The sequence below is a fragment of the Salmo trutta genome, chromosome 6 (genome assembly GCF_901001165.1).
Source record: "Salmo trutta chromosome 6, fSalTru1.1, whole genome shotgun sequence".
Lineage (NCBI taxonomy): Eukaryota > Metazoa > Chordata > Actinopteri > Salmoniformes > Salmonidae > Salmo > Salmo trutta.
The window spans coordinates 13159668-13231756 of NC_042962.1; the positions used below are offsets into that span (position 1 = coordinate 13159668).

Genomic DNA, 72089 nt, shown 5'->3' on the forward strand with positions numbered 1-72089 from the left:
GATCACGTCAGTGACTCAACCCACTCAAGTGACTCACCACTCCTAGGCACGGCATGGAAGAGCACCAGTAAGCCAGTGACTCAGCCCCTGTAACAGGGTTAGAGGCAGACAATCCCAGTGGAGAGAGGGGAACCGGCCAGGCAGACAGCAAGGGCGGTTCGTTGCTCCAGTGCCTTTCCGTTCACCTTCACACTCCTGGGCCATACTACACTCAATCATAGGACCTACTGAAGAGATGAGTCTTCAATAAAGCCTTAAAGGTTGAGACCGAGTCTGCGTCTCTCCCATGGGCAGGCAGACCATTCCATATGAATGGAGCTCTATAGGAGAAAGCCCTGCCTCCAGCTGTTTGCTTAGAAATTCTCGGGACAGTTTTGAGGCCTGCGTCTTGTGACCGTAGTGTACATGTAGGTATGTACAGCAGGACCAAATCGGAAAGACAGGTAGGAGCAAGCCCATGTAATGCTTTGTAGGTTAGCAGTAAAACCTTGAAATCAGCCCTTGCCTTAACAGGAAGCCAGTGTAGAGAGGCTAGCACTGGATTAATATGATCAAATTTTCGGGTTCTAGTCAAGATTCTAGCAGCCGTGTTTAGCACTAACTGAAGTTTATTTAGTGCTTTATCCAGGTAGCCGGAAAGTAGAGCATTGCAGTGGTCTAACCTAGAAGTGACAAAAGGATGGATTAATTTTTCATCATAATTTTTTTACAGAAAGTTTTTGATTTTTTGCAATGTTACGTAGATGGAAATATGTTAGTCAAAAGAGAGATCAGGGTCCAGAGTAACACCGAGGTCCTTCACAGTTTTATTTGAGATGACTGTGCAACCATCAAGATTAATTGTCAGATTCAACAGAAGATCTTTGTTTCTTGGGACCTAGAACAAGCATCTCTGTTTTGTCCGAGTTTAAAAGTAGAACATTTGCAGCCATCCACTTCCTTATGTCTGAAACACAGGCTTCCAGCGAGGGCAATTTTGGGGCTTCACCATGTTTCATCGAAATGTACAGCTGTGTGTCATCCGCATAGCAGTGAAAGTTAACATTATGTTTCCGAATGACATCACCAACAGGTTAAATATATAGTGAAAACAATAGTGGTCCTAAAACGGAACCTTGAGGAACACCGAAATGTACAGTTGATTTGTCAGAGGACAAACCATCCACAGAGACAAACTGATATCTTTCCGACAGATAAGATCTAAACCAGGCCAGAACTTGTCCGTGTAGACCAATTTGGGTTTCCAATCTCTCCAAAAGAATGTGGTGATCGATGGTATCAAAAGCAGCACTAAGGTCTAGGAGCACGAGGACATGCAGAGCCTCGGTCTGAAGCGATTAAAATGTCATTTACCACCTTCACAAGTGCAGTCTCAGTGCTATGATGGGATCTAAAACCAGACTGAAGCGTTTCGTATACATTGTCTTCAGTAAGGCAGTGAATTGCTGCGCAACAGCTTTTTAAAAAAATGTTGAGAGGAATGGGAGATTCGATATAGGCCGATTAGGTTTTTTTAAATATTTTCTGGGTCAAGGTTTGGCTTTTTCAAGAGGCTTTATTACTGCCACTTTTAGTGAGTTTGGTACATATCCGGCAGATAGAGCTGTTTATTATGTTCAACATAGGAGGGCCAAGCACAGGCGGTAGGAGGGACAGGCGGCAGGTAAGGGCAATGGCAGACACCTGAACTGCCCTACAAAGGGAAAAAGCGGTCTATGCAAACAGTGAATCAAATTATTCCGGCCCTGGTGGCATAGAGATGGTTGGGAAAATGGTCACAATGGGGGACCAGTGTGTGTGTGTTTCAGGGGAAGGGGGTGTACCTGATCTCCATCAGCTAGGACTTCACATTAGTTAATCAAATTTCCCAATTTTTGCATGCCTTCTCAAACAGCTGCACCTGTATATGCAGTCGCACATCACCTTTTCTTGAGTTGGGCTCGGGGATGGAACAACTGTTGAACATCTGAGCTTGTGGTTGTTTGTGGGGGGAAAGGGGTGTGTGTGTGTGTGTGTGTGTGTGTGTGTCCCATATCTGTTGCTATGGGATTATGATGTTAGGGACAATATAGGATGAATCACAAAGATTTTTGCTTGCCAAAAATGTAAGCTTTAATGGCAATACTGGTTATAAGTAACAGTCCTTCACATGAACTGCCTACATTATTATGCATATTACTCAATTGTGGAAATTAAAACATGCAAGATTTTTAATATATATATGCATGCATACAGTTGAAGTCGGAAGTCTACATACACTTAGGTTGGAGTCATTAAAACTCGTTTTTCAACCACTCCACAAATTTCTTGTTAACAAACTATAGTTTTGGAAAGTTGGTTAGGACATCTACTTTGTGCATGACACAAGTCATTTTTCCAACAAATGTTTACAGACAGATTATTTCACTTATAATTCACTGTATCAATTCAAGTGGGTCAGAAGTTTACATACACTAAGTTGACTGTGCATTTAAACAGCTTGGAAAATTACAGATAATTATGTCATGGCTTCAAAAGCTTCTGATAGGCTAATTGGAGGTGTACCTGTGGATGTATTTCAAGGCCTACCTTCAAACTCGGTGCCTCTTTGCTTGACATCATGGGAAAATCAAAAGAAATCAGCCAAGACCTCAGAAAAACAATTGTAGACCTCCACAAGTCTGGTTCATCCTTGGGAGCAATTTCCAAACGCCTGAAGGTACCACGTTCATCTGTACAAACAATGGTACGCAAGTATAAACACCATGAGACCACGCAGCCGTCATACCGCTCAGGAAGGAGATGCGTTCTGTCTCCTAGAGATTAACATACTTTGGAGCGAAAAGTGCAAATCAATCTCAGAACAACAGAAAAGCACCTTGTGAAGATGCTGGAGGAAACCGGTACAAAAGTATCCATATCCAAAGTAAAACGAGTCCTATATCGACATAACCTGAAAGGCCGCTCAGCAAGAAAGAAGCCACTGCTCCAAATCCGCCATAAAAAAGCCAGACTACGGTTTGCAACTGCAAAAGGGGACAAAGATCATACTTTTTGGATAAATGTCCTCTGGTCTGATGAAACAAAAATAGAACTGTTTGGCCATAATGACCATCGTTATGTTTGGAAGAAAAAGGGGGAGGCTTGCAAGCCACAGAACACCATCCCAACCGTGAAGCACGGGGGTGGGAGCATTATGTTGTGGGGGTGCTTTGCTGCAGGAGGGACTGGTGCACTTCACAAAATAGATGGCATCATGAGGGAGGAAAATTATGTGGATATATTGAAGCAACATCTCAAGACATCAGTCAGGAAGTTAAAGCTTGGTCGCAAATGGCTCTTCCAAATGGACAATGACCCCAAGCATACTTCCAAAGTTGTGGCAAAATGGCTTAAGGACAACAAGGTCAAGGTATTGGAGTGGCCATCACAAAGCCCTGACCTCAATCCCATAGAAAACTTGTGGGCAGAACTGAAAAAGTGTGTGTGAGCAAGGAGGCTTACAAACCTTACTAAGTTACACCAGCTCTGTCAGGAGGAATGGGCCAAAAATTCACCCAACTTATTGTGGGGAGCTTGTTGAAGGCTACCCGAAACGTTTGACCCAAGTTAAACAATTTAAAGGCAATGCTACCAAATACTAATTGAGTGTATGTAAACTTCTGACCCACTGGGAATGTGATGAAAGAAATAAAAGCTGAAATAAATCACTCTACTATTATTCTGACATTTCACATTCTTAAAATAAAGTGCTGATCCTAACTGACCTAAGACAGATACTTTTTACTAGGATCAAATGTCAGGAATTGTGAAACACCTTAGCCAAATACATGTAAACTCAGTTTATGTAAACTTCCGACTTCAACTGTATGTATGTATGTATGTATGTATGTATGTATGTATGTATGTATGTATGTATGTATGTATGTATGCATGTATGTATTTTGATAACTATACAGTGGGGCAAAAAAGTATTTAGTCAGCCACCAATTGTGCAAGTTCTCCCACTTAAAAATATGAGAGAGGCCTGTAATTTTATCATAGGTACACGTCAACTATGAGACAAAATGAGAAAATAAAATCCAGAAAATCACATTGTATGATTTTTAATGAAGTTATTTGCAAATTATGGTGGAAAATAAGTATTTGGTCACCTACAAACAAGCAAGATTTCTGGCTCTCACAGACCTGTAACTTCTTCTTTAAGAGGCTCCTCTGTCCTCCACTCGTTACCTGTATTAATGGCACCTGTTTGAACTTGTTATCAGTATAAAAGACACCTGTCCACAACCTCAAACAGTCACACTCCAAACTCCACTATGGCCAAGACCAAAGAGCTGTCAAAGGACACCAGAAACAAAATTGTAGACCTGCACCAGGCTGGGAAGACTGAATCTGCAATAGGTAAACAGCTTGGTTTGAAGAAATCAACTGTGGGAGCAATTATTAGGAAATGGAAGACATACAAGACCACTGATAATCTCCCTCGATCTGGGGCTCCACGCAAGATCTCACCCCGTGGGGTCAAAATGATCACAAGAACGGTGAGCAAAAATCCCAGAAGCATACGGGGGGACCTAGTGAATGACCTGCAGAGAGCTGGGACCAAAGTAACAAAGCATACCATCAGTAACACACTACGCCGCCAGGGACTCAAATCCTGCAGTGCCAGACGTGTCCCCCTGCTTAAGCCAGTACATGTCCAGGCCCATCTGAAGTTTGCTAGAGAGCATTTGGATGATCCAGAAGAGGATTGGGAGAATGTCATATGGTCAGATGAAACCAAAATAGAACTTTTTGGTAAAAACTCAACTCGTCGTATTTGGAGGATAAAGAAGTTGAGTTGCATCCAAAGAACACCATACCTACTGTGAAGCATGGGGGTGGAAACATCATGCTTTGGGGCTGTTTTTCTGCAAAGGGACCAGGACGACTGATCCGTGTAAAGGAAAGAATGAATGGGGCCATGTATCGTGAGATTTTGAGTGAAAACCTCCTTCCATCAGCAAGGGCATTGAAGATGAAACGTGTCTGGGTCTTTCAGCATGACAATGATCCAAAACACACCACCCGGGCAACGAAGGAGTGGCTTCGTAAGAAGCATTTCAAGGTCCTGGAGTGGCCTAGCCAGTCTCCAGGTCTCAACCCCATAGAAAATCTTTGGAGGGAGTTGAAAGTTCGTGTTGCCCAGCGACAGCCCCAAAACATCACTGCTCTAGAGGAGATCTGCATGGAGGAATGGGCCAAAATACCAGCAACAGTGTGTGAAAACCTTTTGAAGACAACTGTCATTGCCAACAAAGGGTATATAACAAAGTATTGAGATAAACTTTTGTTATTGACCAAATACTTATTTTCCACCATAATTTGCAAATAAATTCATAAAAAATCCTACAATGTGATTTTCTGGATTTTTTTTCTCGTTTTGTCTGTCATAGTTGAAGTGTACCTATGATGAAAATTACAGGCCTCTCATCTTTTTAAGTGGGAGAACTTGCACAATTGGTGGCTGACTAAATACTTTTTTGCCCCACTGTATATAATACAAATCGAGGTGAGGGCGTTGGGAAATGCTTTTGCCGGTTGATCTGCTTCTGTTCTGTGGGTGGCACTGTGTGCTCTTTTCGAATGATGGGTCCTGGTCTCTCAGGGGCCCTGGGACCCGGGGGGACAGGGGTGGTCTGCCGGTCACTGGGATGCCAACCCAACTTGAGATTTGGGGGGGGTTAGCGGGTGGAATAGTGGCAAACAATTGGAGGTTTACTTAGTAGAAATGCAAATATCATGGTACAGCTATATGGACACATTACTATGGCACTTTTTAATGTTATGTTTACAAACATACAGTACCAGATAAAATTTGGACACCTACTCAATTTTTTTTCTTTATTTTTTACTATTTTCTACATTGTAGAATAATAGTGAAGACAAACTATGAAATAACACACATGGAATCGTGTAATAACCAAAAAAGTGTTATACAAATAAAAATATATATATTTGAGGATCTTCAAAGTAGCCACCCTTTGCCTTGATGACAAAGCTGCCTCCACTATTCCAGCACCATTTCAATTTCAACATCATCAAATCACCTCTGCTAAGTGTAATACAGTGACAACTGAAAGATACCAAAAACTATTTAAATCGAAATCAAATGTTATTTGTCACATGCGCCAAATACAACAGGTGTAGACATTAGTGAAATGCTTACTTACAAGCCCTTAAAACCTGTTGAGGCCAGGGGGTAGGATCTTATCCCGGTATTGGGATTCATTGTCATGTGACCATGGCGGGGAATTCAAAACTGCAAGAGTAATCATTTCAAATAATCAAATAATCAACTATTTTCCTCCATTTGAAAGATATATCTCCTAAATCTAACCACGCTGTCCGATTTTCAGAGGCTTTACGGAGAATGCATAAAGTTAGGTTATGTGAGGAGAGTACATTGACAATAGCTGCGTGTAATGTTTAGCCAATTCAAAGAAGGGCATCAACAGACAGAAAACTAGCTAGAATTATGCACTTACCTTTGACAATCTGCATCAGATGACACTCATAGGACATTATGTTAGACAATACATGCATTTTTAGTTCCATCAAGTTCATATTTATATCCAAAAACAGCATTTACAGTCGCGGTGAAATTCAGAATTTTTTTCGGCTCGAATGCTCCCAGTGAATCCAGCATTACAAATCACGGAATTACTATTCGAAAACATTGGTAAATTATAATATTGTCATTCAAAGAATAATATATTATCATCTCGTAATTGCTACCGAATGGCCAGATCTCAAAATAACTTTACTGGGAAATCACATTTTGCTATAAACTGGGTACTATGCTAACAACATAAGCTAAGCTATAAGCTAAGCTAAGCTATACCGTTAGCATTAGCATCATCTAATATCGATAATAACATTCTAAATATCCCCTTACCTTTGATTATCTCCATCAGAAGGCGCTGCCAGCGATCCCAGGTCCAGAACAAATGTGGTTTCTTTTGACAAAGTTCATAATTTATGTCCAAATAGTTAGCGTTCAGTAGGCTCCCACAAAATGAGGTGGGCAGTGTAAAGTCACGCCGAAAAGCTAAAAAAAACCTAGTAAATAATCTATTTATGTTTGTTCAAACATGTCAAACGTTGTTTAGCATTAATCTTTTGGTCCATTTTTAACGTGAAACATCAGTAAACATCAGTAATATTTTCACACAACCTATCAAGTGTCTAGAATAAACGATTATGACAAAGACACTCTTCTCAGATTCATGCGCAGGCGCAAAAAATGAAGTGATGACGTGTCAACTTGTAAGCATTCTAATTCGGTCTGTATTCATGACAGATGCTTCCAACAACTTTCTAAAGATCGTTGACATCTAGTGGAAGCAGTAGGAGTTGCGAACTGAATCCTTTCTCACTGTGGTATCTATAAAACAATGACACTAAATAGTACAGTCACAAAATTCTCTTTTTTTTATCTATTTTTCACAGGTTTTTGCCTGCAATATGAGTTTTGTTATACTTACAGACACCATTCAAACTGTTTTAGAAAATTCAGAGTGTTTTCTATCCAAATCTGGTAATAATATGCATATCCTAGCTTCTGAGTTGGTGTAGGTGGCAGTTAAAAATGGGCACATATTTTTTCCAAAATTCTCAATACTGCCCCCGTAGCCCGTAGAGGTTAACCAACAACGCTTTAAGAAGATAAGAAAATGTTTAAAAGTGTTAAGTAAAAAATAGATAAGTAGAAAATAAAAGTAACAAATAATTAAACATCAGCGGTAAAAGAACAGATTATGTACAAACTAAGTCACAAATAACGAGAAAAAACATACACAATTGGTTACGGGATCGTAAAACGGCATTCTCCATTCAGTCCAGTCAAAGTAAGCTAAATATGATGTGACTGTCCATGGTTCTGCTAGCTAGCCACCGGAGGACAACAACATAACATGATGCAACAACTCTAGTTTTTCAATTATGTGTGCTCTCAATGGGATTTGATAGGCGTGACACCAAAATCCACACTGCCTTCCCTTGACACTTTTCTCTTTTTTTTTTGGTGCGCCAGGACCATTCACAGTTGAGGTCGCTCAGTTTATATTAACACTGATTGGCGTCCAAATGCTCGGTGACTTCCCTAGCCTTCAATGCTACGGGCGGCAACAATGTCATGTTCGTTTGGAACAGACAGCATCAGAAAGATGGGATGGCCTACACATAGAGACAGACAGAGGGGCGCTACACATAGAGACAGACAGAGGGGCGCTACACGTAGAGACAGACAGAGGGGCGCTACACGTAGAGACAGAGGGGCGCTACACGTAGAGACAGAGAGGCGCTACGCGTAGAGACAGAGAGGCGCTACACGTAGAGACAGAGGGGCGCTACACGTAGAGACAGAGAGGCGCTACGCGTAGAGACAGAGGGGCGCTACGCGTAGAGACAGAGGGGCGCTACGCGTAGAGACAGAGAGGCGCTACACGTAGAGACAGAGAGGCGCTACGCGTAGAGACAGAGGGGCGCTACGCGTAGAGACAGAGGGGCGCTACGCGTAGAGACAGAGGGGCGCTACGCGTAGAGACAGAGGGGCGCTACGCGTAGAGACAGAGGGGCGCTACGCGTAGAGACAGAGGGGCGCTACGCGTAGAGACAGAGGGGCGCTTTTTCGCTCGCTCGAATGTGTATCATGTGAGATGCATTCAGCCTCTTGCGAATTTTAGGAAAATTATGAAAAACAATACAAAAAATATAATAATATTGGTCCATTTTTGGGGGGAAGCCTGGCTGCCCTTGGCAACCATAAATACACGCCACTGTGTAATGAAGCATCTGTGATGCATTTATGACAGTAAAACACACGCCTTGTGTAAAAACAACAACCAGCGAGTGGGCTGGCTCACACAACACCGGGATAAAAAGGCGCCTCCAATCTAACCTCTCCACAATGTCCTTCAATATATCTAGCGAACATTTAGCTTAAAGCGACTTGGTTTGAATAGAACCAGCAAGGTAGCTAACGTTAGATAACTAGCTACATTTTTAAGTCGACTGTTCAGCTCTTATTAATATAAAATAAGAAAATGGCCAATTTTAAAATACGGAAAGCTGAATCGAAAGATGTGCCTGACATACTGCGAATGATAAAGGTAAGCCGAAAACTAAAATCACCGCTTGCTTAGCTAGAAAGTCGACTGGTTTCACTCTTCTTCACTCTTCTCCGGCGACAGTATTTCCGTGTGTATCGTTGATTTGCTATCTAAAGATGCTTGAGGAGTTAGCTAGTTAAATACCAAAATACAAATAACTATGAAAAGGATGTAACGAATGAAGCAAATCTTGCCAAGAGAAACGGGACAATTGACAGCACTTAAAATTGTACTTCCTTGGGGACGTTTGACATGCCTGTACGTACCGTAATGTTAATATAAGTGGGTAATTATTTTTGGAATATAACGTATGGAGTAAAAGCGCTCTCAGATTTGTGGTTGTGATGGGGTACCATAGTTGAACTTAAAACTCATGAGGCATTTCTAAGTTATGTTCTTCAAGAATCAGCAGTGGCGACCCGTCATTCAGGGCAGGTGGGGCTGAGCCCCACCTGATTTGAGCCCCACTTCTTGGCCAATTTTTATATATGTATAGGTGCTCATCGGCCATTGGACATAAACATTACACAACAAGTTGGAAATCGCTAATTCAACAATGAGTGGTTTGGAAGGTATCATTGGCTAACTGCAAGCATTGCAAATCAGTCATTAGCCTTCTATTCAGTGGAGTAGCTGTGCGGTCCCAAGTCTAATGGTCTCTTTTCCAAGTTTAAAATGATAAACATTCAACATTGGCCATGCTGTTAATGAAGCATCATTTGTACCGAGTTTAAAACAACTTAACTCGGAACTGCAAAATCTGACTTTAGTGAGTTCAAGACAACTGGGAACTCGGGGAAAAACGAGCTACAACTGGGAAAATAAGTTTTGAACTTTCATCCAACTTAGAATTGTACATCCAGAACTCGGGCGTCTTTCTAGAGCTACGACCTGAAGATCACTGACATCATAATGATTGGACCTTTTTTTCCCCGAGTTCCCAGTTGTCTTGAAAGCACCATAAATCCAGAGAATGACAGACCAGGGAGATATGTATACTGTAGCTAAGAAAGTAATAAAGTGTATGTTGTGTAGTAAGCTGTTAGTAGCCCATGTGCCAGCGATATCAGCTATGTTTTTTTAAAAGGCAGTAAATGAGGCTGAATGAACGGTTTCGATGCCAGACAAGGCTCTCCTGATAGCCAGGTGTATCAGTGGTAAGGTGTTGGGACTGCTGTTGGGACTCTGCTGTTGGGTCAGCTTTATGTAGGCACCGTTTGGCACAGTGATTGTTTAGTGCAATTAATGTATTGTTTAGTGTTGTGTAGTGGCTTTGCTGACATGCATCCCACTTTTTTCTTTTTTGGCCGCACCAAGATTTACTTGCTAAAATCACCACAGAATCAGTAGGGTATTTATTATTAATTTGAAGATGCACTATGCAGAAATCTTTCCATTTCCTGGTTGTTCAAATTCTAATAGTTAAACTAATTTCAGTATATGTGACAAAATAAGCAAGTATACTGTACAGCAGGGGTCGGCAACCTAAGGCACACGTGTGAGGGTATTTGTCTTGGTTCCCTCTACAGCCTGGGCATTGTCAGTATCAGCATGGGCACCAGTCTATCTGGACTGCCTGGAAGAAATGGAAAGTATGTCACATAGTTAGTTAAGCAGTCATTTACACAAATGCACTTTTGCCATACAATCTTAAATGTTACTAAGTGTGTAAACATTTGAATGTTTGAATTAAAAAATCTTCCTCTTCTGCACTTTCTTGAGGTAAAATCATCAATGATGTCATCATAGGACATGTTTCCCCACATCATGATTTATGCTCATGATGGCCAGACCACTCAAATGTTCCTGTGACAGGTAGCTTTTGATGAGCTTTTATTTGAAAAGCTCCTCTCTGCCGATGTTACTGGTAGGGTGACTGCAATTCTTAGGGCTAGGATAGAGTTCCTCCAGGTTTTTCTCACAGAGAAAGGAAAGCAGCTCACAGGCAGTCATCTGATAGCAGATCAGGTAAATTCTGAATCTCGTGTGCCAGATCCATTCCACTGATGTCACAGTCATCTCTGACGGTTAGAGTGTTTTCAACTTCCATGCAGTGAGCCTTTAAAGATTCACTGGACATCAGAGGCAGTGCTGAAGTTCAGCAGCTCTCCATATTTGGTTTTCACCTGGTTGAGTGTTTCAAATCTCTCATCCATGGATGTCACAGCAGAGTCGACCACAATGTTGAAGTAGTTGACTTCAAGGTTTTTCAGTGCATCAATCACTGGTTCATCAGGAGCCTCATAGCTGAAATACCTCTTGCTGTTTCTCAGTCTCTTCTCTTTCAGAAAAGCCTCCACATTAATTTCTTCACAAATGCTTTTGGCTGTTGTCTGGGCCTCAGAGAATCCAGTTTCCCAGTATTGTCACGTCCTGACCAGCAGAGGGAGTAGTTGTTTAGTATTTGGTCAGGATGTGGCAGAAGTTGTGTGTTGTATGTAGTTTCTAGTTGTTCTGTTTCTGTGTTAGTCTGTGTGACTCCCGATCAGGAACAGCTGGATATCGTTGTTCCTGATTGGGAGTCATATATTAGGTGTGTGTTTTTCTCTTGGGGTTGTGGGTTGTTTATTTTGCACTGCTGTAAGTATCTATATAGCCTGTAGAACTGTCGGTTTGGCCGTTGTTATTTTCTTGTTTTTCCGTGTTTTCATTATTTAATAAATTATGATGTTGAGCACGCAATCCGCTGCGCCTTGGTCTTCTCTACAGTACGACAACCGTTACAAGTATGTAGTGCGGGAGGCCTTTGCATTTGAGATTAAATTCACTGCGATATCCAACTGCATTGAGGCGGATTGGAGGAGCTTGTTCACCTTGTTTGTCATTGTCAGTATCTCACACCATACGACACAGCAAATCAAGAAGCGGTAGGACCTAACTTCCTCTGCATGTGCTGTGCCTCCACTTTGGCCACAGGATCGTTGCTCATCTGTCTGTCTTCCAGTAATGCCTCCCGAACCTCAGAAGCCTGATACCTGATTGCATGAACACTTGAGCCTACTCTTCCATCTTGTCACTCCATGACTTCACGGTTATGTTCACGTGTTTCTTCAAAACACTCCATCTTTGTGTGCCAGCTGAAAAGAAGGTGAAGAGCTTTTGCACATACCCCAAAAACCCAACTGCATCTTTTGAAAACTTGGCAGCATCTGCAATGACAAGGTTTAGACATTTACTCCTGGTGACTAATGTCAGGTGTACAGTCCAATATAATGGAGAAGTACTTTGAGTCTCTTACTTGAGTCACTATTGCTTCCAGAATCTTGTCACTCACAATCTGTATCAGCTCATTCTGTGTGCGCTTCCCAAGGTAATGAGCATGTGTCTCTCCATCTTTGATTTGGTTGAGATTTTTCATTACGGTCCAATTTTTGCCAATAATTCAACCTCTTTTTTTTAGGAAGTTTCCATTGTCTGGTTGGAAGTTTGTCTGATGAACCCCTGAATGCTAGGCTTCTTTCAGCCAGAGACTGGGTGATACTTATTAAACATGCAAGGACATCCCGCCATGTCTTTCTTTCAGCCTCCAACATTGTCATTTAGAGTCTGTCCCCAATTTAGGCGCAGATCAAGTTCTCTTCACTTATTCATATTGTCTGTGTTCAGGACTACCCTCATGGTGTTTCAGAATGGTGTTGATGTTTGACCAGTCATTCATGCCTTCCTTTATTATTTTGTAGTCTTTTGTAGAAAAGAGCTTACAGCAAAAACAATACACAGCGTTGTTTTTGATTATGAAAGCCAGCTCCTGGTAATATTTTCCCCATTTGACAGCTGTCTCTGTAGTAAGCCTGAATGGAAACCTGTTCTAGACTTGTCTTTAGGGTAAGAAAAATCCAGTCCTAGTTTGAATGGACCTCTGCGCACTAACTCAGTCCTCATAAAGTCTGTTAAGACTGGGGGGCCAGTCTGCTGGGTCATTTGGTGGAGCAGCAACTGTTCTATTAGGGTCTGAGCTGCTTGTATCTGATGCTGGCTGTACACCTCTGGTTGTGCTAGTACTGGCTGGGGCTGCCTGTACTTCACCTGGAACTGTGTTAGTACTTGCTGAAGACAGCTGTACTGGGTCTGTGTTAGTACTTGCTGAAGACAGCTGTACTGGGGCTGTGTTAGTACTTGTGTAACCGATGTGAAATGGCTAGTTAGTTAGCGGTGGTGAGCGCTAATAGCGTTTCATGGCTGATGATCAAACTTAAGCATAGCACCTGTAAATTATAGATAACAATACTATTACTAATTTTATCAGCTGCATCAGGCCCATTCAAACTGGTTCCCCCAGATTTCCTTTTATACATTTTCAAATATAAAATACTATTTATACTATGGCTTAGCTGAATAGTTGATGGTTATTATTTACTGAGAGATGTGCATCCATATTGTCCAGTATGCCCAACATTTTAATTTAATATATAAATCAATGTCAGTCCATTGCTTTCCATCTTGCATTAGTCCAGAGTTGTAACTAAACCTTGACTGAGATGCTAGATAATCATTGTCTTGTTTTAAAATTATGTGCAGCCTATGAGGAGCTCCATCACGCCCATATATGGTCTGGACTGGTCCCCACAGTGGTTGCTGCTGGAAAGCGTGAATTTCATTTCGTGCACGCGCATATGAACGCACGATGCTGATATCTTTTTCCGAGCTGCAGTTTTTAAACACCGTTGCCCGTTGGCGTTTTATCAAACGTAATAAATAATTGTATTTCACTCTCACTTTTGTCAGGCACAAAGTCACAGAACACAGCCCTGGAAGTGGCTGGCAAGCAAGACACAGACAGACCAAGAGATGCTCTGCCCAACTAGGTTAGCAAGACAGACAGACTAGAGAGAGATGCACTGCAAGCTAGCACATTAACTTAACGTTACTGTTATTTGCTGAGATCAAACTTGGAGAGGAGAACACAAGTTTTCTCATTGTGTTTTTTCCCTCTCTCGTTTCGTTACCAGAAGGATAGTTCCGCTTTATCCTTTCATCGAAGTTGTAAACATTGACACGACGGGGAGGCGGAGCCCATGCGTAATTTGCGGGGCCCTACGAAATGGGACACAAAAATACATGAAAGAAAAGCAATGTATACACTTTATTATTATTATTAAATCATATTTCCAAGTGTTCTAACGCAATGTCCATATATAATCAATCGAGATGTCTGATAGATGCAAGTTAAAACAGCAGAAGACACTTGAAACGAAATATTGATAAAACGCATCAAGTGAATATTGTCCATAAATCAAAACCATAAATAAAAACCAACATTTGGTCAGCTTTACGAAACAAAATATACCTAAAGCCACTACTACAGGCCATCAAGTCACAATAAGGCCGACTTCAAATGCAGACCTCAAAATTAAAATGACCACCGCTTTAAAACTGCTGACCACAACTGCATGTCAGACAAATACACATAATGCAGTGGAATACGAGACATAACATCAAAGGAATTACTTACAATCAAGGACGCTTGCCAAACAATAACGATCTCTAGATGCGTTATAAAAATAGCAAAGACCGCGCCGGATTCAACACCTTGAACAGCGCCTTGGTGCGGCGTCGTTCATCTGATGCTGGTAGGCCTATAGTGGAGCTCCGTGGTGCTAATGCACAGCACCTCTGTTTGTAGCGAGCTATGGAATGCATCCGTTTGTGAGCATTTAGACATTCAGACACAAATTATAATGCAAACATGAAAATCATAACTGGCACGCAGATTGACAAGGACAAACTAGACTGCGCCACTCGGGAGGCTAGAACAAATTCTTATTTTCAAATGACGGCCAACCCCGGCCAAAGCCTCTACTAACCCGATAACGCTGGGTCAATTGTGCGCCGCCCTATGGACTCCTGATAACGGCCGTTTGTGATACAGCCTGGGATGGAACCAGGGTCTGCAGTGATGCCTCTAGCAGTGAGATGCAGTGCCCTCGACCACTGCGCCACTCGGGAGCCTGTATTATAACAGTACTCACACAACTATTTCATGTTTCAAAACAATTTATTTACCCAGATGAAGGGTACTGCTATGGGATCCCCTATGGCTCCTAACTACGCTAATTTGTATGTGGGTTACATAGTAATGCACCTTAAAGTTGGTTGATAGTAAACAGTATATACTTTATGGCAACAGCATAAGGGGTAGGTGTGTGTGTGTGTGTGTGTGTGTGTGTGTGTGTGTGTGTGTAAGAATGTCAGTGTTGGCGTGATAGGCAGATATACAGTGCCTTCAGAAATGAGTCATACCCCTTGACTTATTCCACCCTTTGTTGCGCTACAGCCAGTGGTGTAGTGGTGCCTGGAGAAGTGAGTATAGTCCATTTCTTTCTAAAATGTCCCAACCTCGCCCGCCGGGCTAAGGGAAGGCACCCTGTGTGAAAAATTAGATTAGAAACAGTGACATGTACTCTGAATGACCTAAATTGATGAATCCCATTTTGCGCTTTCACCGTCAGGCTATGGCCAACCTAAGATGGAGTTCATTCGGAAAGTATTCAGACCCCTTGACTTTTTCCACATTGTTACGTTACAGCCTCATTCTAAAATGGATTAAATAAAATAAATCCTCAAATCTTCCCACAATACCCCATAATGATGAATTGAAAGCAGGTTTAGACATTGTTGCACATTTATAAAAATTTAAAAAATACCTTATTTACATAAGTATTCAGACCCTTTGCTATGAGACTCGAAATTGAGCTCAGGTGCATCCTGTTTCCAGTGATCATCCTTGAGATGTTTCTACAACTTGATTGGAGTCCACCTGTGGTAAATTCAATTTATTGGACATGATTTGGAAAGGCACACACCTGTCTATATAAGGTCCCACAGTTGACAGTGCATGTCAGAGCAAAAACCAAACCATGAGGTTGAAGGAATTGTCCATAGAGCTCCGAGACGGGATTGTGTCGAGGCACAGATCTGGGGAAAGATACCTAAATATTTCTGCAGCATTGAAGGTCCCCAAGAACACAGTGGCCTCCATCATTCTTAAATGGAAGAAGTTTGGAACCACCAAGACTCTTCCTAGAGCTGGCCGCCCGGCCAAACTGGGGGAGAAGGGCCTTGGTCACTCTGACAGAGCCCCGGAGTTCCTCTGTGGAGATGGGAGAACCTTCCAGAAGGACAACCATCTCTGCAGCACTCTACCAATCAGGCCTTTATGGTAGAGTGGCCAGATGGAAGCCATTCCTCAGTAAAAGGCACAAGACCACACGCTTGGAGTTTTCCAAAAGGCACCTAAAGGACTCTCAGACCATGAGAAACAAGATTCTCTGGTCCGATGAAACCGAGATTGAACTCCGGCCTGAATGCCAAGCGTCATGTCTGGAGGAAACCTGGCACCATCCCTACGGTGAAGCATGGCAGCATCATGCTGTGGGGATATTTTTCAGGGACTTGGAAGCTAGTCAGGATCGAGGGAAAGATTAACAGATAAAATTAAAGAGCTCTTCTTGATGAAAACCTGCTCCAGAGCACTCAGGACCTCAGACTGGGGCGAAGGTTCACCTTCCAACCAGACAATGACCCTAAGCACATAGCCAAGACATCGCAGGAGTGGCTTTGAGACAAGTCTCTGAATGTCCTTTTTTTGGCCCAGCCAGAGCCCAGACTTGAACCTGATTTGGCATTCTGGAGTGACCTGAAGATAGATGTGCAGCGGCGCTCCCCATCCAACCTGACAGCTCTTGAGAGGATCTACAGAGAAGAATGGGAGAAACTGCCCAAATACAGGTGTGCCAAGCTTGTAGCGTCACACCCAAGGCTGTAATTGCTGCCAAAGGTGCTTCAACAAAGTACTGCGTAAAGGGTCTCAATACTTATGTAAATGTGATATTTAATTTGATATTTTTTATGCATTTGTATAACATTTCTAAAAAACAGTTTTTGCTTTGTCATTATTGGGTATTGTGTGTAGATTGATGGGAAAAAATATTTATTCAATTTTAGAATAAGGCTGTAATGTAACAAAATGTGTCAAAAGTCAAGGGGTCTGAATACTTTCAGAATGAATTATATATGAATTCATTAGGCCCTAATCTATGGATTTTCTTGACTGGGAATACAGATATGCATCTGTCACAGATACCTTAAAAATGTAGGGGTGTGGATCATAAAACCAGTCAATAACTGGTGTGACCACCATTTGTCTCATGTACCGCAACATCATCTTCGCATAGAGTTCATCAGGCTGTTGATTGTGGCCTGTGGAATGTTGTACCACTCCTCTTCAATGGCTGTGTGAAGTGGCTGTATATTGACGGGAACTGGACCACACTGTCGTACACGTTGATCCAGAGCATCCCAAACATGCTCAATAGGTATCTGGTATGCAGGCCATGGAAGAATAGGGACATGTTCAGATTCCAGGAATTTTGTACAGATCCTTGCAACGTTTGATTTCTCCATAAGAATGTCCATTCAGTTCCTGAGGTGAGCCATCCTTACCTTTACTCAATGACAAATCAGACTTACAGATGCTGTCCATGTTCACTTCATGGATCTCTTTTCTTGCCACAGTCATTGAATTTTTTATAAAGGAGTTATTATACGCCCAGTGGATTATGTTTGTGTATGCTTATGTGTACTATTTAGGTTATCATAGCACTTGATAGTGGTATGATACACTTTCAGTGTAGGCCTGTTATGAGAGTTAGTGATAAAGGTCATCAAGCCTACAGTGTATGTTTCCTTCAGTATTATGCCCCATCCATTCCGCTGTCTTGTAGGATCCAATGAGATTCCACCATTCAGTTATGTAGTGATGCACCAGTCATGTGTTACTACTGCCACCTAGTGGTGCTTTAGATTAGGCCCTTTATGTGTAGTAACCTGTTACAGTGATGCCTTTATTGTAAATGGTGTCAAGTAACGTCATTGTATAATTGCTGTATATTTTTCATGGTTATTATTAATGGTAGTCTGAATTCTGCTTCCTCCTATAGGACAACCACACACAATAACTATCCCCTTTCCACATCCACAGTTATGGATCAGTGGTACAAGCAGTAGCCTTTCTAGGGATTAAGCCATAGCCCTGCACATATTGTGGTGTTATTTAGTCTGTTCCTTCAGTAAACTACAAGCCAACCGTTCACTGTGTCTTTCCATCATTGCGTTCTGACTGACGCCCGGATGGGAACACACTCAAACCAGAAACCTAAGAATATTACAGTCCTTTAGCCCTCCGTTACACATGTTCGTAAACTGACCATCATTTCCTTATAACTATAAGGCACAAAATGCTTACAATTTGGAGACTGAAAATGACCTCCCTAAACATTGGTCCTTCTTGACTGTCAGGTACTCATTGCAGCTGGCGATATCACCTAGATATAAAGAAAAGGAAAAGTCAAGAAGGATCGCATAGGACCTAAGGCCAAGAACACAGAATAATGAGACAGATATTTCACCAGATGTATAAATGTGAAGCATCCGTTTCGCGGTTTCCCCTCACTACCAAATATGGTAGTGAGAGGAAGCCCTTTGGACGGGAGTGGGAGAAGATGGATCGAGATGGATTTTGACATTCTGAACATTTTCTCATCAATGAAACATTTGATCTTCCTACAGTTTTCGGTTTCCAAAACTAGAACTGCGTCTGTGAATCAACTTGTTTTCACGATAAGAAACATGTGTCATCAATAAATACCTTGTTTAGTGTAAAATGTTATCTGTGATTTTGTTTAGGGGGAGGAGAAGCAATATATATTAAAAAAAATACAACATTATGTAAGGCTAATTTCGAACTTGATTATTAAATTGTTGAGCTGGAATCTCGTGTTTCTTGTCAAAGATACTGATAACTACTGAATTATTACAAAGATGCAAAGATGAGCCTATGTGTAGCAATCGGCTGCAATACAGTCCAGAGAAAAAGGGAGAAATCCTTTTTCCAGTTTCCAACAGGCTTTGAAAGGTATGTAATGTTTTTATAATTTACATTTTTATTTAACCTTTATTAAAATGGCTAAACCCGGGCGAAGCTGCGCCAATTGTGCGCCGCCCTATAGGACTCCCAATCACGGCCGGATGTGATTCAGCCTGGATTCAAACCAGGGACTGTAGTGTCGCCTCTTGCACTGAGATGCAGTGTCTTAGACTGCAACGCCACTCGGGAAGGTTGTGTGTGTGTGTGTGTGTGTGTGACAAAAGTGAGTACACCCCTCACATTTTTGTAAATATTTGAGTATATCTTTTCATTTGACAACACTGAAGAAATGACACTTTGCTACAATGTAAAGTAGTGAGTATACAGATTGTATAACAGTGTAAATTTGCTTTCCCCTCAAAATAACACAACACACAGCCATTAATGTCTAAACCGCTGGCAACCAAACTGAGTACACCCCTAATTGAAAATGTCCAAATTGGGCCCAATTAGCCATTTTCCCTCCCCAGTGTCATGTGACTCGTTAGTGTTACAAGGGCTCAGGTGTGAATGGGGAGCGGGTGTGTTAAATTTGGTGTCTTCGCTCTCACACTCCCTCATACTGACTGGTCACTGGAAGTTCAACATGGCACCTCATGGCAAAGAACTCTCTGAGGATCTGAAAAAAAGAATTGTTGCTCTACATAAAGATGGCTATAAGAAGATTGCCAAGACCCTGAAACTGAGCTGCAGCACGGTGGCCAAGAACATACAGCGGTTTAACAGGACAGGTTCCACTCAGAACAGGCCTCGCCATGGTCGGCCAAAGAAGTTGAGTGCACGTGCTCAGCGTCATGTCCAGAGGTTGTCTTTGGGAAATAGATGAATGAGTGCTGCCAGCATTGCTGCAGAGGTTGAAGGGGTGGGGGGTCAGCCGGTCAGTGCTCAGACCATACGCCGCACACTGCATCAAATTGGTCTGCATGGCTTTCGTCCCAGAAGGAAGCCTCTTCTAAAGATGATGCACAAGAAAGCCCGCAAACAGTTTGCTGAAGACAAGCAGACTAAGGACATGGATTACTGGAACCATGTCCTGTGGTCTGATGGGACCAAGAAACTTATTTGGTTCAGATGGTGTTAAGCGTGTGTGGCGGCAACCAGGTGAGGAGTACAAAGGCAAGTGTGTCTTGCCTACAGTCAAGCATGGTGGTGGGAGTGTCATGGTCTGGGGCTGCATGAGTGCTGCCGGCACTGGGGAGCTACAGTTCATTGAGGGAACCATGAATGCCAACATGTACTGTGACATACTGAAGCAGAGCATGATCCCCTCCCTTCGGAGACTGGGCCGCAGGGCAGTATTCCAACATGATAACGACCCCAAACGCCTCCAAGACGACCACTGCCTTGCTAAAGAAGCTGAGGGTAAAGGTGATGGACTGGCCAAGCATGTCTCCAGACCTAAACCCTATTGAGCATCTATGGGGCATCCTCAAACGGAAGGTGGAGGAGTGCAAGGTCTCTAACATCCACCAGCTCCGTCATGTCGTCATGGAGGAGTGGAAGAGGACTCCAGTGGCAACCTGTGAAGCTCTGGTGAACTCCATGCCCAAGAGGGTTAAGGCAGTGCTGGAAAATGATGGTGGCCACACAAAATATTGACACTTTGGGCCCAATTTGGATATTTTCACTTAGGGGTGTACTCACTTTTGTTGCCAGCGGTTTAGACATTAATGGCTGTGTGTTGTGTTATTTTGAGGGGACAGCAAATTTACACCGTTATACAAGCTGTATACTCACTACTTTACATTGTAGCAAAGTGTCATTTCTTCAGTGTTATCACATGAAAAGATGTACTCAAATATTTACAAAAATGTGAGGGGTGTACTCACTTTTGTGAGGTATGTATGTATGTAATAAATAATGAGAAAATGCATTTTGACGTAACTATTGCATGGTGAGGCACACATCATTGATTGTGCAATCAGTAGTGTGCTGTATCCATGACTACCCATCGAATCAATCACCAAAGCAATTAAAACATTGTTGCCAAACTGATTTACCTTCAGTTTCACAAGAGTGAAACAGAGAGAAAGATGGACAAAGAGCGTGCATGCAAGAAAGAGGCAGGCAAAGAGAGAGACAAAGCGAGATGGAGAGACAGCCAGAGAGAGACTGAGAACGAAACAGAGACAGAGACAGATCCAGAGAGCCAAAGCAAGAGATTCAGAGAGAGAGACCGAGAGCAAAACAAAAAGAGAGACGGAGCAAGACCAAGATCCAGAGAACCAAAGCGAGAGAGAGTGAGCCAAAGAGTGCGCTTGACACATTGGAAAGAATACAAAAACCGAGTAAACTAGAATGCTATTTGGCCCAAAAGAGAAAGTACACAGTAGCAGAATACCTGACCCAAAATTAAGGAAAGCTTTGACTATGTACAGACTCGGTGAGCATAGCCTTTCTATTGAGAGGCTGCCATAGGTAGACCTGGCTCTCAAGAGAAGACACTGTGCACACTGCCCACAAAATGAGGTGGAAACTGAGCTTTTATTTAACCTTTACTTTAACAGGTAAGTTGACTGAACACATTCTCATTTACAGCAACAACATGGGGAATAGTTACAGGGGAGAGGAGGGGGGATGAATGAGGTAATTGTAAGTTTGGTGATGATTAGGTGACTGTGATGGTATGAGGGACAGCTTGGGAATTTAGCCAGGACACCAGGTTTAACACCTCTACTCTTACGATAAGTGCCCTGGGATCTTTAGTGACCACAGAGAGTCAGGACACCCGTTTAACGTCCCATCTGAAAGACGGCACCCTACACAGGGAAATGTCCCCAATAACTGCCCTGGCAACCAGTGAACCATAATGACATTTGAAATGTATTTTATTCTTTGGAACTTTTGTGAGTGTAATGTTTGCTGTTCATTTTATTTCACTTTTGTTTATCTGTTTCACTTGCTTTGGCAATGTAAACATATGTTTCCCATGCATATAAATCCCTTTGAAATTAATTGAGAGCCAGAGAGGGCAAGCCAGAGAAGGCAAGCCAGAGAAGGCAAGCCAGAGAGGGCAAGCCAGAGAGGGCAAGCCAGAGAGGGCAAGCCAGAGAGGGCAAGCCAGAGAGGGCAAGCCAGAGAGGGCAAGCCAGAGAGGGCAAGCCAGAGAGAGAACTAAAGAGCCAGAGTTCCAGAGAGAGAGACAGCCAGCCAGAGAGAGAAAGAGACAGACCGGCAGGGCCCCACCTGTTTTGAGCCCCACATTTTTAGCCAAAAAATAATAAATAAATAACAGGTCTTGCCTGTTTTGCATGTTATTTTGGCATTAATATGTGTCACATATCAGTTTGCAAACAATGTACAAAAAAAATACAAATATAATTGAGTTAATAAAGCCGCATACAAATATGGTCTTTTTTTTGTTTTCTTGAGTAAGGCAGCTCCAAAATGCCGGCGTTTCAGCCTAGCTCAGTGCTTTCTGTGGTGGTGGGGCAAGCCAGCAGAAAATACAGAGCATTGCGCTGTGATTGGCTCAGTGTTCTGCCACTCATGGGGAAGCTACGTCACCGCAAAGTGTAAGGGGATATACTTCGGAAATTCTAGCCCTTTGGCTGCTGACATGGCGTTACATTAGAAGTGCCCATCCAAGAAGGCTCATGGTCATTGGCCACAGATAAAATGACGTCAAATCATGTTATATATACAGTAGCTTTGATTGGACTGATCATGTCAAAATCATACTTTCAAAATCGTAGCTAGCAGTCATCATCATGAATCAAGTCGACAATCTACTGGCAAATCCTTTTCAATCCTTGTCATATGAAGAGAAATTATAGATAAAACGTATCGGTGCTCATCGGTTTAAGGGTCTGTTTTCATAGTTTAAAATGATAAACATTCAACATTGGCCATGCTGTTAATGAAGCATGATTTGTGCCGTGCTCAAAACAACTTAACTCGGAACTGCAAAATCTGACTTTAGTGAGTTCAAGACAACTGGGAACTCGGAGAAAAACTAGCTACGACTGGGAAAATAAGTTTTTGAACTTTCATCCAACTCAGAATTGTAAATCGGGAACTCGGGCCTTTTTCCTGAAGATCACTGACGTCGTCATGAGACTAGATTCCCCCCCCCCTCCCCCCGAGTTCCCAGTTGTCATGAAAGCGCCATAAATCCAGAGAATGCCAGAATTTGATGATAAAGTTTGATGACAAAAGTTGCCCACGAAGGACCGCCGCGCCACCTTCCTGTTCAAGTGAACACAGCACAACAAGGTGAGTCCAAACATGTCTTGTATGCTGCTGCATAAATTATGTAATATGCCAGGGAGATATTTATACTGTAGCTAAGAAAGTAATACTAAGTGTATGTTGTGTAGTAAGCTGTTAGTAGCCCATGTGCCTCTCCCTAATCATTTGGTCTATTTTCACCTCTTAATTTCACCTACTGTTCTGATTTGGTGCACAAGTAGCCTATAACCTGTTTTTGAAAAATGTAATCATCGAATATTGTAAGCGCTTTCATTGTCTGCTTATATGCCCCCTTTATTTATCCCACGGTTCTGACTTAGTGTACAGGAAGAACACTAAGAACGGTCCATGTTATGAATTCTGTCGCTGTACATTTCAAAAGTGCTGAACAAATAGTTATATTGACTACGTCCATCCTAGCTTGCTCATTGTCTTAATTGAAATTACCTCTTATCCGCTTGTCATCCCCTTATAACATAGTTTGTACATCTCAATTGTCAGTAGAAACCACATTTGTTTAAGCAAGTCAGTCATATCAGCTGTTTTTTTTAAAGCAGTAAATGAGGCTGAACTGTTTCGCTGTTTAGTGTTGTTGTGTATTGGCTTTGCTGGCATGCATCCCACGTTATGTATTTTTTTTGTCCAACCAAGATTTGCATGCTAAAATCACAACTGGTTAAGACTACTGTATCATTGTAGATTTATCTGATGAGCAAGGTGTCTGTGGCTCTAGTTGCAATGAGTCAGATGTCTCCTGTGTGGTTTTGTGTGTCGTACAGGGAGGGAGCAGAGGCATCTTTTGCTGATCAGGAACTGTACAGTAGACCCCCTCTGATTCATGATCCAACAGAAACAGAAAGATAGGAGTCTTAAGAGGAGAGCCAATTCAAGCAGTCATGTATCCAACATCTAAAGTTTAAACAATACCCAGGTGGCTTCCTAAATGGCACCCTGTGGGACCTAGTAAATATAGACCCCACTCTATAGGGTTTATGGTGCCATTTGGGAAGCACTCCCACACTTATGTAAGCGTGTGAACAAATCTGTTTGCCAGAGATGAGGCCAAGCCAGAGGGTAAGGGAGAGGTTTCACCAGGCCAGGCCCCTTCTTGTGGTGGAAATTCTACCTTTAATTAATAATGAGGAGAGGCAAGATCAATAAGGAAGCTGGTCGCACCACACACAAAGTGAATGGGGTGAGAGCCCGCTCACAAAGAGTACGGATGCCTTATATAGGCAAGCTATCTTATGCAAGCATCTGCAAAACACGTGATTTTATGTATGTGTGTGTGGGGGGAGAGACGAAACTGGGTTACGGTGTACAGGCTATATTCTGTCGCAACTGAGCGAGGACAATGGATGCTAAAGTGACAGGAAGTCACTCCAGACATACTTCCTCTAACAGTAGCTCAATGGTTCACCCAAGTTGGGCAAGCAAGCACCTTTGACTGTCGGCCCAGATGATGTATGGTCCACCCCTACACACACGCAAGCATGAACCTTTCACCCAGAAACAGGCTCAGCTTTATCACTGGTGTGCAGGATATAACACTTTGCTCTGTCTCCAGTTAAGCTAAAAGGAACCAGTTCGTTTCTGTCAGGTCTTGGCTGAGCTCCCAGACATCATGGGGTCATACTACCCACACAGAACAGTTAGACCAGGTCTATAGTAATACAAACACACTTTTCTATCATATATGATTTAGTTTCTATAACAATCTCAAGCCCAATGCCTAGGCTTAAAGAAGGATATTTTAGTACACAAGCATTAGTAAGGTTTAATAGAAAATGCCCTCACACTCTGCACCAGCACATCAGCCACGTCTGTGATTTAGTTGTCACATTCATACGTCAGCTTTGTCTCCCGTCGGCGTGGACATTGAGCAAACTCAGCTCGATGTCGGCCCGGCCTTAAGGAAATCACCCACCTTCAGGATACCCCAACAGCAGGCCAGTCAGGGCTGTATCCTGGGCCTCCTCTGTCTGACCATTGATGTTGGCACCTGCAGACAGAGGGAGGAGGATAAGATGCTTCTGCTTGGAACACACTTTAAAGTACCAATCTATTCCCACTGTTGGCTATTTCAATTTGTTTTGGAAAAGCCAAAAAGCCATCAACTCAATAAGTTTGAAACTCGGATAGGAGGGGGCGATTGCCTAGCAGGGGCTATCTAGGATAGGAGTGGGCGAGTGCCTGGCAGGGGGCTACCTAGGATAGGAGTGGGTGAGTTTCTGGCAGCGCCACCATCTCCTCTTGGCCCTCTCATGCAGCCTCCATGAGTAGAGTGTATAACTCATCATTGACCTCCTCCAGGTTGGCGCCCCTCTCGATCAGCAGGGCAGCCAGCTATACGTGTGTGTGTGTATCCCCACACACAGGCCGCCAAAAGATTCAGCAAGCATGTTGACCTGTGCCCCGCTGTCCAACAGCAGCCAGTGTCTGTGTGTACTCAACATACAATCTTCCATGAGTGCTGTGTGCATCTCATCAGCCCCAGCCTCTAACAGGAAACGCCATGTCCAGGTGCCCTGTGTGTCTGGACAAGAGGAACAATGATAAACAATGCTCTGGGTGCTTCTTCCTTACAATTACATTTTATGTTTTAACATTCCATTTTTGTCAACAGAAGTGACAATTCACACCTTTGCTGATGAGGAACTGTACAGAACACAGGTGTCCCCCTCTGGCTGCATTCAGAGGTCTTCTGGTTATAAGACAAACAGGAGTGAGTGAAGTGGACACATGGAAACTCATAAGCAGGAATGTATCCAGAGAGACACGATAGACAGCATGTGCATGACAGAATAGGTTAAAGTGGCAATATGTAACTTATTGGGCGACACAACGAAATTCACATAGAAATGTTAGTTATAGATCTGTCATTCTCATTGAAAGCAAGTCCAAGAAGCAGTAGATCTGTTGTATGCTATTTCTATGCTTCCCGTTTTTGTATATTTTACTTTCGGTTTGTACACCAGATTCAAAAAGCTGAAAATACAATATTTTTGGTTTTGGAAATATATTTCACAGCGGTTTAAACGGTACAATGATTCTCTACACTAGATTATTTTGTCACAAACTGAAATTAGGCAAACTTTTAGAATTTTAGCAACCAGGAAATGGACAAGCAATTTCTGTATAGTGCAACTTAAAGTAACATGGTGATTTATTAAATTATACACTTAGCTAGCTACCTATCATCTAGCTAGCTACAGTTGAAGTTGGAAGTTTACATACAGTTAGGTTGGAGTCAACCTAACAAATTTCTTGTTGACAAACTAGTTTTGGCATGTTGGTTAGGACATCTACTTTGTGCATGACACAAGTCATTTATCCAACAATTGTTTACAGACAGATTATTTCACTTATAATTCACTGTATCACAATTCCAGTGGGTCAGAAGTTTACATGCACTAAGTTGACTGTGCCTTTAAACAGCTTGGAAAATTCCAGAAAATTATGTCATGGCTTTAAAAGCTTCTGATAGGCTAATTGATATCATTTGAGTCAATTGGAGGTGTACCTGTGGATGTATTTCAAGGCCTACCTTCAAACTCAGTGCCTCTTTGCTTAACATCATGGGAAAATCAAAAGAAATCAGCCAAGACCTCAGAAAAACAATTGTAGACCTCCACAAGTCTGGTTCATCCATGGGAGCAATTTCCAAACGCCTGAAGGTACCACGTTCATCTGTACAAACAATAGTACGCAAGTATAAACACCTTGGGACCATGCAGCCGTCATACCGCTCAGGAAGGAGACGCGTTCTGTCTCCTAGAGGTGAATGTACTTTGGTGTGAAAAGTGCAAATCAATCCCAGAACAACAGCAAAGGACCTTGTGAAGATGCTGGAGGAAACGGGTACAAAAGTATCTATATCCACAGTAAAACAAGTCCTATATCGACATAACCTGAAAGGCCGCTCAGCAAGGAAGAAGCCACTGCTCCAAAACCGCCATAAAAATGCAGACTACAGTTTGCAACTGCACATGGGGACAAAGATCGTACTTTTTGGAGAAATGTCCTCTGTTCTGATGAAACAAAAATAGAACTGTTTGGCCGTAATGAGCATCGTTATGTTTGGAGGGAAAAGGTGGCTGGCTTGCAAGCCGAAGAACACCATCCCAACCATGAAGCACGGGGGTGGCAGCATCATGTTGTGGGGGTGCTTTGCTGCAGGAGGGACTGGTGCACTTCACGAAATAGATGGCATCATGAGGGAGGAGAATTATGTGGATATAATGAAGCAACATCTCAAGACATCAGTCAGGAAGTTAAAGCTTGGTTGCAAATGGTTCTTCCAAATGGACAATGACCCCAAGCACACTTCCAAAGTTGTGGCAAAATGGCTTAAGGACAACAAAGTCAAGGTATTGAAGTGGCCATCACAAAGCCCTGACCTCAATCGCATAGAACAATTTTGGGCAGAACTGATAAAGCATGTGCGAGTAAGGAGGCTTACCAACCTGATTCAGTTACACCAGCTCTGTCAGGAGGAATGGGCCACAATTTGACCAACTTATTGTGGGAAGCTTGTAGAAGGCTACCTGAAACGTTTGACCCAAGTTAAACAATTTAAAGGCAATGCTACCAAATACTAATTGAGTGTATGTAAACTTATGACCCAGTGGGAATGTGATGAAATAAATAAAAGCTGAAATAAATAATTCTCTACTATTATTCTGACATTTCACATTCTTAAAATAAAGTGGTGATCCTAACTGACCTAAGACAGGGCATTTTTACTAGGATAACGTCAGCTTTCTTTAGCTTTCTCGTGAAGTCAGACTAGGGCCGCTAACGTTAGCTAGCTAGCTCTGGATGAGGGAAATTGGAGTTATTGTCCACAAAGCACCACTCCAGCTGTCTAGCTCCTGCCTATCCTTTTTTTCGGGTTGGTGGATACATCTCATTATTTTAATACTTTTTTGAATATTCAATGAGGGTTGTTGACGTCAACGGCCTATATTCAGTGGAGGGAGATGCTATGCTACTAGTCTCATGAATATGCATAGCCATCTCGGGACCACTCCGATGTAAAGTGTCCTACTAAAATCAGTACACTCGTAACAACTTAAGCATTACAAAACTTCTATTGGCTCAAATAAACCTAACGTATCAAATGAGCAATTTTCGGGGTGACCAAATTCAACACTCTTAACTCTTCCGCAGTAATCTCGTACACCCAGGTACTTCTCTGCAGCTACCACCTACACTCATTAAAAACCCACTACATAATTCCACTACTTTGACCCTATCTGCACTTGCCCCATGCCAATGGCCTGGGAGGACAGGACACCACACCACCCCTCAAAACACCCTATAACTTCTTTAGTAATATCACATATACCCAAATTCTCTTCAGCTGCCACCACGTCACTAACACCAGGAATTTTTCAACTTCAATTGCGCCACCTCCACACTTAACGCTACCCCAGAAATCCCTCCTTTCAACAGTGCCCTGTTCCTAAGAGGCCAGTTGGAAATACTGCCATATTCTCTAAAACGAAGTTGGTGGTGGCTTATGGTGGACATTCCTACTCTCAGCATGCCGATTGCACACTCCCTCAAAACTTAAGGAATCTGTGGCATTGTGTTGTGTGACAAAAAAATGAACATTTTAGTGGCCTTTTATTGTCCCCAGCACAAAGTGCACCTGTGTAATGATCATGCTGTTTAATCAGCTTCTTGATATGCCACACCTGTCAGGTGGATTGATTATCTTGGCGAAGGAGAAATTATCACTAACAGGGATGTAAACAAGATTTGAGATAAGCTTTTTTCTTTTTTAGATCAGCTTTAATATTGTAGATTGTAGCTTCCATCAATGTAATTGTCTGCATCATTTCCAATCCCAAATATATATATATATATTCCCCTAACCCTACCACCCCTCCCCTAATTGGAGTAAACTAATGGACAACACTTAGGCTTCTACTTCCAGCCTATACATACTATATACATTTTACAATAGTTATCTTTTGTTTGTTTTTAGTCCCATCTTTCAGCTACCCTTAACTCCTATCTATCTCTGAAGACCATCCAGTTTTGATTTCTATTTGCCATATAAACTCAGTAAAAAAAGAAACGTCCCTTTTTCAGGACCCTGTCTTTCAAAGATCATTCGTAAAAATCCAAATACCTTCACAGATCTTCATTGTAAAAGGTTTAAACACTGTTTGACATGCGTTTTTCTGGATTTTTTTGCTGTTATTCTGTCTCTCACTGTTCAAATAAACCTACCATTAAAATTTTAGACTGATCATTTCTTTGTCAGTGGGCAAACGTTCAAAATCAGCAGGGGATCAAATACTTTTTTCCCTCACTGTAATAGCTTACACTGAAAAACTATTTTGAATCAAGTGTCGTTTTATGTATCAGTTCATAAACCATGTGCCATGTAATCAGTATATCAAAAATATCTTACCAACAATTTTGCAATCTATATGTCACAGCTGTCAATTTTTGGGTCCTTTAAATAAAAAGTATACCAGTTTCATTTATCAGAATTTTCTTTAACCAATTTTGGTCTTTTTAATGCAGGGCCAACAGACAAGTTCCTTACTTTCTCCCCCTGCCACTTGCCTCTTCCATTTTTGCGGTAATGCTGAAATTAGTTGGTTGTAATTTTGGGTAGAGCACACGTTTCCGTATATCTTCATTATAAGCTTTTTGTGTGTATGGAACATTTCTGGGATCTTTTATTTCAGCTCATGAATCATGGGACCAACACGTTTTATATTTTTGTTCAGTGTAGTTGAACACCATCATGACACAGCAATTCAAGAAAAAAGAAATGCATATTCCAATTTAAACTGATTGAGACCAAATGATTGGCATGCAGACACAGTTTGAATATTTCACTTAATATTATCATTCACGATTGACAGTGATGATGCCCTGGACTATTTTGAAGTTAGGCTTACCTAACTTAGTGTTTGAAGGTATTAAAATTGAACGTTTTGAGACAAAAGGCAGACGTTGCATTTGGAGGATGAATTTTATGCATATTCTATAATAATATTCAATATGTCGGTACAAACGGAGAAATTGTTTTTTTTTTTTTTTTGCATTGCCCTCCGGGTGGTGGTTACAATGACCAGGGAATGTCCTGAAAATCCAACCTGTTATCCCCCATTTGGGTATTTTAAATGTGCTCATCCTAACTGCATTCAGAGATAAACTCTGCACACTTGTCTGTCTTGAAGGTGACAAAAACACACAACTTCCGCTGGATATCTGTCTGTATCACAGTTAGCTCTGTAATTTTGTACCTTTTTGTGTTTATTATGTTGTCAACGAGCCCGGTTTCCTCCATTTGATTGTGTTTCTAAAGTTAAATACTGTTCTCTTTGTTGACCGTCACTTATCTCAGTGAATGATAAACCTTCCCTATTGACTCGCTGTTCTTGGTTTTGAATCTGAAATATTTATTCTGGCCAGGAACTGGCTAAATATGAAGAAATGGAAGACAAAGTGATACTGACTGAGGAAGGTGAGTCTGAATGAAACTAAAGCATTTCTGTCTCGGTCACCGTGTGATTGACTACAGTGCATAGAGTTTATAAGGCATTTCTAACGTTGTAATAACAGATCTGCTCGAGGACGGATTCGGTGACCACCCATTATACCATTGCGTGGTGGCAGAAGTCCCCAGTGAGCAGCAGAGCAACATCGGTAAGAGATTTTGTATATCGTCTCATCCCGCCTATCCCCTGGAGCACACCTGTACATCTCAGAGGATTGGATGGATGTGTTGAGTGCGACATAGACAAGTATTGTATTATAGCAAACTATATCTGATGGGCTTGACTGAAACGGTGCCTCTCCTATGCATAGAAGAATGTGTCTGCCCCATGGGGATCCCTGGCATGTAGCTACTGACCCTATGCCAAACATAAATCAAACCTGTAATTAGGGCTGTTACGGTGACCGTATTACCGCCACACCTGCAGTCACGAGTCATGATGGCAGTCAAATTCCATGTGATGGTAATTAGGCTTCTCCAAGCTCTGATTCTGCTGATGGTCATCAGTATCCTACCAAACTTGCTAACTGCACTCTATTGTCCCTCTAACCACTCTGACATCAATGCAAATGTTATGGAAAATCTAATCAAACACTTCATGAGAGCTCATGTTGCCCAACATTTCTATAGGCTATGAAATTGAGTGAGAAAACAGAGTGATGGCCTCTACTGAAAAGAGGAAGATCAGCTTTCTATAGGCTAGGCCTACTATATTTATTTCTCAACGTTCCTAATATTAAGCGCATTGCTTCTCTGTACAACAGGAGTATAGCTCACCTGGCTGGCATGAAAATTAACCATGGGAAAAGCGTCCTCCATTCTCTATTTAAGTGCGTAGATGACATGCATTTTCCCCTTATGCCCCTGTTTTGAGACAGCGCTTGAGGAAGAATTTTCACCATAAAAATGCACTTTATAATAAAAGCAATACATGCATAATTGCACTTTTGAGAATTGAATTTTGGAACATTTGCGCTTATAGCCTACTGCCGTCTGCACATTGCTGCCCTTATAATGTAACGAAATAAACTATTAGGCTATCAACATTTTTAAGCTAAACGTTTTGATCTGCTGCGTCAGCCTCATTGCTTAAAGGTTTTTTGATGCTAGTGGTTGTATTAATTCGGGATCTATTGCATCACACAACTATCCCAGGCTATGTTTGGAATATTTACTATGGGGGATAGTAGATTGACATAGGCTTGTGCTTTTGCTGTTTGTTAGGCCTACTCATCTTGCTGGCTGACGAAAAGTAAATGTGGATAGTTCTTCCTATATCTTCAATGTGCGCCTCAGAATTGGATAAGGACGCGCGCAGTTGTGTCCCTGATGTGTCTGTCTTCACTTGTAGCCTGTGAGAAAGACCCGAACACGTGATGGGCCGAGAGAGCCATGTAAGTGAGAGGTGCTTCGGAGCACGCAGCCGGGAGAAGGGAATTATAATTATTATATTCAGCCCAAGGGCACAACGGCCTCTGGCCGCAAAAGGCATGGATGTATTTAGGGGGTATTATGGCCACAGAATGTGGAAGCAGCTGGGAAATTCGAGGAATTATCAAGTGTTTGTCAAATTGTGAATGAGAGGCTGATAATGTGTGCAGCCTGCACAAATAACAAAGCAGAGCTCATGCCTTTTTTAATGGAACTTTTTTCAAATCATCATTAGTCGCATCATGAAGCCTTGGATTATATAAAAAATACAAACGTCGAGATATATGTTTTCATCACAACTAAAATTGAATAAAAAATTATAAATGAAGCATATAGGAATACCTGTTTCTTTGTTAACCGCTCAACACAGAATAGCCGCATGTGCGCACTCCCCCAGAAATCTTTTGGAAAAAACATTCTATTTTATTCAGCTATGTTCAATAGAATTCTTCAAATTATGAAATAAAATAATGCCATGGAATTCTAAGCAAATCTTGTCTGCTAAATGAACTAGTGTAGCCCACAGCCGTATGACATACCCAGGTCAGGGCCCAACATAAGGACAAGGTGTATGCTGTTCTGTTCTTTTGAAATAGACTACATTTTCTTCACATCATGTTTCTTTAGACCAGTCTAAAATACATAATAGATGTATTGTGATGATGTAGGCTATATTACATGGATTTATTAGACTTTTTAAAATGTAGATGTTCTTAAGGTCAGCATCGGTGGCATGTAGGCTATGCATGGAAGCCAGGAGATGCTAAATGCGTTTGTTAATTAACGGTCAATAACCGTGAGACTGGAAGTTATTTGCTTGACAATCACCAGCTGACAAAATTTCATGACAGCCACAGCCCTTACTGTTAGCCCAGTTTGTACTGCCCTTACTCGATACAGAGACACCTTTTTCCATAAAACAGTTAGTGCATTCGTAAAGTATTCAGACTCCTTGACTTTTCCCCACTTATTCTAAAATGGATGAAACAATTTTTTTCCCCCTCACCAATCTACACACGATACCCCATAATGACAAAGTTTCTTGGCAATTTCTCAAATGGAATAGCCTTAATTTCTCAGAACATGAATAGACTGACGAGTTTCAGAAGAAAGTTCTTTGTTTCGGGCCATTTTGAGCCTGTAATCAAACCCACAAATGCTGATGCTCCAGATACTCAACTAGTCTAAAGAAGGCCAGTTTTATTGCTTCTTTAAATCGGCATTACAGTTTTCAGCTGTGCTAACATAATTGCAAAAGGGTTTTCTAATGATCAATTAGCCTTTTAAAATGATAAACTTGGATTAGCTAACACAACGTGCCATTGGAACACAGAGTGATGGTTGCAGATGATGGGCCTCTACGCCTATGTAGATATTCCATTAAAAATCTGCCGTTTCCAGCTACAATAGTCATTTACAACATTACAAATGTCTACACTGTATTTCTGATCAATTTGATGTTATTTTAATGGACAAAAAAATAGCATTTCTTTCAAAAACAAGGACATTTCTAAGTGACCCTAAACTTTTGAACGGTAGTGTGTATATGTATTTATTTATATAAATGTGCAAAGATGTATAACCTGCTTTTGCTTAGTCATTATGTAGTTGTGTGTGTGTGTGTGTGTGTGTGTGTGTGTGTGTGTAGATTGAGGAAATTGTTTTATTTAATCCATTTTAGAATAAGGCTGTAATGTAACAAAAGGTGGAAAAAGGGAAGGGGTCTGAATACATTCCGAATGCACTGTACATTGATGTGATGCACAATGACATGACAGTGGATGTCTGGGAGGAGACAAACATTTCAGCTACACTTTGGCACATTCTCTATGAGAAGTAACTAGGTGTCTTGTTTGAAATGTTGTTGCTGTACACACACACAAACACATGTCTCTCTGATTGAAAGGCTGGTGTGTATAGTGTCTAGGCCTACTTCCTGTTATGATGTGGATGTCACTCCAATGTAGGCCAGAAACACTTGTGCGATACACACCCGCTAACCAACTTCCGTTGGAAGCTTCTCTGAGCTAGAACAGCCTGTCTCCACGCATCAGTTCTCACAACACAACCAACTGACACGTCTCCTCTTTAGTCTCCTGGCAACCAGACTGAGTTAACCGCTGAAAATACAACTTAATCTTAACCATAGATCTATGAGCAGCTCTGCCCCTCCAAGTCCTAACCTCCCTTAACCATTTAGGGAGATGCTAAACGGACCTTAGATTAGTGTCTTGTAACTCTGGTACGAGCTGTTACGTTACATCTGGCTTGTTTTTATGTGTGTGGGTTTACTTCTGTGTCCATGTCCTGTAGTGATTGGGTTTGCCATGTACTACTTCACCTATGACCCCTGGATCGGCAAGTTGCTTTACCTGGAAGACTTCTTTGTCATGGAAGAGTACAGGAGTAAGCAAAATAACTATTTTCCTCTCCTAATCTGTCGCTCTCTTTCCTCTCTGACCTGACCAGTAACCATTATCTCTCCTTCTCTGTCATCCTTCCACCAGAGATTGGCATTGGCTCAGAGATCCTCAAGCTCCTCAGTGACGTGAGTAATTTAGGAGTTATGACCCAGTACAAACATGGTAAAAACTAGATGGTAGCTGTCAGTCAGTTGTTACATGGTTCTGGCCAGAATCTTGTTGTAGGTCAATGCCTCAAACAGAATCCCATATCGAGCCCATTTCAGTGAGTTATGATTTTTTTGTACATACCATTGATTCTGTTCTTCTGTGTGTTTTGTTTGGTTATTGCTGTTGAAATAATCAATGAATGTGCGTTGGGAAAAGAGAAGATGTACACTATATATAAAAAAGTATGTACACCCCTTCAAATTAGTTGATTCGGCAATTTCAGCCACAACTGTTGCTGATAGGTGTTTAAAATCGAGCACACAGCCATGCAATCTCCATAGACAAACATTGGCAGTAGAATGGCCTTACTGAAGAGCTGTGTGACTTTCAATGTGGCACAGTCATAGGATGCCACCTTTCCAACAAGTCAGTTGGTCAAATTTCTACCCTGCTAGAGCTGCCCTGGTCAACTCTAAGTGCTGTTATTGTAATGTGGAAAGGTCTAGGAGCAACAACGGCTCAACTGCGAAGTGGTAGGCCACAAGCTCACAGAACGGGACTGCAGAGTGCTGAAATCGTCTGTCCTTGGTTGCAGCATTCACTACTGAGTTCCAAACTGCTTCTGGAAGCAACATCCGCACAAGATCTGTTCGTCAGGAGCTTCATGAAATAGGTTTCCATGGCCGAGCAGCCGCACACAAGCCTAAGATAACCATGCCAAGCGTCAGCTGGAGTGGTGTAAACCTCGCCGCCATTGGACTCTGGAGCAATGGAAACGTGTTCTCTGGAGTGATGAATCACGCTTCACCATCTACCAGTCCTACGGACAAATTTGGCTTAGACGGATGCCAGGAGAACGCTACCTGCCCCAATGCATAGTGCCAACTGTAAAGTTTGATGGAGGAGGAATAATGGTCTGGGGCTGTTTTTCATGGTTCAGGCCCCTTAGTTCCAGTGAAGGGAAATTAAAACCACAGCATACAATGACATTCTAGACGAGTCTGTGCTTACAACTTTGTGGCAACAGTTTGAGGAAGGCCTTCTCCTGTTTAAGCAAGACAATGCCCCCGTGCACAAAGCGAGATCCATACAGAAATGGTTTGTCAAGATCGGCGTGGAAGAACTTGACTGGCCTGCACAGAGCCCTGACCTCAACCCCATCAAACACTTTTGGGTTGAATTATGTGTGCTAACACCTGCTCTCCCTTCCTCTCTCCCCCTCAGATGGCATTCAAGACTCGCTGCAATAGCATGCACTTCGTCGTCGCCGAGGGCAACAAGGAGTCTATAGAGTTCTACAAGCATCGTGGGGCGGCCGACATCACTCTGGATGAGGGATGGAGACTCTTCAAGATCGGCAAGAGCTCCCTCTTCAAGATGTCCTCCGGCTCCAAAGAGTGAGCTGGCCCCAAGACACATAGAAAGATGGGGACAAGAGTGACAGACTTGGTCAATTTAAATGAACTTAATTATTTGCCTGTCTTTCTCTTCAGCGGTGGGGGGGTGTGACTTCTGACAGTAGATTATTATTATTAAAAGGGGCATTAAACATTACTAATCATGTGTAATCAACGCACCTTAGGATTCCTAGCGTTCCCTGTTTCATTATTGACCAATGTATTTTACTATTCTATGATACAGTGCTTTATTATTTTTCTCTCTGTAGTTTGTGTTTATGTTGGTGGTGATTATGTTCTATGGTGACTGATTTCTGTGCGGCTAGGAGGGAAGTGGGGTGAGTTCATTGCTTTACAATGAAATCCCTGGCCCCCCATTACGGTGGGCTTAGGTCAGGGGTCAGATGTTATGGGTCATGATCGTGTGGAAGGGGAGGGGACGGCTTTACAGAACATGCATCACTCCATATGCCCTCCCTTCATCCTCCGTCTCTCGTGGGAGTCATTTCAGTATGGTGACGTCATCAAGAAACTTAGATACAGCCCTGTCCTCTTTCTCCTCCTCCATCTCTCTTGTCCCCTCTGTTATCTTTGTGGAAGGGGGATGTGTGGTCTGTTGTAACAGTCTATGGAGAGCAGAGGAGAGGAACACTTAGTTACTGCACTGACCTTGGAAAGACGCCAAACTGTCACAGTATCTAATGCTCAGACACACACACATCCTAGTCAGATCTAGCAGAAACCAGGGGTGTAGAAATGCATATCAGTGGGATGTCTGGTGTTCACTGACTGTATTTTGAACATTCACTGCAGCAATGCCTGAACAACACACACAGCCAGAACCCATCACTGTAGTGGCCCTGTAGAGTTTAGAGAATATTACACTGTCTCTTGTCCTCCCCAACCCCTTGCCCAGGCAGAGACAGATCCTCTTTACTGTAACCCTGTCCACAATCTCTAGTAGACACTTGTACTCCACTCTAAACCTTCCTACGAACTCAGAAATATCTCCTGAAAATAACGTTTCTTTGGCATTACTCCATTAAATACAATGAAGGACATCAATCTGGTAGGAAATGGGGCCGGACAGAGTGTGTACGTGACTTAGTTACCGTTGATCCACATACAGCACAGACTATAATACCTCCATCTGAGAGAGGGAGGGAGAGAGTGCGAGGAAGAGCAGAGAGTATAGGGGGGTTGAGAAGAGACCGCATCCTTTATCCTCAGACAGGCCATCATATTTTCATTCTAGACTCCCATGAGCCTCGCTGAACTTCGAAACTGACTTGTTTCTGTCCAGAGCTCTAAACGGTGCCCTGTTACTGATTAACCATTGGCATCTATTTAAAGACACACCAAGGAGATTAAAACACTAACTTTTTTATTTACAGAACCTTGGTTCTTAAACTTTTTCAGGCTGGGACCCAAATGAGAAATTCTGTGTTTTCCATGGAACCCAAGCTTATGAAAACATGCAACCATACGTAAATATTGGTGCATTCAATTGAACGTATGCCTAAAACAAATGCAATATAGACTAAAACAAATAATGAAATACCCGTATAAATACAAATGTATGTTTATTTTTTCCCATTAAAAACACTCTTACATATCTGTCTAGGTTGGAACTGTTAAAATACAATAAAACATTTTCATTCTGAACTGGAATAAACTGATTGATCACATCACACAGATGTATGACAGAACACTCACAGGCTTAGTTTTTGATAGTGCAACTCTAAGTAACAGTACAGATGAAAAATTATCAGGTCTACTGTACATCCTACTGTAGAAAGTATTGTTGTGTGGCTGGTTGAGGTTTTCAACAAGTGTGTCTATTCTGGGCTCAGTTTTTGACAGTGCAACCCTGAGGTCATGCTCAGCAATGAGTCTGTTTCTGTACTTGTTTTTTTAAGTATGCCAGAGTTGAGAACCCTGACTTGCATAGGTATGTGGTGCTAAACTGGATCAGAACATATACTGCTTTCTCAGTCAGGCAGAAGGCCGCTTCCTGAGTGTTTGCCTCAAAAAGCATCTTGCTTCAATCAGCTTATTCCAGAATAAGCTGATTGACTTGTTTTCAACAATAACTTCTACAGTAAGATGTACAGTAGGCCAGATCATTTTTCATCTTCATCTGTACTGTTAGGGTTGCACTAAGTACAGTAGCTAACTTACTTGCTTTGGCTAACGTTAGCTAGCTATTAGCTGCGTACAAGGGGATTGTTTGAAAGATAAATTCACATCTACTTTTATGAGCGATAGTACTCCCTTATTTCTGCTTATCATCACCTGTTAGAAAATTACAACAATGCTAGCTGATATACTTTTCCACTGTCGAAGCACTGTTTCCTGAAGCATTGTGCCCGGACAAAGAAAGTGGAGTGGTATACACCGTCAGCGATTGTAAATGGAGCTTTGTAGTATTCTATACCCTGAAGAAAGGTGAAGTATGAACCCACCCACACCCGTGAACACCCTACTTATAACCTTGAACCTTATCCCCATCATTCTCCTGATCCTTAAATCAGCTCATATGAGGCTGATGTTTCTGTAGATATAGTTTAACTAAAACATTAGATCGTGATTCTAAAGACTCAGGTTAGATTACTCTAACATGGCTGACTACACCGCTCGCGTCGTGTGCGCGAGCGTTGCAAAATAAATTTAGAAATCTATATTATTCAATTATTGCACCCACACTGGTTGCGCGCGCCAACGAGCGTCTATGTTGCCAAGGGCTAAAATAGAAGTCAGTTCTATTTCTGACGCAGATCGCGCTGCAAGTCCTGCCTCTCCCATCTCCTCATTGGTTTATAGAAGCAGGTACCCACGTGCCATCTCCTCATTAGTTATACCCACGTGGGTGACTGAAAGACGAACGAGGTCGGTGGCGGTAATGCACCTAATTTATGAAAGTTGCCAATCGCAATATAAAGTCAAGAGAAGAAAAAGCCTAGGAGGACAGATGACTAGAAACAATTTGGTTGACCGTTTTTGTTTCAATGTGCTTTCTGTTGTAGTCATGACAGACAAAGATATATAGTTAAGTAAACTTTACTAGGCATGTTGTCAACCAGCACATTAATAAAGTAAGTAACAACTGGTTTTTGTTTCCTGTGTAACATCAATATGAGTAACATCATCAATATTGCTACATGTTCTCTTTTTTTTTTTTTTACAACAAAGGCAGACCACCTAACTTTGGTTTATAGTCCATGTCTGCAATAAACTGGAATGTGAACTGAATGTTTGTTTGTCTCTGACTGTCCATTAATTATTATTATTTTCTAGGCTACGGCAGGGTAGCCTAGTGGTTAGAGTGTTGGACTAGTAACCGAAAGGTTGTCAGCTCAGGGATTCGAACTTGCAAGGTACAAATCTGTCGTTCTGCCCCTGAACAAGGCAGTTAACCCACTGTTCCTAGGCCGTCATTGAAAATAAGAATTTGTTCTTAACTGACTTGCCTAGTTAAATAAAGGTAAACTATATATTTTTTTTACCTTCACACAAAGTCTTTCAGGTGTATAGGTCTTCGGATGGCCCTACCAGACCTTGTGTGGGGAGTGTTGATTACATCAGGAGGTGCTTGACCTGAGATGTTTGGATCTTCTTGTTGAGGTGTTCACCTCTAGGTCTTGTTCAGCGTTCACCTCTAGGTTGTGTTCAGCATCCTGCTTGGCGTCAGCTGGTGCTCTGTTTACTGGCGCTGTGCCAGGCTCCTCAACAGTGGGGAAATCCTCCTCTATTTCTCTGCTCTTCCTCGGGTGTCGCCTGTTCCTCCTGAAGACTTGTCCCTGTTCTGTCTTCACCTCGTAGGACCTTTGCTCCACAGGTCTGACTACTGTGGCCCTCTGTCACCACTTTCTGTCCTGTGAGTGGCTGAACTCTCACCCTGTAATCTCGTTGCAGCTCTGTGAGATCCTTAGCAGAGGTGTTGTAGTACTTTGCCTGTTCTGCTGTCTTTCTTTGAACTTCTCCAGCTGACAGTTTGCCATCCCCGATCTCAGAAGATTTTCACTCATTATAAGTAGTGTCTTTGTACATCTTCCCATGAGCACCATTGCAGGGCTGCTGTCTGTTCCTTGTGATGGGGTATTTCTGTGATCCAGCATGGCCAGGTATGGGTCAGCATCTGCTCTCTTTGCTTTTGCCATCAGTCTTTTGGCTGTTTTCACTGCCGATTCCACTTTCCCATACTTTGTGGGTACCCTGGAGACGTTGTTTTGTGTGTAAAGTCCCAAGCCTTGCTGAAACTTCAGAACTCGTCTGAAGACTACTGGGGACCATTGTCTGAGTAAAGGATGTCAGGTATCCCATAGCGTGCAAAGTGTGTCTTCAGTTTTCGAATGACCGTTTTCGACTGTGTGTTCTCCAAATGGTCCACTTCCCAGAAGTTGGAGAGATAATCAACTGTGACCATGTAGTCTCTGTCATTGAAATGGAACAGGTCAGTCCCTATTTTTTCACAGGGACACTTTGGTGCTTCGTGTGGCCTCAACGTTTCTTTCTGCTGCTTCATATCCCATGCAGTGCAGGTACTACATTGTGCCATGTATGTTCTCAGCTGTGCATTCATGCCTGGCCAGTAGACACACTCGCGAGCTCTTCTCAGACAAATTTCTGTTCCAATGTGTGAGGAATGGATGCTCTGCATTATCTCTGACCTGAGGGCAGTAGGCACGACTCGCTCACCTCTGAAGATAACTCCATTTTGCACACTCAGCTCATCTCTGTTGTGAAAATACATGGCTACTTCCAAGGGTACATGTCCTTTCACTTCAGGCCACCTCTACAGGATCACATTTTTCAGGGTCTGGAGCTCCCGGTCCAGTTCAGTGGCTGTCTGGATGTGCTTTAGTCTCTCGCTTGACACAACGAGGTAGTGTATCATATTGATTGATTCCACTTGGACCTCCACAGGGCCTCTTTTGTCTTGTTCTGTGAGGTACGCCCTGCTCAGGGTGTCGGCCACCACCACATGTTTTTCCGGATCGTATCGGAGACTGACCTCGTAGTTTTGGAGTCTCATGAGCATGCGCTGTAGTCTTTTTGGTGCGCTGAGGAGAGGCTTTGTCATGATGCTCTCTAGAGGCTTGTGATCTGAATGCACTTCCACAGTTTGTCCATATGTGAATTGGTGGAACCTCTCCATGCCAAACAGCACTGCAAGCAGCTCCTTCTCTATCTGTGCATACCCTTTTCAGTCTCTGTCAGGGCTCTGCTGGCGTATGCTGTTGGTTGTCCTCCCTGCATCAAGGCTGCTCCTAACCCACTCTCTGAAGCATCACACTGTAGTACAAGCTGCTCTGTTGGGTTGTAGTATTTCAGCACAGGGGTCTGTACAATGGTATCCCTGATTTTATTGAAAGCCTGCTCATGTCTCTCTGACCACTCCCACAGTGAGTCCTTGTGTGTTAGCTGTCGCAGTGGCTCGCAGAGCTCCGTGGCGTGGCTGCAGAACTTGGCTAGGTAGTTTACCATGCCCAGGAAGTGCTGCACCCCCTGCACATCTGTAGGCCTAGGCATCTGTTTGATGATTGTCACTTTTCCTGGGTCCACTTTCAACCCATCTGATGTTAGCAGGTGGCCAATGTAGGGCACTTCCTTCAGCCTGAGCTGCAGCTTTTCCGGATTCAGCTTGACATTGAGCTTCCTGCATCTGTCCAGGAGCATTTTCAGGTTTTTGTCATGGTCCAGAGTCACCGCTTCATCATTGTCTCCTTCTCCCACAATCAGGATGTCATCTGCAATGATTTTGACTCCTGGAAGACATTCCATTGCCTGGTTCAACTTCCTCTGAAAGATCTCTGGGGCTGGACTGATTCCCATTGGCAGGCGCAGCCACCTGTAGCGTCCCATGGGAGTAGAGAACGTGGTGAGATAGTTCCACATGCCAAAATCCATTTTTTACATCACAAACAGAACACGCGTGCTCTGTTCAGATCTGGCAGCATGTCTTCAATAGTGGGAAGTGGGTAATGGCTCTTCTTGAGCGCCTTGAGAGGTTTCGGATCGATACACACTCTTAGTTTTCCAGACGGTTTCTTCACTACAATTAGGCTGCTAATCCAATCTGTGCTTTTTTCAACTGCTTTCATCATCCTTCTTTTCTCTAGACCACTGAGCTCCTCTTTGAGTGGTTTATATAGTGCTACTGGCACTCTTCTCTTTGGCAGCTGGACGGGCTCCACTCGCTCATCCACCTCCAGCTTCAGTTTGCCGGGGTAAGCATTCATCTCCCTGGAATACATCAGAGTACTCCTGTTTAATTTGCTCTTTAGTCCAGGATCCTGTTGTTTTCTCGAAGGCCAGGAAGTTGTGATGCTGCACAGTAATCAACTCCATTGCCTGGATTACCTTACTGCCTAGAATGGGCCTGTGCACATTCTCGTTGACTACGATGAACTCAACTCGGTAGGTTTTCTTATTGCGTGGATTGATCACTTTAAGTGTGCACTTCCCTAGTGGCGTCAGAGTACTCTTGTTATATATCACCAATACCTGACTGCAGGGCTCTAGGTGACTGGCTTTTATGAGGTTTGCAGGGATAACATTACAACTAGCACCACAATCGAGCTGAAATCTGACTGACTTTTTGTTGACCGGCATGGTTGCAAAGAGAGCTGCATTGGGGTCTGTGGTTTTCTCCTGCACCACGTTGATGCTCTCTGACTTTGGCCCTAGTGTGATGCACAGAACATCCTCACCGCTCTCTGAGTCAGCTGACACATTTTCCATTACCAGGACTCTTTCTCTTGTTGGTCCCTGTTTCTCTTGCTGGTCCCTGCACTTTGAAAACCGTAGAGAAGTGATTGTTTTTTCCACAGGATTTACATTTTTGTCCATATGCAGGGCATTTTCCCTTTTTTTCTCTCATGTGTCCGTCCACAGTATCTGCATTGTATAATGCTCTGTCCCCCTGTAGGTTCTCCTCTGTCTCTCTTTCTGTGTTACTGAATGCACTGCTACAGGGCCCTGCACATTTATGACTTTAGCTTTCTGTCTGGACAGTTCTGCAGCTCTTCCAATCTGTATGCATTTCTCTAAACTGAGATCAGTCTCTCTGAGTAAGCGCTCTCTTGAGTGTGGGTCACACGTGCCACACAATCCTGTCCCTGATAAGAGAGTCTGTGATTACTCCAAAGTTGCAGGTGGTCACTAGAGTCCTCAATTCAGTGAGATATTTGTCTAAACTCTCATCTTGGCACTGACTTCGCATGAAAAAAATTATATCTCTCAATTGTTTCATTTTTCTTGGGATCACAAAATGCATTCAGTGCTGCAATTACTTTCTCAACAGCGAGATTGTCTTTTGTACTGCCCACACATAGGGTCTCACAAATCTCTCTGCCTTTTTCCCCAATTAGATAATACAGTAGCTTCACTTTGTAGTCCTCAGGTTTTTCTCTCATTGTAAGAGCCATGTACAAAATGAATTCCTCTTTCCATCTTTTCCAGGTCATTGCTAAATTACAATCATCAAAGTCTATTTTTCCCGGAGGTGTAAGTGCATTTTCCATGGCGATTTATTTGTAGAATGGAATGTTAGCTACTCACGAATCTGCTTGTATCCAATAGCCAGCTAGCTTTTAGCATAGTCACTCACGATAGGCGCGATAACTAGCCTGTAAACGCCTGGGATGTATTCTTCATTTACATCGATGAGATCCAGGTTCTTTTGAGTACCACTGCCACCATGTTTCAATATGCTTTGTGTTGTAGTAACAACAGACAAAGATATATAGTTAAGTAAACTTTACTAGGCATGTTGTCAACCAGCACATGAATAAAGTAAGTAACAACTGGTTTTTGTTTCCTGTGTAACATCAATATGAGTAACATCAATATTGCTACAGTTTTATGTGTGGATTAATTGTCGAAGTAGAGGACCTTGTGCATTTCAGGTAAAATAACTCAATGTTTATATCCCAGGACAAATTAGCTAGCAACAGCAAGCTAGCTAAAGAGGACAAATTAGCTAGCAAGTGCAAGCTATCTAGCTAAATTGCCATAAAGGTTTACTGCTTTTCAACCTGTCCCCAAATTAATGTAATTGGTTCAGAGTTTGTTTTGATATTTTAACCTGTGTGTCGTGATTGCATTTGGTGTGGGGGGACAAAATAAATGTATGCACGATGGCACACGCGCGCAGCCGGTTTGGGTTCTGTTTATCCACCGAGAGAAGTCTGTTCTGTGCAATACTGTTTCCTCAATCGGATCCCTCACCTCCTTACAGGCTGACTACACCGCTCGTGTCGCATGTGCGAGCGTTGCAAAATAAATTTAGAAATCTATATTATTCAATTATTGCACCCACACTGCTTGTACACGCCAACGAGTGTTTGTGTTGCCAAGGGCTAAAATAGAAGTCAGTTCCATTTCTGACACAGATCACGCTGCAAGTCCTGCCTCTCCCATCTCCTCATTGTTTATGTAAGCAGGTACTCAAGTGCCATCTCATCATTGGTTATACCCACGTGGGTGACTGAAAGACAAAATGGGTCGGTGGCAGTAATGCACCTAATTTATGAAAGTTGCCAATCGCAATATAAAGTCAAGAGAAGAAAAAGCCTAGAAGGAGGAGAGATGACTAGAAACGATTCAGTTGACCGTTTTATGTGTGGATTCATTGGTGGAGTAGAGGATCTTGTGCATTTCAGGTAAAATAACAACTCAATGTTTATATCCCAGGACAAATTAGCTATTTATCCTTTGAGAAGCCTTTGCTGCCTGACGGGAGGTCACATTAATTGAACTGACTTCAACAAACATAGAGTGACGGCACAGGTGCCCTCCGATGATCATTTAAGTCAGGATAAACTTGCTAAGGCAGTATATAAAATTTGGGCAATTTATGTTGTTCCTACCCAGTGTGCAGGTGTTCTGAAAGAACTCCCTGGGTTTACCGTAATGCTGTGGAAGTTTGGTCAGGACGTGTCGTTTCAATTTGTTCGTTTTGAGAGACTAATTACTAAGCACTTGCACGCACAAAACACATTGTGGTTGCTCCTCGTTATTTCCCAAAGTTTGTATGAAACCAAGAGAGAGAAACTCATCGCTGTATCCAGGGGCGAAAATCTGATATCAACTTTGGAGGGGACAATTACATGAAATTTTCTCAAGAGCAATTCCTGAGGGGGACACCAAAAGTAGTGCTGTAACACATAGCCTACATTGTAATAGGGTAAATGTATATTGAGGAACCAAAGAAATAAGGTGTTTGCCGTACTCCTAACTACCGGTACCCAAAACTACACAACTAATCACAACAGCAATACCATTGCCTTTAACAAATCTTAGTTCAGTCACCAGTTTAAGTTGAGAGTGGGGGTATCCATGGCATTTTCCAATTATGTTCCTATTTTACAAGCCAAAAACATTGAGAACCTTTCATAATGTTGCCAAACAAAGACTCAACAAACTTACCTGAGACTCCCTGTCTCTGCCAGTCTGTCCCTGCATATCTGTCCCCAACTCTGCTGTCTGTGTGCCATCTGTTGCCTGCTCTGCCTAATGACATCATTGTGAAACATTTCCATTAGAATTTCATTTCTTTCTTATGAACATTTTATCAACTAGTCTTTCAGATATTAGGCTACTAGGGTTCTTACTTTGCGTTTTGGTGTACTGAAAAATACTCTGATGTGCGTCTTTTATTTTTCTGCCATTTTTCTACCTGGCTGGCTGGCTACACACACACACACACAGTGTGTAGGTTATTTACAGTAGGAGATGGGCTTCTATCATCTTATCTTTTATCATTCTATTTGGGCTTCGATCTAAAAGGTAGCTAGCAAATGTAAAACGGATTAAAATGACAAGAGTTGACAGCTGTATGAGTTCACCATTTACACAGCATATGCTGCAACCTTTTGTAATTGTAATAGTTTGTTTCAAATTGGCTGGCTTCCAACAATAGCTGAATTTGCAAAGCTAGCGAGCACCAATTCCGTTTCAGTGGTGTTTGCTATAATCTTTGCTACCCAGGTTAAATAAAGGTGAAATAAAATAAATAAAAGTTCCCTTGCGACAATTTAGCTTTTGCAACGAGACCATTAACCTGTTGGGGATAGGGGGCAGTATTTGCACGGCTGGATAAAAAACGTACCCGATTTAATCTGGTTACTACTCCTGCCCAGAAACTAGAATATGCATATAATTATTAGCTTTGGATAGAAAACACCCTAAAGTTTCTAAAACTGTTTGAATGGTGTCTGTGAGTATAACAGAACTCATATGGCAGGCAAAAACCTGAGAAGATTCCAAACAGGAAGTACCCTCTCTGACCATTCCTTGGGCTTCTTGGCTCTGTTTATTGAACATTTAGGATCTTTGCTGTAACGTGACACTTCCTACGGCTCCCATAGGCTCTCAGAACCCGGGAAAAAGCTGAATGATGTAATTCCAGCTGCTGGCTGAAAAACTTTAGCGCATTTGGATGGTGGTCAATCAGAGGGCCATCAGACTGAGGCTCGTGCACGAGGGGATCCCATGCTTTTATTTTCTCTCTCTTTGTACTAAAAAATGATTTCCCGGTCGGAATATTATCGCTTTTTTACGAGAAAAATGGCATAAAAATTTATTTTAAACAGCGGTTGACATGCTTCGAAGTACGGTAATGGAATATTTAGACATTTTTTGTCCCGAAATGCGTCGTGCTCGTCACCCTTCTTTACCATTCGGATAGTGTCTTGAACGCACGAACAAAACAGAGGATATTTGAAAATAACTATGGATTATTTTGAACCAAACCAACATTTGTAATTGAAGTAGAAGTCCTGGGAGTGCATTCTGACGAAGACAGCAAAGGTAATAACATTTTTCTTATAGTAAATCTGACTTTGGTCGGGGCTAAACTTGGTCGGTGTCTAAATGGCTAGCCCTGTGATGCCGGGCTATCTACTGAGAATATTGCAAAATGTGCTTTCACCGAAAAGCTATTTTTAAAATCGGACATAGCGAGTGCATAGAGGAGTTCTGTATCTATAATTCTTAAAATAATTGTTATGTTTTTTGTGAACGTTTATCGTGAGTAATTTAGTAAATTCACCAGAAGTTTGCGGGGGGTATGCTAGTTCTGAACGTCACATGCTAATGTAAAAGCTGTTTTTTGATATAAATATGAACTTGATTGAACAAAACATGCATGTATTGTATAACATAATGTCCTAGGGTTGTCATCTGATGAAGATCATCAAAGGTTAGTGCTGCATTTAGCTGTCTTCTGGATTAATGTGACATTATATGCTAGCTTGAAAAATGGGTGTCTGATTATTTCTGGCTGGGTACTCTGCTGACATAATCTAATGTTTTGCTTTCGTTGTAAAACCTTTTTGAAATCGGACAGTATGGTTAAATTAACGAGAGTCTTGTCTTTAAAATTGTGTAAAATAGTCATATGTTTGAGAAATTGAAGTAATAGCATTTCTAAGGTATTTGAATAACGCGCCACGGGATTCAACTGGCTGTTGAGTAGGTGGGACGATTAAATATATTTAAGACAATGGTAGAAGAGAGTGTAGTTCTGTTCAGTTTGGACTCCAGTTTATCGCTAACCTTATCACATGGACTTTGAAGCACTAACTTACATCATCTGCATGCTGATCTTGGAATAAATTGACGATAGCAAAGATTCCATCTTTGACGAGGCCACATAAATGGAATAGGTACTAGCTAGCTTAATAGTTAATATTTGCGCGCTAGCTCTGCATATTCAGCTAGTGTGTGTGCGTGATTGACTGGATTAACCTCACGTCAGTTACGTTCATTGAGTGCCTTTCAGACAGTGGATACCACCCCTCTGTTACCTTGCCAACTAAGGAACTGGCAGTGGATCAAACCATTGTGAGGCAAAGGGTGGGGGGGTCGCAATCTTTTGAAACTTTAAAACGCGCTATTAAGTGTCTATAATCAGCACAATTGCTTTCATTGCGTATTATTAATATTATTTCAATTACATAGTTATGTTTCAGTGATATATTGGGGGGGACAAATCATATTTTTCCCAGGATGGGGGGGTCGTGTCCCCCCCGTCCCCCCCGGGATTTCCGCCCCTGGCTGTATCAGAACTTGTGGTTAGCTTGAGTCCTTGTGCTGACAGCGGTGAGTGATGGCGCGTGAGAATGACAAGTCAGTGGCTGACCGCGCATCATCTGCTGCTGAACGACAGCGCTGCAGGGTGTGGGTCGCAGAGTGATCTTCAATAAAACTGCAGAAAAAGAAGCACACGGGCATCTCCCTCCCACTCACGCAGCTACCATATTGAGCACTGACACTGCTATGGGGTGTGATAAGTGCCAGAATTAAGCTTCGTGAAGCTACTAATACCTCTCACCAAATCACCTTGCATCTTCCTAGCGCCATAAAATACCACCATGAATTAACATGGACTGTCAATGGAAACAAGTTTTTTTCTAAGGCGTCAAACTGCCGACGTGTACACGTCATGTACATGTAGTGTTCACATTGTGTAATGTGGCACCGACCACCTCACATGTCAGTTTTCTTGTAAGGTTGTTATAAAAGATCTTACCATGGATGCCTTAAAGGACTACATGTGTTTTGAGTCACGTGCTAGTTTAAGTGTCTGTTTAGTATATTATTAAAGATCTCTCCATGAACACCTTACAAACATCTACATGTACATGATTTTGTCAAAAATGTTTTTCATTGCCAGAGTAATCTAGTCAATTTCATTTGTCGATTTAGCTAAAATAGGCCTATTACCTCAATACAAAAAATATTAGCCTAGTTGATATCGCAGCCAGCCACCTTTACTGTGTAGACATGCCTATTTCTCACATCAATACAGACACAAGGACTTCTTTGTTGGAGGTAGCCATATTCAGAGATAAGAGGTAGACTAGGTCTCTAGGGGCGCAATCAAAACAACTCGGAATTTGGCAATCTCTGACTTCAAGACAATTTGGAACTCAGAACAAAATGAGCTCAGACTGGGATTTTTGTTTTTTGTTTTGAACAGTCATCCAACTTGGAATTCCAATTCAGAAACTCTGGCATCTTTCGCTGACCTGAAAATCACTGATGTCATGATTTGACTTAATTTCCCCCCCCAGAGTTCCCAGTTTATCGGTTTAACAGATATAATCACTGTCACCATGTAATCCTTAGGCTCAACATTTCTGAGATGTCTTATGGTTAAAAGCAGGGCTCGAATCGAGGGGGTATGTGAGGATACTAGCTTAGCCCTTGCTTCTGAGTGGTGCAGCGGTCTAAGGCACTGCATCAGTGAAGAGGCTTCAGTTCCTGGTTCAAATCCAGGCTGTATCACATCTGGCTGTGATTGGGAGTCCCATAGGGCGACGCACAATTGGCCCAGTGTCGTCTGGGGTAGGCTGTCATTGTAACTGACTTGCCTAGTTAAATAAAGATTAAATCACAAAGTTAGCCAATTTCCACTCCATGCAAATGCATTGATTCATACACTGTCTGGATGGAATGTTTCCATTTTAAACAGGCCTTCCCTTATCTACACTGAAATAATATTTTTTTTTAAATCACAGCTCCTTATATTCAACCACAAGGGTGTACTATCTATTGTATGTCCTATGATACAACAATTAATCATGTTGAACTAACAAATACCATCATGGGATACTTAACAATTTGTAATAGTGAACACCTTATAAAACAGCTGTGAAAACAAATCTGGCAATATTGTAGATCTAAATATATAAACATTGATTTTTTTGGTACAGGTGTGTCAATTTATTTTCACCGATTTTCTGTACACTCACATGGCAATCAGACTGAAATACTGAATTCTGGTGTGTGGAATAGAGAGGATGTGGGTGCTGTGTGGATGGGATGTTCTACCTGTCACTTGTTTTCAACAGGCAGTCAGTCTCGGAAGGGGGACTTGAAGAGGGAGACTGCAAAGTCAAGGTGCTGCTGCTCTCTTTGTTCTGAGTGTTTGTAGTGCTAGTGTTTTCAATTAATCTGTACATCTCACATTATGTGCCCAGTATGATAGTTGTCTTGCTCTTTCTTAGCCGGTAATGACAACATGACAATAACAGTAGCTGATGTAATGAAAAGTTGGAGGGTGGTGGGTAATGGAGGACATCAGATGGATCCATGTCTGAGTGTTGGGCAGAACCCCAAGGTCCTGGAGAACAGGAGCAGAGTATAGGGAACAGGGTAGGAGACAGATGTAAACAAGCAAACACACAGGTTACAGGTTTATCAGGTATGCAAAAATACAGTTATTGAATGATTTAATTTAAAATGTTTGATTAGACATGCAATATTGTTAATGGCAGACAGAAAATAAAGGATACCTGTCTGTAATTGTTTTTGTCAGTGGGGTTGATGAGGGAGGTAAGGTACGGTCCCTGGAAAAGATAGATTAGTTGTGAGAAACTCCAGAGTGGTGTCGTGACCACTGGAGTCATACAGCTTAACAGTACCTACCTGGAAGCGGCCGTTACTTAACATGACCAAGTGGTTAGCCTTGAGATTGAATATTTGGAGAAACCCCTGGGCCAGTATTGGTACTGCTGACAGCATGGCGATGCTGCCCACCACAAGGAGGCAAATGCAAATAGTTATGAGATTTTTTATATTCACCTTATTAACGGATGGTGACCCCAGCTAGGAGCAAGGTTTCCCAGGTCTTGCCTTCCTTTCATCCTTCTTCCAAGCCAAGTCATTCGCCCGGATGTTGAAACACTTGGTCCCCTTGATTCTCCTCCGATGGCTCTCCTGTGCTATGTCCATGTTCAGTCTCACCTTGATTGGTAATAGAAATAAATGCAATTTTATTTAATATTATTACAAATACATATCTTATATATCACTTAGAAGGCCAGAAAATAAATTAACAGCGGACAATTTTTACCTGGTCAAAAATCTCCACCTCCTTCTCAGCCCATGCCTGAAGGTGGTCCTCGAGGCCTTCTAATCTGGTTTGACAACTTCCACCACATCAGGTGGAGTTTCAGTGATCTTAAAGTACGTTATACAAAAATAGCAATAGACAAACACTAAGTAAATCACATTTTTTAGACTACAGTATATGCAATAATTGTATATACAATTGCATTGTTTACCTCAGTAAACAGCTGCAGCTCCCGTCCGTGCAGCAGGCGATAGGGTGAGTACTCTGGCCTCCCACCATTCCTGGTACCTGTCAAGAGACTTGCCTATGGCAGCCCTGTTGGTCCGTTTATACAAACCTGGAGTCACCATACATCTACACATTATACACATATATATATATATATATATATATATATATACACACACACACATACATATACATACACATATATATACACACACACACATATATACATATATATACACATACATATACACACACACACACATATATATATATATATATATATATACATACATATATATATAACACACACACACACATAAATACATATATACACACACACATACATATATACACATACATATACACACACACATATATACATATATACATACATACATATATATATATACATATATATATATACACATATATATACATATATATACACACATACACACACATATATACACACACACATACATATACATATATATATACATATATACATATATATACATATATATACACACATACACACACATATATACACACACACATACATATACATACACATATATATATATACACACACACATATACACATACATATATACACACATATATACATATATATATACATCTATATATATACACATAAATATATATATATACACACACATATATACATATATACACACACACATACATACACACATATATATACACATACACACACACATGCATATACACATACACGTATATATATGTACACACACACACATATATATACACACATATATACACACACACATATATATACATATATATACGCATACATACATACATACATACATACATACATACATGCATACATACATACATACATACATACATACATACATACATACATACTCACTGTACTATCAGTGTCAGTTTCGAAAAAAAACTTCAAATTACTGGAGGCCTATGTGAAACAATGCTACAACCCTTACATTACCCACTAACATGTTAAAAACATGTTAAAAATCCCTTCAATTGCCGTCAAACATCAAACTCATGGACTAGGTAATTAACCATGTTACCTCAATATTTTGACTCATATTGCACATTACATACCTGAATTAATAGGGTAAAATGATGAGATGGAGAAACGTTTGTTTTCAGTAGTATTCATTCTCCAAGATTGAAGAAATCTCCAAGGCAGTGTTGCCAACTCCTCAGTAAGGAAAGTAGCTATTGGCTGTCCTAAATGTCGCTCGAAGTCGTTAAATGACATCATCGCCTAATTTGCATAATTGGCCATGTGCATGTAATTGTGATGGACGCTGCAGGAGAGACAAAAAGTGAGTAAAAGACGCCCTAAATATGTTTAGAACTACAAATGAACTTTCTTCTGTCGATTCTTGTATTTTTTTATGTCACAATTCCAACCCTCCTCCTTTATCCGGGCTTGGGACCGGCAGAAGAGACCCAAAAGAGACACTCTGGCGGAGTTACTTCGTTTTTTATTTTTCTTAATTTGGTTTTTAACCTTATGGTCCACTTAGGAGCCTACAACAAGTCACAGTAAAACATGAACATTTTTAACCAAAACATTTTACATTTTTTTGTATACAATCTACATTAACAATCTAAATGGACCAAAAAGAGACCATAGAAAAAACTGTCAATGGCAATGTGAGAAAATTATGGTAACTAGTCTGGCCCTAATTCAGGTAAAAAAATTTTTTTAATGTAAGCCAGGGTGGGATCAGCCAGCAGCAGCTTCCCGTATGCGCGATTCATTTGCAGTCTGGACGCAGAGGAGTGAACATCTCCTGCTCTGAGTGGGCCGCCTGTGAGTGCTTTGGTACGGGGGTGGGGCCTGTGAGTGCTTTGGGACGGGGGTGGGGCCTGAGTGCTTTGGGACGGGGGTGGGGCCTGTGAGTGCTTTGGTATGGGGGTGGGGCCTGTGAGTGCTTTGGGACGGGGGTGGGGCCTGAGTGCTTTGGGACGGGGGTGGGGCCTGAGTGCTTTGGGACGGGGGTGGGGCCTGTGAGTGCTTTGGGACGGGGGTGGGGCCTGTGAGTGCTTTGGGACGGGGGTGGGGCCTGTGAGTGCTTTGGTACGGGGGTGGGGCCTGAGTGCTTTGGGACGGGGGTGGGGCCTGTGAGTGCTTTGGGACGGGGGTGGGGCCTGAGTGCTTTGGGACGGGGGTGGGGCCTGAGTGCTTTGGTACGGGGGTGGGGCCTGTGAGTGCTTTGGGACGGGGGTGGGGCCTGAGTGCTTTGGGACGGGGGTGGGGCCTGAGTTCTTTGGGACGAGGGTGGGGCCTGTGAGTGCTTTAGGACGGGGGTGGGGCCTGAGTGCTTTGGGACGGGGGTGGGGCCTATGAGTGCTTTGGTACGGGGGTGGGGCCTGTGAGTGCTTTGGGACGGGGGTGGGGCCTGTGAGTGCTTTGGGACGGGGGTGGGGCCTGTGAGTGCTTTGGTACGGGGGTGGGGCCTGAGTGCTTTGGGACGGGGGTGGGGCCTGTGAGTGCTTTGGGACGGGGGTGGGGCCTGAGTGCTTTGGGACGGGGGTGGGGCCTGTGAGTGCTTTGGGACAGGGGTGGGGCCTGAGTGCTTTGGGATGGGGGTGGGGCCTGAGTGCTTTGGGACGGGGGTGGGGCCTGTGAGTGCTTTGGGATGGGGGTGGGGCCTGAGTGCTTTGGGACGGGGGTGGGGCCTATGAGTGCTTTGGTACGGGGGTGGGGCCCACGGCAGCACCCGCTGCTTGTTGAGAAGAGTAAGAACGATACGTCAGTAAAGTCTCCAATAACACCAGAAAAAGTCGCTAGATTTGTTGCTAGTCGCTTTTTTGAAAATGTGTCGCTAGAGGGGTCTGAATACTCGCTAAATATAGCGACAAAGTCGCTAAATTGGCAACAGGGCTCCAAGGCCTCACGATCTCACTGAAACACTCCAATGACGTCACAGCTCCCCCTAGCAGCAGTAATTATATACATACATTAAATGTAAATACCTGGAAGGCCTAGAAAATGATAAGAGATGGCTCCATAAAATAAAGTAAAACATTGAAAATATGACCATATCTGTGTGTGTCACATAGACACATGGCATATGCTTGGGTACCACCTTGACATCTCTGATCTGCTTGCCTCAATAAATGAATGCTAGAACACGTTCTTTTGTTTGCACGTGAGCATGTCTTTTATTTGTCGGTCCTGTCAATGTTGAGTGATCACACATGCCTCAGCACACATAGAAGGTTACTTTGCCTGCTTGCAAATGTGCTAAAAGTGGGGATGTTTCATAGTATTTCTGATTATCTTAACTCCCCACCACCAATTACTTTTTTCTTTTTTTAATTTACAGAAAACCACAGAACCACCACTGCAATATAAGCCTATACTCAGATAAAAAGGTGCTATCTACAAACTAAAAGGATTCTTCCGCTGTCCCCATAGGAGAACCTTAACCATTTTTGGTTCCAGGTAGAACCCCTTCTGTGTCTAGGTAGAACCCTTTTGGGCTCCATTCCACAGAGGGTTCTACAAGGAAACAAAAAAACTCCTACCTGGAACTAAAGTGTTCTCCTTTGGTGACAGCGAAAGAACCCTGTTGGAACCCCTTTCTCAAAGAATGTACTCAACAAGTTTAGCCTGTTAAAAGTTTACACCATTTCATTCTGTATTCAAACATCTGCCTGGTATTCAAGATAACACGCAACATAGCACCAGCACCTTTGAAGGTTTTCGTCAACCTCGGCTCAGACTTAAATAGCAGTGTTCCAAGAACCTCCACCAGAGGTGCCTGTAGTATCCTCAAACGGACAAAAATGGGACACAAGAGGGCACCCCACACTCATTTTAGATCCCAAGGGGTCTATTTTAAAACTGTACGCTCTCACTCTCATCTCCCTTGCCATCTTCTCATGTCTTTTCATTTTACATTTACATTTTAGTCATTTAGCAGACGCTCTTATCCAGAGCGACTTACAGTAGTGAATGCATACATTTCATACATTTGTTTTTCCTTCCGTACTGGTCCCCCATGGGAATCGAACCCACAACCCTGGCGTTTCTTGGAACTCCACACACACACACACACACACACACACACACACACACACACACACACACACACACACACACACACACACACACACACACACACACACACACACACACACACACACACACACTACTATAGCATCTTGTTTACATTTCTCACATTTTAGGCATCCAGCTGAGGCCTTGGATGGATCAAGGTGCAATGAGATGGGCACAGGGCTACGTACGTACAGTCCTTTTCAGTGTGGCGGCAAATGAGTTGAACAGGAGAAGAGGATGTGGTTGCTTGTGGAGGGAGAGCAGTGTGGGTGGTGGGTAAATGAGTTTTACAGGAGAAGAGGATGTGGTTGCTTGTGGAGGGAGAGCAGTGTGGGTGGTGGGTAAAACAGCTGATTGGTTTCTCTGGCTCATCACATCTTGACTAAAAGAAAGATAGATTTAGAAATTAGTTTGACCTTGCCATAGTTCAACAGTCGTTAAGCCTTCATTAACATACTCCCAGAGATAGCAAGACATTCAGTATTCACTGAATGGAGTAGCCTACCCATCCCCATTTACAATTTCATTCATCAAATAAATAAATTATACTATAGCACATTCAATGACATTATTGTAGACTATAGGCTACTCTTGTATATACCTTGTGCAATACTGTAATCATTGAATGAAGTAGCCTACCCATCCACATTTCCAATTTCATTTATCAATTAGATAAATAATACAAGTGTAGCGGTATTTATTAGAGAGGGGTAAAGATAAAGATTTTGTTGGGGTGCCAGGCAGGTATTAACCCTGCCGAAAGGAAAAGAGTAGAACAGAGAGTACCACTACCAGACCAACACACATCAGCAGAAGAGAGTGCCTAGAGTGTAGCCTGTTTACCAGATAGCCAGTGGAGAGAAAAGAGAATACACCCCCTATAAAACCCACAGCACAGGGGGAACCCCACCAAGAATACCTCATACAATAATAATGGCAGAGCAATGGAACAACAACTTCATAGAAACAAATTTACAAGAAAGAACCCAGTCATCAACAGAGGATTTGCAATAATCTGTATTATCTTCCAGTGGAGGAGTGCAGAGGGTATGAATGTGGGGGGTGTTCATAGACACAACAAAGGCCTTAAAAATGTCCACAATCTTCTCGGCCACGTCATTAGTACACCCCACCTCAATACAGTTCAAATAACAATACACAACTTGCAAGCAACCTCCCTTTTAACTCAAATGTCCACCCAAATACTTCTGGCAGGGCAATAATAGTCCAGATCTAATGAACATCAATGGGAAGTGCATTTGAAAAACAGAAAGTCTGTTGCAGGGTAAAGCACTGGAACGATAGAGGGAAGTGAAAGAGAACAAGAGAGATCTTAGCTGTGGCCTTCAGGCGTGCCGGTGTATGTCTGACCGTCCGATGGTTTGTTGGTTTGTATGTCAAAGCTTCGCAACAATGTCGCTACTAATCCATGCGACCCATAACCGGTGCGGTCCCAAACGATAACAACCACGACCTAGAGCGGTCACGCCGATGATGGAGTTAAATACTTTATAAACTACACACGCTGAAAATAAACAACACTTCTGCAGCATAGCACACACAATCAAACTGTCGCGCCAACCAGGAGCCTCTCCCAGAGCGCGGAAAGAGCTGTCTTTATTTCCTCCTTCCTTACTGTAAATGAGAATTTACATTTTACATTTTAGTCATTTAGCAGACGCTCTTATCCAGAGCGACTTACAGTAGTGAATGCATACATTTCATACAATTTCATACATATTTTTTTTTTTTCAACTGGCCTCCCTGGTTAAATCAAGGTGAAATAAAATGTATAAAAATAAACATACAGTTACATTAAGGCCTCCTGAGTGGCGCAGCAGTCTAAGGCACTACATTTCAGTGTTAGAAGTGTCACTACAGACCCTGGTTCGATCCCGAGCTGTTTAACAACCGGCCGTGATCAGGAGTCCCATAGGGCACAATTGGCCCAGCGTCATCGGAGTTTGGTGAGGGTTTGGCCGGGGGAGGCCGTCATTGTAAATAAGAATTGGTTCTTAACTGACTTGCCTAGTTAAATAAAACAAATATTGTAGAATAGGTTACTCCTATATCCAAACTATATTAGGACACCGTTATGATTTCATTGGTCTTGTCAGGCATGATTTTAAGGTCTTCGATCGAAGTTGTATGTCGTACCTCGTTCCCTTCTTCAGTGAAAAGTAGCTATGCATCACCCATTCAGATCGAGTGTGAATGTGTAGACCTAGTGACAGTGGAAAGATAAACCAATAGGTCCAGCACACAGTGGCATGTAGGGGTAGTGTATTACAATGTAACATATGTATATATCCTATAGCACCACGTGTGTATATTTTAATTTGTCATTTAATTCATCCATTAAATAAATAATACTAGCACATCAAATTACGTTATTGTACACTAGCCTACTTCCCTATCGACACAGTATGCAAATAATATTGCCTACGTGCTTTCGACAATACGATATCAACTCATTATAAACAAAAATTAATTATTTTCAAATAAACCAAATGTTCCTTTTCAACACAGTTGGCTTAAAAATGTCCTAACAATATCACAACTTAAATATAGCCTACTTACTACTCAATCGGATCAAGGACATTCTGGTAATTATTTTCATCGTCTCTAGGAAACTATCCGGGGCAGATACTCTCGAAAATTGCGTCTGTCGCTTGTACATATATATATATATATATATATTTTAAATGAATGTCTCTCAATGATCGGCTATGAAAAGCCAACTGACATTTACTCTTGAGGTGCTGACCTGTTGCACCCTCGACAACTACTGTGATTATTATTATTTGAACATGCTGGTCATCTATGAACATTTGAACATCTTGGCCATATTCTGTTATAATCTCCACCCGGCACAGCCAGAAGAGGACTGGCCACCCCTCATAGCCTGGTTCCTCTCTAGGTTTCTTCCTAGGTTCTGGCCTTTCTAGGGAGTTTTTCCTAGCCACCGTGCTTCTACACCTGCATTGCTTGCTGTTTGTGGTTTTAGGCTGGGTTTCTGTACAGCACTTTGACATATCAGCTGATGTAAGAAGGGTAATATAAATACATTTGATTTGTGTCCGTCTCTCACTCTATGAACGGTCACTGCTATCCGGATTCATTGGGACGTCCTTACCCTAAACTAACACTAAACTTAACCATTTTACATTTCTACTTGATTGAGGAAGACCCTCACGGAAAGCCTATGAACTCCTCTATTCGACAGAAAGCCATGGACACAACTGTTATTGGTTGTCCGATGTAGGCTACTGGGAACTGGTAACAGCACAGTCCGTGTTTGGCTAACAACATTTAGATCTGTATACAGCGAGATAAGATAACATACCATGCCATGGGGTGTTGAGGGAAAGACGCATTACCTATAGATTGGAGATAATATTTTCTAGGCAATTGGCGATAACAGGAAATACAGAAGCCGTAGGCCATACTATAGCTCAAGGCGGCTACTTCGGAATGTCTGCTTGCATGATAAAAACTGTACATTTCTAACATTTATGGTTGAGATTTAATTAATATATTTAATTAAAACTATGCACCATATGACTTTCATTAACACGTTAGTAAAGCGTTGGTATGACAACATGTTAGTTACACGCAGGCGCAATGCGGAAGTTAGTAAAGCGTTGGTGTTGTCAGTCAGACGTTCAATGGTAGATGACAGTCACACGGTGGTACGGTCCCCTAGGCTTAATTCTGGCTCATATCAATGTTTATAGCATTTTTATTTGCTGTTATTGTATTTCTAAGTAGCAGCCATATAACAAACAGCCAAGGAAACTAATTGTTTTCGCTTTATAACAGAACATTCATATTCTGCCTGACTGTGTCACTCTACCTGATTTGTTAGGATTTTCTTGTGATCCCAATAAAACTACATATTTTACTCAACTAGATTGAAATAAATGGCGTTTGCTTGAAAAGATGGGCCTGACTGACATGACAAATACATTAAGGAGAAAGGATTCACAGACAAAGGCTGATTATCTTTCTTCGCCGTCTTTATTTGTAATGCTGGCTGGCATGGGTAACACAAACGCAGGATATTGAATTGATTCAGAAACGTAACATAACTAGGCCTATGGTATCACAGCAAGGTCAAAGAGCTGTGTGTGTGTTAGTCAGATTATCCAGTGTCCTGTCCACAGCAACACTATTGATTATTCTCAACCCCCAATGCATGTGGTGTACTATGGTTTTAGCCATGCTCAAACTAACCCTAACTTTTCTGTCTCGCCTTTTGAGGGCCTTAGGCTGTAGGACTGCTGACTGAGTGTAACCGATGTGAAATGGCTAGTTAGTTAGCGGTGGTGCGCACTAATAGCGTTTCAATCGGTGACGTCACTCGCTCTGCGACCTTAAATTGTTGTTCCCCTTGCTCTGCAAGGGCCGCGGCTTTTGTGGCGCGATGGGTAACGATGCTTCGTGGGGTGTCAGTTGTGAATGTGTGCAGAGGGTTCAAGCCCAGGTTAGGGCGAGGAGAGGGACGGAAGCTACATGAGGACACCCTGACCTGACACCTGGACATGCCTGGCCCAATCCCACCTAGCTGGCCTCCCTCTACCTACGACCTGCCTGTTTCTGCTGCCCACACACCCAGAAACTTGAATATCATTTCGTCTTTATGAAAAGCATCTATAGAGAAAGTAAAACCAGTGTTTTTTTTTTAACGTTTTTTACTTTCTCTATAGTCATTATGGATATTGTCTGAGCCTGCTGGCCATTAATACTGGTATTGCTCTTTCTTTATTGAAATGGGAATTAAGGATTACTGCTTTCATTTTCAATTAAAGATACAATTAGATTTAATGTATGCTTTTATAGGGTCTGTATTACAACAAGTTAAATACAGATTTGTGCAAACTGGAAGTGAGTTATTCCATACCAAGGCTAGATGGGGCTGAATGGAAACACCACCACACAACTACAATGTAACTAATTCATCTCATTGGAACAGTCCAATGTTCAGTCTGAATTATCCATCAATTAAAATATGGATTTCTTGGCTGAATTAAGATTTAATTAAACCTTCAAAAAGGGACACACACCTACACAATGGAAGTTTATCAAATAAAGTCATTGACAGGAAAAGTAATTTACTGCATCAATTATAGTCACAGCCTCTCCCCTTCATTTGATTAACTAGAGGAACGGGATGGAGATTTGATTTATTAGAATCCCCATTAACCGACAAAAGACTACATACATGTAAAAACATTAGCATGTAGTGTGTGTGCATCTATCAGTTCCACATACATGTCAGTACATGCACACAACAAGTAGGTCACATGGGGGAGAGGCGTTGTGCCGGCAGGGGGTTTTATTTGTTTTTTGAAACCAGCTTTGCTGTTCACTTGCGCTATATAAGATGGAAGGGAGTTCCATGCACTCATGTCTCTGTATAATACTGTACATTTACTTGAATTTGTGCTGGACCTGGGCACTGTGAAGACATCTGGTGTCTGGTGGGGTAAATATGTGTGTAAGTTGACTACGCAAACAATTTGGAATTTCCAACAAATTAATGTTTCTTATAAAAAAACAAATCTTCAACTCTCAGCCAAGAAAGACTGGCATGCATAATATTAATCTTTGCCCTCGGATTACAAAGAAGAGCAAGACGTGCCGCTCTGTCCTGGGCCAGCTGCATCTGAACTAGGTCTTTCTTTGCAGCACTTGATCATATAAATGGACAATAATGACAATAAGATTAAACTAGAGCCTGCAGGACTTGCTTTGTGGATTGCGGTTTCAAAAAAAGCAGATATCTTTATTACGGACAGACCTTTATCTTTACAACCATTGAATATGTATATTTTGACCACGACAGTTTACAATCTATGGTAATAACAAGTAATTTAGTCTCCTCAACTTGTTCAACAGCCACACCATTCATTACCAGATTCAGCTGAGGTCTAGAACTTAGGGAATGATTTGTACCAAATTCAATGCTCTTAGTTTTAGAGCTGTTCAGGGCCAGTTTATTACTGGCCACCCATTCCAAAAACAACATTTGTTGTTGAAGTAGAAGTCCTGGGAGTGCATTCTGATGAAGAACAGCAAAGGTAATGCAATTTTTCTTATAGTAATTCTGAGTTTGGTGAGGGCCAAACTTGGTGGGTGTCAAATTAGCTAGCCGTGATATGTACTCAGAATTTTGCAAAATGTGCTTTTGCCGAAAAGCTATTTTAAAATCTGACACCGCGATTGCATAAAGGAGTTCTGTATCTATAATTCTTAAAATAATTGTTATGTATTTTGTGAACGTTAATCGTGAGTAATTTAGTAAATTCACCGGAAGTTTGCGGTGGGTATGCTAGTTCTGAACATCACATGCTAATGTAAAAAGCTGGTTTTTGATATAAATATGAACTTGATTGAACAAAACATGCATGTATTGTATAACATAATGTCCTAGGAGTGTCATCTGATGAAGATCATCAAAGGTTAGTGCTGCATTTAGCTGTGGTTTTGGTGACATATATGCTTGCTTTGAAAATGGCTGTGTGATTATTTTTGGCAGAGTACTCTCCTGACAATGTAATGTTTTGCTTTCGCTGTAAAGCCTTTTTGAAATCGGACAATGTGGTTAGATTAACGAGAGTCTTGTCTTTAAAATGGTGTAAAATAGTCATATGTTTGAGAAATTGAAGTTATAGCATTTTTTAGGTATTTGTATTTCGCGCCACGCGATTCCACTGGCTGTTGACTAGGTGGGACGCAAACGTCCCACCTTGCCCAGGGAGGATAACTAGGCTACACAGAACCACAGCGGACCCATAGTAAAGTGAGTCTATCATATTCCTTTTTTATAATAACTGTGTCCCTGTGCAACATGCTGAGCTCTGCCCACTGTGGCGTGGCTTAAGGAGCGCTTTTTGAAGTAAGCATTTGTATCGTGTGTGGTTTGCTATATTAAGCAGGCAAAACAGGCATCCGCTACTGTTCGATTGAATGTTAGAATGGGCAAAACGAGTGACCTCAGCAACTTTGAGTGTGGTATAATTGTCAGTGCCAGGCGCTCCGGTTCCAGTATCTCAGAAATGGCCGGCCTCCTGGGCTTTTCATGCACAACAGTGACCAGGGTTTCCTAAGAATGGTGCGACATACAAAAAAACATCCAGTCAGCAGCAGTCCTGTGGGCGAAAACACCTCATTGAGAGGTCAAAGGAGAATGGCAAGAATTGAACAAGCGGTCCACAAACAGGAAAATAACGGCACAGTACAACAGTGGTCTGCAGAACGGCATCTTGGAACGCACAACTTGGAGGTCCTTGTCACAGATGGGCTACTGCAGCAGACGACCACACCGGGTTCCACTCCTATCAGCTAAAAACATGAAGAAGCGGCTCCAGTGGGCACAAGATCACCAACACTGGACAATTGAGGAGTGGAAAAACATTGCCTGGTCCGACGAATCATTCTGATGGCAGAGTCAGAATTTGGCATGAGCAGCATGATTCCATGGCCCCATCCTGCCTGGTGTCAACAGTACAGGCTGGTGGCGAAGTGTGATGGTGTGTGGAATGTTTTCCTGGCACACGTTAGGTCCCTTGATACCAATTGAGCAATATTTCCATGCCCTGAAGAATTCAGGCTGTTCTGGAGGCAAAGAGGGGTCCGACCCGGTACTAGATGGGTGTACGTAATAAACTGTCACTAAGTGTATATAGTACATAGTGAGAAACAAATTAAGACATATTGTTCATGCAAATAGACACACACACATACACAGCATACAGTAAGGATGGCGGTTTGGGTGGCTGGACACTAGGGCTTTGGCAGGCAGTTGTTGTGTTGGGTCAGGGTTCATCTTGTCTCACTGAGACTCCAGGGTCTGGTTAAAGTGTCTCTTCCCATCCAGGTACAACATGGACTCTATAGAGACAGACAGACACACATGAGACCAATGTTAGACTGTGTGGAATCAATAGACGTTAACTTTAATCTCTTTGTGTTGGCACAAACGTTCCAGTAAGAGTACCTCCGTAGCTCTGCGGTACTACGTTAGAGGTCCTACCACCGCAGCTCTGCGGTACTACGTTAGAGGTCCTACCTCCGCAGCTCTGCGGTACTACGTTAGAGGTCTTACCGCCGCAGCTCTGCGGTACTACGTTAGAGGTCCTACCGCCGCAGCTCTGCGGTACTACGTTAGAGGTCCTACCGCCGCAGCTCTGCGGTACTACGTTAGAGGTCCTACCTCCGTAGCTCTGCGGTACTACGTTAGAGGTCCTACCTCCGCAGTACTACGTTAGAGGTCCTACCTCCGCAGTACTACGTTAGAGGTCCTACCTCCGCAGCTCTGCGGTACTACGTTAGAGGTCCTACCTCCGTAGCTCTGCGGTACTACGTTAGAGGTCCTACCTCCGTAGCTCTGCGGTACTACGTTAGAGGTCCTACCTCCGTAGCTCTGCGGTACTACGTTAGAGGTCCTACCTCCGTAGCTCTGCGGTACTACGTTAGAGGTCCTACCTCCGTAGCTCTGCGGTACTACGTTAGAGGTCCTACCTCCGTAGCTCTGCGGTACTATGTTGGGGACGTCTTTGTCTGTGACGAAGGTGAAGTGGAAGACGTTAGTGGTGTTGTGATGCCGGGTCAGGGGGTCAAGGACCTCTGTATGAACTCTGACCTGAATGTAGTTCCCCTCTGTGTAACACACCTGGAGACACAGAGAAGGACGTGTCAGCACTGAAACTGGAGCAGATCAAACGACACACCAACGCATATGCACACACACACCTGTGATGAGAGCAGTAATAGGGAGCCAATTTCTACAGGCTTCTGGAAGAGGATATCGTCCACGGCAATCAGGTTAGGCCGACACCCCCTGGAGGGAGGGAGGGAGGGAGGGCACACACAATGAGGATGCACAGGTGTATGTGGTGCACCGGGACAAATGTATATCTTCTCTAACATAAACACACACAATCTAGCAAATCAAAATTGGTTCTGTGAATGTTCAGGGAATGTTATTGGATACATGTACATTTACATTTTAGCCATTTAGCAGACGCTCTTATCCAGAGTGACTTACAATTGAGTGCATACATTTTCATTTGTACTGTTCCCCAGTGGGAATCGAACTTGGCGTTGCAAGTGCCATACTCTACCATCTGAGCCACCCGGGACCAATTATGTATGTCATAACGTCACACTATAACTTTATGAGTCTTGTGGGAACGCTCCTTGCTTGTTGTTATGGGAGTTTTGAACAACATAACCATCAACATTAATAGGACATTCCTGTAATATTTTCTCACAACCAATTTCATTAAATCCAGACATCATTTCTGAGGTGTGTTTATGGTAAATATTTCATGTCACAACAGCACACTGTAACTGAGAATGTTCTTGGTTTGCTGTGAACAGACTTGCTCACTCACCCGTAGGCGCATGCGTTAGCCCAGCCCAGCTCGTAAGCTTTCCTCATCAGAAACCCTCCAAAGATCCTGTTAAAGATGTTCCTCTCCTGAAAACACACACATCTTAGTCAGCACAAATTACAAAAGTGTCAGGTTGTAAATCTCGCTCCCTCCCTCTCTCTAACCTGTGGATGGCAGATCTCCAGTCCTTTGACTTTGGCGTCCTCCATCCATACGGAGTTAGGAGGCAGAACTCTGCTGCGGAAACTCACTGTCCTACCAGACAACACACACACACACCATCACTCACAAAAAGTTTTTCCTGGATTATATGTGTCATAATTAATTATTTGTCATAATTATGAGGTAATATTCATATTTGGACAGTGAAGCTAAAAAATGCAGAATATTTTAACAACTTATGTTTCAGTGAGGTAGAGTTTGCTCTTGTAGATTGTCCGTCTTCCTTTCCTGTGGCGGACCTCATGAGAGCCAGTTTCATCATAGCGCTTGATGGTTTTTGCGAATGCAGTTGAAGAAACTTTAAAAGTTCTTCAAATTTTCCGGATTGACTGACCTTCATGTCTTAAAGTAATGACTGTCGTTTCTCTTTGCTTTCAAGAACTTTTAAAGTTTCTTCAAGTGCAGTCGCAAAAAACATCCATCGCTATGATGAAACTGGCTCTCATGAGGACCGCCACAGGAAAGGAAGACCCAGAGTTACAGCATAAGATGACCTGGCCTACACAATCACCCGACCTAAACCCAATTGAGATGTTTTGGGATGAGTTGGACCGCAGAGTGAAGGAAAAGCAGCCAACAAGTACACAGCATATGTAAGAACTCCTTCAAGACTGTTGGAAAAGCATTCCAGGTGAAGCTGGTTGAGAAATGCCAAGAGTGTGCAAAGCTGTCAAGGCAAAGGGTGGCTACTTTGAAGAATCTCAAATATATTATTATTTGTTTAACACTTTTTGGTTACTACCTGATTCCATATGTGTTATTTCATAGTTGTGATGTCTTTACTATTATTCTACAATGTAGAAAATAGTAAAAATAAAGAAGAACGCTGGAATGAGTAGGTGTGTCCAAACTTGACTGGTACTGTATATATATACACATACACATATACATATATACACACACACTTCATTTTTTGTGACACTCTTGAAAACGAGATGGTGCATCAAGAGATAAATAATTGTGTTCGTTCAAGGGGTGCACCTCTCTCAAGTGTCTTGTTTCATATCGTCTCAACATTATGAATAGTCCATTAAGATTGACACCTTCAGTGAACTTCTCTCATTTTACAGGGAACATCAATGTGACAACAATTTGATATGACAGGATATGACTTCCAATAAGTGTGTGTGTTTGTCCTAAAAATGTTTGTCCTAAAAATGAGAATTGTGATTTAAAAATACTTTATGGAAGTTAAGTTGCTAATTGTTCACGTCATCATTTTACTGATGCGTGTGTATGTGTATTTGTGTGTCATACTTGGTGTCCAGGGTGTTGAGGAACAGGCTGTGTACGATCTTCCTCTCCTCAGCAGTAGGGGCCACCTTCAGTAGAGACGCTGTACTCAGCTCTATACGACGCATCTTATTGACTGGAGGGACACACACACACAGTAAATAATAGAAACAAACACAACACAAACACATATATATATATAAATAAACTCATGTAGTGTGTCTTACTCTCTCCCTGCTGAAACAGTTCCTCCTCCTCAGGCCCCTCTGGTTTCAGAGGGTTAACAAACGCTGCCCTGAGAGACAAACAGAGAGAGACAGACAGATAGACAGAGACAAACACAGAGAGACAGAGACACAGACAAACACAGAGAGACAGAGACACAGACAAACACAGAGAGACAGAGACACAGACAGAGAGAAACAGACAGAGAGAGACAAACAGAAAGAAACAGACAGAGAGAGAGAGACAGAGTAATAGAGACAGTTAATAATGGATGGATACTATGGATGGATGGCTGGCTGGAGTGACGGATGGATGGTTGGGGTGACGGATGGATGGTTGGGGTGACGGATGGATGGTTGGGGTGACGGATGGATGGTTGGGGTGACGGATGGATGGTTGGGGTGACGGATGGATGGTTGGGGTGACGGATGGATGGTTGGGGTGACGGATGGATGGTTGGGGTGACGGATGGATGGTTGGGGTGTACCTCTTGTTCTCAGGGTCTCTGGCCACCATAACAAATGTAGCATCCAGAACTGGAGTGTAGGCCCCATCATGGTACTATACATACACAGAGACATAACATCACCATTGTGGACATTAGTGTGTGTGTGTGTGTGTGTGTGTGTGTGTGTGTGTGTGTGTGTGTGTGTGTGTGTGTGTGTGTACCTGAGACATGTGCATCTTGGCTTCGATGGAGGTCTTCCCCACCCAGGTCACGTGACCAGTGAACTTGATGTCACAGTCAGGGTGGATGACTTGCTTCCTCATGTCTGTGACATCACATACAGGGAAAATAAGTCATACCTACCAGAATGCAACAGCAACAAACTATTCAATGATACTGGGAAAAGTGTCCCAGGATTAGACTTGAGAAACACTGGTCTACGCAGTACATCCTGGTGTTGTATCAGCACCTTTGGGTGTCATACCTATTTTGTCCACCAGGGCAGTGACGATGGACAGAGGAGATCTCTGAAGCGCCTTGTTATGGGTGTGAGAGTAACAGATCAACACTGAGGAGAGAGAGAAATAACACTATAATAACATGTACCAGTGTGCACTGTGGTTGAAATGATGTCATACCTGCTAGACTGTCCAGATCCTCCAGGATACGGCCAAACCTGGAACAGAGAAACTGGACTGAGAGGGGGGAAAGGGTGTGTGTGTGTGTGAGCATGTGTTTGTGAGCATGTGTTACCTGACACCTTTGTGGTAGTTAAGGTATTTCTCTCTAAGGGTAGGGTCTGTGCCCAGGGGAAGGTGGACCTCTATGTAGCTGTCCTTCATCCTGCGGACAGGAAGCTCATCTTGAGAACCAGCCAGCTGATTGGACAACGACAAACGGTCAGCTAACGCCTGCTGGTGGTCCCTACAGGATGGGAGGAGAGATAGGGAAAGAGAGATTCATCAGGAATGAGCTGTGAGTTTAACAAAGTCATGAACATATCTAACAGTCAACAACACAGGTCTTCCTTGTCGTGGTATCAATATCTCAATACAAAGTAGCTATACTGGTTCTGTTATTGTACCTCCAGTTAGTGGACGCTCCCACAATCTCCCTCAGCCGGTTTCGCACTGAAAAACAATCCACACAGTTGATCAGCTCTCAGTGTTTGTGTGTACTGATACTGAGCTCAGAACAGAACATTCTGGTTAAATGACGAGCACAGGCTTGAATTCTTTTGCAGACAGGGCGTATTTGATGAAAAGGCTTGGTTGAGTGCACTGTGGCTGAAGAGTTTAGAGCAGCGCTACGGTATTTAATATTGCTCAATTTCTTTTTAAAGCCTGGGGGAAAAGGAGAAATGTGTTTATATAATGTGACAAAATGGTAAATTGCGAAATGTAATTTGGTTTTGTGTTTTTTTGCACATATTACTTCAAGAAATAATACTGTCTTAGCCAATGTGGGCTGGGCACCAATAGGTGTATGACACTAAAATAAAATAAATCCTAATCAATCAAAATACAACAGGAAACATATGACCTCAGACAGAATGACAGCAGCAAGCTCCAGAGAGTAGTGAGGTCTGGATGGGATACTCTACATCAGTTCTACTGTTGTTCCAGCTGGCACATGGAACCACAGTGGCTCTGCACTGCAGCCTGAGGGTGTGTGTGCAATGGGGAGAAATCAGTACTGACAAGATAATACAGCGTCATTTGAGATTTGCCCATTAGTTTGTGGCCCACCTGACTTGAGTCGCTGTGTTGTCATAATGTTGAGATGATATGAACCGATATGAAACAAGACACTTGAGAGAGGGAGAGAGGTACAGCCCTATAATCACCAAGACAGAAGCCACCTCAAAACATGGGTCCATGTCTGAGGAGCATACAGTAGTGTAGATACAGTACATAATGCAAGTTTGTATAGAGAACCTTAAAGGTCTGTCTACTAAAATATACTACAGGAGGGTTGCAGCATTTGTAAGAAGAGCTAGCCACTGCCACAAGCCAGGGATGCATTCACAGTTCAGTCTGTAGAAAAAGGATGAGGGTAACAAGTCCGTACAACCAGGCCAGCTCAACACAGACCACAGAAGGCTGCTGGATATCGCAACAGATAGCGACAGGGTGCTGGATATCACAAGAGAGATTGACGGTGTGTGAGAGTTTGTGCGCAAGCGAGTGTGTTTGAGAGACAGTTAGCTAAGCTACATGCAGGCAGATTTATGATGAATTGAAACTGAATTAAGAAAGTGCTTTATACAGTTAGGATTCAGGTTTGTTTACCAACACACCATTTGACACTAGCAAGTGAGTATTCCCTGTGGAGACAAAACAAGTCAGGGGTCAGAAAAGGAGACTGGATGGAGACTCAATGTCTTGCCATCATAACTCACAAGTAGTTCACATTAGATTCATAACACTGAGCGAGTCAGCTAATCAATCAATCAACCAATATATCAAACACATAATCAGTCAGTCAGTAAGGTGGGTATGGCATTACCCTCAGACATGTCCGGGGCCTTCCCCTGCAGAGACACAGGGCCCCGGGAGAACGCCCTCATTGTCAGAGACGCCACCGATCTTAAAAAACAGAACCTGTGGAATGGAATGAACACTGAAATGTCAACACAACAAGCCCACAACATTCTAACTCAGAGTTCCAATTACAACAGCTCTGTCCCGTAAACCCACTAATAGACTGTATGGAAATCCCAGATGTCTGTCAAATCCCTGGCACGTAGCCCACTGATACTGCCTGTTATAGCTGCTCAATTGGATATCTGGTCAGTCAGACAGAGGGTGCATCTCAATACTCTGGGTGTTGCTGTCAACAAACATAATTGTACAGTAACGTTAGGTTACAGTCGTAGCTAGTAACTAGACAGACTTAACAGTCTAAAGTAGCCAAGTGGTTAGAGCGTTAGGCCAGTAACTTAACCGAGCTGACAAAGTAAAAATCTGTCGGTCTGAGCAAGGCAGTTATCCCACTGTTCCCCGGGCGCCGAAGACATGGATGTCAATAAGGCAGCCTCTATGATTCAGAGGAGTTGGGTTAAATGCGGAAGAAACATTTCAGTTGAAAACATTCAGATGGACAATTGACTTGGTATCCCCCTTTCCCTTAATATAGCTAGGTATTTAGCCAGAGAGGGTGGAACGAAGCCTCTAATATATTTATGACAGTAAAACACACGCCTTCTGTTAAACACGTGAGCTGGCACACCCAGAACTAGGATGAAAAAGCGCCTCAGCAATGTATCTAACAATATATTTAGGTTAGGACTTATTTAGGTTAGAACCAACAGGTAGCTAACGTTAGCTACGTAGCCAGGCTAACTAGCTAAATGTTCTGTCAAATCGTCTGTTTGGCTCTTATTAACCTAAAAGAAAATGGCACATTTTTAAATACGGAAAGCAGAACCCAAAGATGTACTTGACATACTGCGACTGATAAAGGAAGGCCGCAAACTAAAATCACTGCTTGCTTAGCTATAAACCAACGTCGGTCAATAGCCTTAGCTAGTTCACGTTACTACACAAAATACCATAGTTAGCTTTTCTGTCAAATCGACTGGTTTAACTCTTCTCCACCCCATACCTCGGCAACATGTCCGTGTGTATCGTTTATTTGCTATTTAAAGACGCTTGAGAAGTTAGCTAGCTAAATACCAAAATACAACTCTGAAAAGAGAGGACAGATGAAGCAAATTTTGAAAAGAGTGACGCAGGGACAAGTGGCAGCACTTAGAAGTGTACTTCCTTGTGGACATTTGGTCTGCCGGTACATACCGTAATGTTATAAATAAGTGCGCAATTATTTGGGGAATATAATGCACGGTTTATAAGCAATCTGAAATTCGTGGATTGTGATGGGGTACCACAGTTGAATTTAAAGCTCATGAGGCATTTCTAGGTTATATAACATTAGATAACATTCGCATATGAGCCATCATTGAGACTCACTTAGATAATTCCTTTCATTATAGAACAGTAGCAATACAAAGATATAACATCTATATTGAATCTTTATTCAACTAGGCAAGTCAGATAAAAACACATTCATATTCATAATGACGCCTACACCGGCCAAACCTGGACGCTGGGCCAATTGACCCCAATCACGGCCCGTTGTGATACAGCCTGGATTCGAACCAGGGTGTCTGTAGTGACGCCTCTAGCACTGAGACCGCTGCTCCACTTGGGAGCCTATAGAAGAGACAGGAATGCTTATGGAGAAAGTGTTGCTATATTTATTCAGAACCATATCCCAGTAATGCTTAGAGATCTCATGTCAAGTGTTATTGAAGTACGGTGGCTGAAGGTTCACCTGCCTCATCTAAAGCCTATAATTTTGGGGCATTGCTATAGGCTAGCAGTCAGTATCTACAGTACCAGTCAAAAGCTTTGACACACCTACTCATTCAAGGGTTTTTATTTATTTTTACTATTTTCTACATTGTAGAATAATAGTGGAGACATCAAAGAAACAAAGAGATCTTCTGTTGAATCTGACAATTAATCTGGATGGTTGTACAGTCGTCTCAAATAAAACTGTGAAGGACCTCGGCGTTACTCTGGACCCTGATCTCTCTTTTGAAGAACATATCAAGACTGCTTCAAGGACAGCTTTTTTCCATCTACGTAACATTGCAAAAATCAGAAACTTTCTGTCCAAAAATGACGCAGAAAAATTAATCCATGCTTTTGTTACTTCTAGGCTCGACTACTGCAATGCTCTACTTTCCGGCTACCCGGATAAAGCACTAAACAAACTTCAGTTAGTGCTAAATACGGCTGCTAGAATCCTGACTAGAACCAAAAAATTTGATCATATTACTCCAGTGCTAGCTTCCCTACACTGGCTTCCTGTTAAGGCAAGGGCTGATTTCAAGGTTTTACTGCTAACCTACAAAGCATTACATGGGCTTGCTCCTACCTATCTTTCCGATTTGGTCCTGCCGTACATACCTACACGTACGCTACGGTCACAAGACGCAGGCCTCCTAATTGTCCCTAGAATTTCTAAGCAAACGGCTGGAGGTAGGGCTTTCTCCTATAGAGCTCCATTTTTATGGAATGGTCTGCCTACCCATGTGAGAGACGCAGACTCAGTCTCAACCTTTAAGTCTTTACTGAAGACTTATCTCTTCAGTAGGTCCTATGATTAAGTGTAGTCTGGCCCAGGA

General features: G+C 42.4%; 2 protein-coding genes and 1 long non-coding RNA gene across 5 annotated transcripts; 1 reads left to right on the forward strand and 2 right to left on the reverse strand.

Annotated features, from left to right (window-relative positions):
- Positions 1–8891: 8891 nt before the first annotated feature.
- Positions 8892–36439, forward strand: LOC115195448 (diamine acetyltransferase 1-like). 2 transcript variants are annotated; one of them, XM_029755292.1, is made up of 6 exons: positions 8892–9134; positions 30694–30745; positions 30844–30927; positions 34523–34615; positions 34717–34757; positions 36007–36439. In XM_029755292.1, the coding sequence occupies exons 1-6, from the start codon at positions 9069–9071 to the stop codon at positions 36181–36183; spliced, it is 513 nt and encodes a 170-aa protein (XP_029611152.1). In that variant the 5' UTR covers positions 8892–9068; the 3' UTR covers positions 36184–36439. The 2 variants fall into 2 exon arrangements, with proteins under 2 accessions (XP_029611152.1, XP_029611153.1); XM_029755293.1 differs by lacking the exon at positions 34523–34615.
- Positions 36440–49889: 13450 nt separating this feature from the next.
- LOC115195194 (uncharacterized) lies at positions 49890–51348 on the reverse strand. The gene is made up of 4 exons (XR_003878609.1): positions 51046–51348; positions 50775–50936; positions 50486–50539; positions 49890–50313 (listed from the first exon to the last, which is right to left on the reverse strand). It is a non-coding gene; the product is annotated as an uncharacterized LOC115195194 (long non-coding RNA).
- Positions 51349–62189: 10841 nt separating this feature from the next.
- On the reverse strand, positions 62190–70650 carry LOC115195450 (acyl-coenzyme A thioesterase 9, mitochondrial). Of its 2 annotated transcripts, XM_029755294.1 has the most exons (16): positions 70502–70650; positions 69404–69498; positions 69195–69221; positions 67980–68025; positions 67649–67819; positions 67534–67571; positions 67380–67463; positions 67117–67220; positions 66935–67008; positions 66450–66517; positions 66247–66358; positions 64932–65022; positions 64768–64853; positions 64124–64211; positions 63893–64043; positions 62190–63262 (listed from the first exon to the last, which is right to left on the reverse strand). In XM_029755294.1, exons 1-16 carry the CDS (start codon positions 70510–70512, stop codon positions 63204–63206), a joined length of 1305 nt encoding a protein of 434 aa, XP_029611154.1. In that variant the 5' UTR covers positions 70513–70650; the 3' UTR covers positions 62190–63203. The 2 variants fall into 2 exon arrangements, with proteins under 2 accessions (XP_029611154.1, XP_029611155.1); XM_029755295.1 differs by lacking the exon at positions 69195–69221.
- Between the last annotated feature and the right edge of the window lie 1439 nt (positions 70651–72089).

Excerpts from the sequence above, each read along its gene's own strand:
- LOC115195450 (XM_029755294.1), bottom strand. Across the intron at positions 67,572-67,648 it reads AACTACCACAAAGGTGTCAG|GTTTGGCCGTATCCTGGAGG; the intron begins GTAACACATGCT and ends TCTCTGTTCCAG. Across the intron at positions 67,221-67,379 it reads TGCCCTGGTGGACAAAATAG|ACATGAGGAAGCAAGTCATC; the intron begins GTATGACACCCA and ends GTGATGTCACAG.
- LOC115195448 (XM_029755292.1), top strand. The coding sequence starts at position 9,069 with ATGGCCAATTTTAAAATACGGAAAGCTGAATCGAAAGATGTGCCTGAC. Across the intron at positions 9,135-30,693 it reads ACATACTGCGAATGATAAAG|GAACTGGCTAAATATGAAGA; the intron begins GTAAGCCGAAAA and ends TATTCTGGCCAG. Across the intron at positions 34,758-36,006 it reads TCCTCAAGCTCCTCAGTGAC|ATGGCATTCAAGACTCGCTG; the intron begins GTGAGTAATTTA and ends TCTCCCCCTCAG.